A 72089-nucleotide genomic window follows, 5' to 3' on the forward strand; every position below is an offset into this window, starting at 1 on the left:
AAGATTCAATGGATGATTAAGCTATAAAATGACATCCCCATACTATAATAACTACTAACCGGTTATCTGATTTATCCAGGTTATCATTTATCATTTCGGATAGAATTCAAAAGACAACGCCAAACTCTAAAACTAGTTTCAGCCCAACACTTCAAATTAGAAAAAAAGATCAAATTCAGCAAATGTGCATCATACTCGACATATTGCGTTCATATTCACAGAATTGTATCGATCAAAAAGGAAGCAACCCAAATTGCAAACAATATATATTATACTACATGGGAAATCGTCTTAACGGTAACTAACGACAACATAGAAACAGAGATAACGATTTTACCTCTTGTGGGTGCAGTGAACAGGGTGTCGAAGTCTTGAATCTATGCTCGAACACGAACGAACCGAACCTCGCTCGAATATATTCGAAGATTTCTGTCGTGGCCAAAGTCCACCAAGACAGAAATGAATGTTTGATAGTCTTAAAGTTAGAATGATAATCAAGTAAAATCTAAGGATTTCTGGGGAAAGTTGAGGAGACCGAAACTTGTGTTTGTGATTATCCGGTCTGTTCTTGCTTGTTTTTGATAGGTTTTTGCTCCCCAAATCCCCCTGGAGATCATAGAAGGTAGCCGAAGCCTTTTATGGGGAAATTTGAGGAGAGAGAGGAGCGTATGAGAGAGAGGAGCGGGGGGACAGAGATGAGTGGGTGACAGAGCGTGGTGGAAGTGGCAGGGAACGAGGAAGGTGGAGAGGAGCGTGAAGTTGAAGAGGAGAGGTCAGAAAGAGAAATGGGGTAGGCGGCTGGTTTGAAGGAGAAAGAGAGGGATTAGGTTTTTCATTAGGTTTAAGGGGAATAGGGCTGAAATGTGTTGCGTTGGGCCGGGTCGGGTGAAGGTATGGGCTGGACCGGGTATTGTGGTGTGGGCTGGAGTGTTGGTTGTGAGTGTTGGGCTGGTCCGAAAGTTTAGGGGTAATGGGCTCAGTTGTTTGTTGTTTGGGCCATTAATTTGGCATATATTGTGATAAATAATTAGCTCCTAGGTGATATAATTTGTGTAATGTGATTAGTAATTAATATGTAGAAAGTGAAATGATGATGAAATATCATATTGCTGGTAATGGTGAAAATAAAATAGTAAAAATAAAGTATTTAGCTCGTTAATAATTTAGAAGCTCCAGTAAATAAATTGAAACAAAGGAGGGACAAAATTGGGTGTCAACACTTATATTTAGAAGCACATCCTTTAGCTCAAAAAGGGTTAAGAAGATGACCTCTTCTCGCGCTGTCGTTGTCGCTCGGCTTCGGATTTGATCAATTGATCTGATTGATTGATAATCTTTTTGGACCAAATTTATTTCTTAAATTCTATTATTTATTTTCCCTTAATAGTTTTTTGCGCGGATTTTAATTAAATTAAATTTGCTGACATTGAATCTTCGTTTTTACTCCCCTCTCTCATCTGCATTCTGCATAATTTTTCAAACCAAAACATAAGTGTCCAGTGTGATTTGCTGCCGATCTTTGAGTTCACTAAAGTTCTGTAATTTGCATTGCCGCTATTATAGAATAGTTTTTCCATTCTATCCTGGGAGAAATTAATCTATTAACCTTGACAACTGTGAGGGGATTAGATTTCTTAAGGACACACAAAAAACTTATGGGCTCGGAGATTTTTTGTTTCATCTGATTTCTCTCGTCAACCTAAAAAAAATAGAAACTGGTTTGAGTAATTTACTGCTTTGAACACTTAGTAATAACATGTACTGCCACCTCTCCTTCCCTTTTAAATAGATATGATTGACCCATTTCACCCATAAATCATTTGTCTTGCTTGCCACATTCCACACATATTTAGCTACTGCCGCATCATTCCAGGTGAGACAATCAATAATTATTCCAGTCCACTTTCCTTCCTTGGCCTGCACACCAAGTCCCATGCTATCCGTGGGGATTTATTAATGTGCACTTTTCCGCAGTTCACAAAAAGTTTGGATTGTAAATAGACAGAAATGTAAAGATAGGGGAAAATCTAGGGCCGCTGGTGTAACACCCCGTAAACTTGAACTAGGTGTTAATGTGTAAAAATCTAGTATTAAGATGATACTATATCTATATGAATCCATTCTTGATGAATTCGGGTGGAAGATGTTCGTTTCGAAGTCAAACCAACTAGTGAAGTTCTTAAGGCCTCTTAAATTCGCCTAAGTTTTGGTAGGTCTGTCGTCTGGCCGATTTTCATGAAAGTGTGTTGCGAATTTAGTAACAATTCCTTGATGAAAGTTGTATATCTTTGAAATATCTTTCCAATGGTAGGTCGCTCAGCCCAAGCAAAGTTACGTACAAAAAGTTATGCCCGTTTTACTGAAACTTGTCTTAGCTGGAAATTTGGCCTGTGTTACGGTGAAACGTTACGGACTGTAACACGTGTTACGGGCCGTAACATGACACCGTAACGTCTCAAAAATCACCAGAACTCTTTGGAAATTTCCACTAAAGGACGGTCCAAAGAACGGTCCGTAACACGAAGGATGGTTCGTCCTTTGGGCCGTTTTCACCAGAAAAATATAAATAAGACACTTGTTTTGTTTATTCCTCCACTTTCTAAACAACCATAAGGACGAAAATCATTCCTCCAAGTCTTCAAATCAAGGTAAGGACATCCTTAACATTACTAATTCATTCTAACATCAAACCCGTGATTCTTAACATGATTCTTGTGACCAAAACCTAGGGTTTGCAACATAATTCTTCCCAAAGTAATTCAAGCTAGGGTTTGGGTGTTCTTCATTAGAAAAGTGATTTTTTAAACCTTGTTTAACAAATTAAGGTATGTCTCTGTTTTAAAAACTTATTTTGAATGAAAATCACTTTTTGAAACTATTGTTGGAAGTATAAATTTTATCCAAGATTCTTTAATGAATGAAAGGAAAAGAAATCTTTTCACGTTTCTTGAACTCTAATTCATGTCTAAATGGTGGTTAATGTGTGTGAGGGGACAAACCCACATTAAACCTAGATTGTAACAAACTCTATATATGTATAAGATATTATGAATGTTTTCCTGTATGGGAGATGCTTAGTAATGCTAGTTAAGAGTTGGTAATGACATTCTCATTGGTGAATTGGGACATGGAAATCTTTGTAAAGAAGTTGTACGTTTTCAAAACATTGATTGGAACGACTTATTATTTCGATATGGCATAATGAAATTTAATGTTATTGATGGTGTGACTGCTTTGAGACAATTTGTGAATCGACTTCTATGCTATGAACTTTATTGTTGTGTTTGGCCTAGCTACTCGGGAGGAAGGGTAGCCACTATGGATCCTAGTGTGGTAATTGCCTAGCCATTCGGGAAGAAGAGTGGCCACTACCGGGTTCGCTACCCGGAGTGCGGTTAATGCCTAGCTATTCGGGAGGAAGGATAGCCACCGAGAATTTGATATTCCGGTGTGGTGCGCTGTGACAAGGGAACCTCTACGGACACCCCTTCGATGTGCTTGATTCTTGGGCCTGTATTGGCATGTGTGACATTCTTATTTTCTCATAGAATTGTTGTTGTTAATTATGATCAATTGAAAGGCATATTTGAAGTTGTACTTTGACAAGAGGCCTTAAAATCGGTTTTAATAATTCTTATTGAGATACACAAACTGAATAACTGCTCTTACATTGGTTTCATATGATTTTCAAGACCGATTTCTTTATGTATTATTTTACTTTATTTTCGTATTATTCATTGTCCCCGAGGCACTCACCGAGTATGAAGTACTCAGGCATACCATTGTTGTTTTTGATGGTATGTTAGGTAACGGAGAAGAGCAGGTTCTTGATACTCCCGACGCTTAGGAAGGACTTGCTGCTGCGGCTAATTTGGTGAGCCCACACATTCATTCGTGGGACACCCTATTGATTTACTTATTTATTACATTAGTTGTCCGGGCTGCGTCCCGATGAGTCAGACTATTATTCCTTTATCTTAGAAGCTCCCTAGTATACATTTCTGGGTAGTTATTGAGTTATTGATTAACTCTTGGGCACGTTATTATGTTTGACAAGTATAGATAACTAAAGACTTCCGCTTATTTAGTTCACATATGCATGATTTGTTTACCTTTTTTATAAACTGTTGGAGGCGAATGTTGAACCTGGTGGGTTCAAGTGTTATTATTGTATTGTTAGGTTCTTCCGATATTGTTCATGACGTCGGATGCCGGTCACGTCTAGGGTGAGTTTTGGGGCGTGACAGCTGAAGTGACTAGTAGCTCACCTTGGAACCTCCAAATAGATCGCCTCGGATCGCCACGAGGCCTAGAATGGGAACAAGGATTGGTATCTGCACCAAAAAGTGAAGCAAGTGTAGTATGAGTACAAAACCACTAGTACTTCGTAAGTATCATAGGTCGACAACGAAGGATAACACATACAATAAAAATAACTTTTCTAATCATGCCCCTCAACCTAGCTTTTCTAATCATGCCCAAGGATAAATGAAATAATGGATGAATGTATAAATGTAATGCATTGGCCAATAGCTATCCCGGTACACACATGCTATAGGCCATGCCTTATAATCATGACCTATGGGGGACTTGCGAGGTCCATATACTCGTTGCAGCGTGCAACCCGATCCCATATATTTATTTATAATTTTAGTCCCCACCGTCCACTTTTCTTTTATCAAATAGTCTTGTTGACGGAAGGAATATCAATGCAAAATTAGTTCTGTAATTCTTTATATATTTATTTATAATTTTTGTAAGAGATTTTTATTCTTCCTCGTAAGAGATTTAAATATAAATTCTATTATTTTCAAAAGCTTTTTTTTTTCTAAAAGTTTGGCCAAACACTCAATTCTTTAAAACAGTACTCCATCAGTCTCAATTTTGTGATACTTTTTTCTTTTTAGTCCGTCAAAAAAAATCACATTTCTATTTTAATACTTCAAATTTAACTTTTCCAAATACCCATTCTACCTTTAATGAGACGATTTATAGGCACACGGATACTTATGGCTTATTTTAAGTTACATCTCAAGATCTTCCTTTACATTTTAAATTTTGTACTCAATCACTTATCATTACACAAATTAAAGTGACAAAAGTACTTTTAACTTCTCAAAAATTTGACCAAACAAATTATAGGACACATAAAATGAAAAAAGAAGAGAGCACTCACACATATTCGGATATGTACTCATAGATATAAATCAACTAAAATATGTTCTCCTCGGTTCTGTACTTCATCTTTTTCACGTTTTGCAACATTATTAAAGAATGTTGTGCTTACCACGAGAAAATATGTTAAGAGACACTCAATTATGAGTAATTATGTATTAAAATTATTTAATTTTGTTTTGAAATAATAAAATCACTCAATTTAGAGTTTTTCTCTTATAAAACTGCTCAATCAAATTTATCATCAAAAAATCTGTCATGACAAAATAAATAACTTTTCTATGTCACGCAAACATGAACCCTCTAATTACTCACTTGGTAGTTTGTGACAGTGGTCTATTCTGCTCAAGTAGCAATTGTGGGCAGCAGCGGAACTAGCATCCTGGACTCCCAGTAATGAGTTTGGTCGAATTTACATAATTTTAGGTCAAATTTTATATTAGTATTAAGATATTAATTAAATATGTATCAATTATATATTTAGAATTCAATAACTTTAAAAGACTAGATATCGAACACATCCACAGAACACATCCCCGTATGATAATTGCTATAACATACACTTCCATTATAATACAAAAACTTTGAAATTTTTTTGGACGATTGTATTTGGATTTTAGAAGGCCGTTAAACTTAATTACGTGAAACTTCTTCAGGAAAACTGATGTTATGTGAGTTCAATTAATTTACTCAACTTGAGTTCGTTGACTTTGTGTAATTTCTTGAATTTTCTTTACATGACAATGACAACTATTTGAATCTTTCATTAATCAGCTTGCTTGATTAGTGTGTACTTATTTTCTTGTTCGTTTCTTTTTCATTTCTTCTGCTTCGTCCATTTCAATAACTACGTATAACAAAAAAGGCATTTAGCGGCGGTTGTTGAATCAGCCCAAGCCCACACTAACAGCTATTGGGCCGAGAAGAAGTAACAGGGTCACGAGGCTTTCATAAAGGCTGATTTAGAATTCGAGCCCATTTAGCAACTAGTTTTATAAAAAAGGCATGAGGAGTTAGAGAGCGATTATGCGTATTGTTGAGAAAATATTTGTTTCTATTGTATCCTTTTTTTTTTTTAGTCTAAACTTCTCATCCACATTTTTATCACTGTCATTAGTTACTTGTTGCTCCAGTATTTTTCATTGTAATGCAGTAGTTTGAGTGTTACAATTACTATTCGATGATAATTCAGTGCTCCAGTTCTTATTAATAAAGAGAGGAGTTTGGGTTTGTTACAGCAGCATTAACATTTTAGCGGCGATTAAGGCACCGGTTTATAATCGTTGCGATATACTATTTTATAAATCTTATAAAAAATTTAGTTGACAGCGGTTTGAAGGATTTTTCCTGCGGTTTGGTGATCTTTTATCAAATTAAATCTGCTCTATTAATGTTTCTAATTTCATTAATATTTTTGTCGCAACTATTTTATTTTTGCCTCTATTAATACGTTGAGTTATTTTTACAGCGATTTTTTAACCGCCGCAAATATTAATTATTACTACTATAGTTTTCAAATTTCATAATTTTCACCTGGTTTAATATTCCTATTTTATTCATTTGACCCATCATAACATTTAGAGTAATTGATAACATTAAATTCATTTAAAGAGTTCCTACATATAGAAGATTTCGTTCTATTTGGAACCTACTAAAAAGAAAAAAGTGCTACATAAACTTAATTCTCCTTTATGACAACTTTAATTTTCCCTGAACAAATTAGTTTAATGTTAATATTCTCTGGTATTATGGCAACAAAGAAGTTCCATCGAAATATATGTAGTCTTTTGAAATTTATTATAAGTTTGGGCTTAATTCTAAATTGATTTAGGGCCTAACTTCTTGGGGTAGTCCATATAGCTAGTGGGCTTCAGATATTGACGATTTAACAATAGTACATTACTAGTTTAGGTCATGTATGTTGTATGCATCAAGTTTAGTAACGCCAGTAAGTTATTCTGCAATTTAAAAATCCGCATAACTAATATATGTATAAGTTATGAAGGAACCTATGTATTATTTTATGCAAGATAGAATATAAAATAACTAATACATGAATAACTAAAACCTGCATAACTAATATTTTTTGCGCGGATTGTCCTTCATTTGGGGTGGTCTTTAAGTTTTGCCCTTCAAATAGGTGGTTTTAAATTTTGCCCTTCGCTATATGTCCCTTGACTCTGGGTTTGAACCCCCGCTCAGTTAAAATTTTTTTAAAAAATTCACAAGGCATAAGTTGGGTACACAAGGCAGAAATTCTGGCGAACCAAACTTCTACATTTTGATTTTTTTTTCTTTGTAAAATTTTTGACTGAGCGGGGATTTGAACCCGGAACCAAAGAGCTTCTAGCAAAGGGCAAAACTTAAAGACCACCCCAAAATAAGGGTATTCCTGTGAATTGCCCCATAACAAATCACATGCCCTTCTTACTTTTAACAACTTGTAGCTGTTGTCGGTGTATACTTGGTGTATATCAAATATATCTCGGTGTATAACGTATATACAACCAAATGAATCACCCATCTTCATAAGCTTTGTCCAGCACTTGAAGTTATTTTCTATTAATGTGGAATGCAATAATGAATTCAGAGAAAGACCTGTTATGCACAGTGGCAGATGTAGTAGAGTACATTTAAAAAATAAATAATGAAAAATGTAGTGAGCGACCTTTTCCTAAATAAGGTATGACATACTTTATTAATAATGTTTCAAAATGAGAAAAAGAAAAAGTAAAGAATCTTTTTCCAAAATAATGTATGAATCCTTTGTCAATGATGTTGCAAAATGAGGAAAGAAAAAGTACAGAAACCGAGGAAAAATATATTTAGGCATCTTTACTCTTACGTTTAATTGATTTATGTATATCCGGAAGTGTGTCTATGTAGTTGATTTATCCAATTTCAAATAATGGAGTCGCATTTGTTATGGAGCGAGTTGCCCTCAAATGTTAAATTTTTTCCGACATGAATACGAATTTAATTGAGTTCAATGCGGATACTGAATAACAGGTGGGAAATTAAAAAAAAAGGTATAATCTGAGAGAAAATTATATACTTGTCGTGTTGAATATGTCATGACATTTTCTATAGCTATAATAACATATCATTAAGGATAAAATAAAAAGTTTAAAATAATTATTTTAAATATAAATAATTTCATTCTTTTTGGATCCTTTAAAAAGAAATATACTATTACGTAACTTAATTCTCCTTTATGGTAACTTTAGTTTTCCACAACAAACTTGTTTTCAATTTCGATTAGATGCCTTTGGCTCATTTAGATACTATATTTAGCCCAACTATCACGGGACAATTATTATATGTGATAAAAAAGTTTTGAAATTGAGTTGAGCGACTTAAGTTTTTTTTTTTTTTTGGTCCCCCCCCACCCCCCCGACTCAACACCCCACAACTTCGAATAATCGTCCTTGCGAATTTACCTTAGGCATGGGCTCCCTCTCAAGTAGGTAGACATTTACATCAACAATGCGTAAAATCTAGTCTAGTTATAAAGAGAAACAAACAAAGCTGCCTAACTTTCTTTCCCTCATTTTGAAAAACACTATAGGAGTTTGTGATAGAGTAAAACGATCTGGCCCCATACCATAGGTTAATTCAGATGGAAACCTTTAAATTCAAGTTTGGCGCCTAATATGAATTCTGGTGATAAGGGTGTACATAGACCGGGTTGATTCAGATTTTTTAAATACCAAACCAAACCAATTGCGTCGGGTTTTTAAATTTATAGACCAAACCAAACCAATAAAATTCGGGTTTTTCAACCTCGGGTTTTCTCGGATTATTCGGTTTTCTCGAGTTTTTCGGATTTTTTTCTGGAATAGTCTTGATTCAAAACATATAACATTAGTTCAAATATTTCTTTAGTCCTAGTAGGATACAATTATATAATTAAGGTGTTTCATAAGAAAATAACACAAAATGTGAGAAGAGTGATGACATTGTATTAAAATATTCAACAAAAGATAATAAAATCGGTTAAAAAAAATATTGCTAATTAATAGGCCATAAAGAAAATAACCATAATCTAAAAATACTAAGTCATGCTAAAATAAGTACGGCTAATAAGTATTAATTACATGACAAGAAAAAAAACTTAAGTTATGTATTTTCACTCTCTAAACCAATTATACAAAATTAAAGAATAGATGTCTAACATTATTGTCATTTCTAGTGGTAAATTGAATTTCTTTTGTTAGTATTAGTGTTGAGTTGGTTTTGGTTTGGACTTTATATGAGTTACTAATATCCATAGGATATAAAACTTATTGACATTCAGAATTCTAAGTTCAAGCTTGAATAAAATGATAATACATAAAAAACTACGAAAAAAAATTTAAGAAATATTTATAAATTACATTACAAATAAATATTGTTATGTATAAAATATTTTAAAAATTGAATACATGTAATGTCGGGTTGGTTTGGTTCGGTTTGACTTTTTTTAGCTAAAACCAAACCAAACCAATTATGGTCGGTTTTTTTTTTCAACACCAAACCAAGTCAAACCAAACCACTAATCGGGTTTTTTTCTCGGTTTAACTGGATTTATCGGTTTGGTGCGGTTTGTCGGTTTACTTTGTACATCCCTACTGGTGAATAGAATTACTTGGTATGCGTGTTGATTAAAAATAAGTGAAAATATATATGCACCGAAATTTTACATAAAAGAATAAATATATGATATGTGTTTAACATACACTTCTTATCACTTAATCATGCTTAATTAATGCATATTTAAACTATATTCATAAAGTCGATCCAACTTGTTTTGGATTGAGATATAGTTGTTGTTTTTTGTTAAGATCACTAGTAAGTAGAGTTGGTTTGATATAAACACATGATACATGTAACTAGTTATTTATAAGATAACTAGTACCTCGTGAAATTAGTGTAGATACGACGTACGCGCAAACTAGCCCAGATAAAATGATTATAAAACAAATCAAAAAAAGAAAAATCAATTCTAAGCGCACATAAAACTCACTGTGTGTTTTTCCATTTTCTGGACTTCTATGTGGACAACAATGTGAATTGAGTGCTCTTTTCCATGCTTGCTTTTTCCTTAAATGTTTGAACTTGATCTTTTTTTTTTTTTTTTTTTTTAAAGAAGAGAAAAAGGAATTGAGGTTGCTTTTCTTTAATTTATCTCCTTGTTGAAGAACACAACTCAAGAGCATATAAATTTGGCCAAAAGCATTTAAAAGAAGTACTTTTATCAATTCACGTACAAACACATGATTTGATTTGTAAAGAACTTCCTATTCAGAAAAGGAAATAATTTCACTTTTGATTGTTCCCATATAAGTTTGGGGTCAAAAGTTAAGATACTGTCAAATTGAAAAGCAACAAGAAACCCTCCGTTTTATTTTATAGGTGTTCTTAATGTGATTGAACATAATATTTTACATAACAAGGATAACTTTTAAATTCTATCGTCACAAACTAAATATGCATATTATGTCCAAAAATATTCTTTAAATCTTGTGGCCTTAAACACGTCACATAAAATATTGGGATCACTGAGTTCCGTAGGTGCAAAAATATGTGCAATTTTATCATAAAGTATTTTTTCCAACTGTCTTTGTTTTATATTATTGATTAAATTCATTTAAGGATTATTCATGACTTGTGCAATCGCAGTTCGTTGCTCGTCTAACATTAGGCTTTCAATACCTGTGAAGATGCAATTAAGATGCAAATGTTTAATGGAATAACACAAGAAATTTCATTAGATGGATCCTTTAAGGATTGATGTTTAATTTTTGGCTCTGTAAATATATATATCCCGTCCAAAAGATGTAATTATCAGATCTTAGATTTCAAAGAATAGAAGAAGAATTGTATATTATTAACTAAGTATTTAAATGTATTTAATTGGATGGTTCAAAATAGGTTGAGCCAATAATGAGCGGTTTAATTATCCGCCCAACCTAAGCGCGTTGGACCATTCATGTCTTCGGGGGTTAATTTACCACCTATTTGTACCGCTAAAACTTTCTCAGTAATAACATTTTCGGGTCATTGGCACTTATGCCTCTCTTTTGTGCTGGTCTTTAAATTTCGTCCCTCATGACAGTTAATTTTTTTTGCGTGATAGCAATTTATATTTGCACATCATAATATTCCACAAATTATGCCTGAACTTCTAAAGAACTTATGTCCCGCTAGACATAAGTTCAATTGCTAAAGGGGAAAAATTAAAAACCAGCTCATTTGAAGGACAGAAATTAAAAACCAGCGCATTTGAAGGGCTAAACCTGCAATTTCTTCAACATGTTCTCATTGATTCTTTTTTGTCTCGGTAACACTATAATATTACCAATTGACAAACAAAAGAACAAAATAACAACCCAAGAGTACCTAATTCACAAGCACCTTCTAGGAAGGGTGAAGTGATGTTGGGCCTTTCAGCAGAAAAGACTAATTACATGTGTATTCTTTGCATGATTCCTCTACATCTATGTAATTTCTTGTAGCCTTTCTTGTGGAAGTAAGGTAAATTTAACCTATCAAGTAACTCTTTCTTGATTTGAGTAACCATCCTCTCAGTATGTGTGAACACCTAATTTTTTATCAAATTTAAGGTGTTACACTCTATGTATATGTGTGTGTGTGTTTTCTTTTAATTCAAGTCTTAATAAATGAGTTCGTAATTTTTGGACTACCTACTTGAATATTTTAAATTTTTATTAGGTCTAAAAATGGTTATTTGATATTTTTTTATCATTATATTTTATTTATTTTTATTAAATAAAAACAAAAAACCTAACATTTAATACCCAATCTCCCTCTTTGAAAAAATGTACCCCAGCCAATCCCTTATTTCCCTCATTGCAGATTTTACACTCCTCACTTTTCATATTTTCACACTACACACTTTTCAGTTTTCATATTGTACACATACTCCACTTTAAACAATATAAATAGGCACTCATGGATACAAGTTTTGGACACACACAAAATCACATATACACAACACTCTTACAATACAAGTTTCGGAAACACACAATCACATATACACAACACTCTTACAAAACGTTAATGCAAGTTTCCGACACACATACAATCACATATACTTCAATCAGAGTAATTTCTCCGAACATATATCGTTTTATTTGCTTCAAGGTCTTTCTTTCATCTTGCATGTTCTAATCTTCTCATTTATCACACTTTGATCATTTTCCCTTTCAAGGAATTTAGCTTGTTCTGAAGCATTTATTTAAGTAGGACTCCTACTTAATAATTGATTTCTTTTGATGTTTCTAGATTATGTGACAACAAAATTTTGGTAAACAACGTGACTGAGAAGCATCAACTTTTGATAGCTCGGGGAGTATGCTAGGAACTACTTTGATGTTGAATTGCATGTCCCCATTAGCTTTTGAGTAAAAAATAATCCTCTAAGAACTTAATTGCATGATATTTCGGAATAAAGTGTAACACTTGTTTCTCGTGATTTTTTGGACTTGGAATGTTAAACAATTTTAATAGGAAGTTGTATTAGATACTAGTAACAAATGTTTGGTGCCTTTTGCTGCAGATACAAAAGAAGCAATTTTAAGCATTCGAGGAGTATTATCTTTGTGCTTGGGGCAAAAATGTAACTAATGAGGTACTAAAGGAGGCATTTTACTGCTGGTTGAAACGTACTGCAAGTGTAAGAGCCCGTTTGGATTGGCTTATAAGTGGTCAAATCAACTTATAAGTTGTTTTTTTGTTTTTTAGGTGTTTGGCAAAACAGCTTATAAGCTAAAAAAGTGTTTAGAATAAGTCCAAAAAAATAAGTTGGGGTGGCCCAACTTATTTTTTTGGCTTATAATTTGTTTTTTGGTCAAACCAACTTATAAGCCACTTTTTTTAAGTTAAGCCAAACGAGCTCTAAGTCTTTAGAATTTGTGTAGATAATGGTTTTACTTGCATTTATATGGTGTAAAGCAGATGAATAGTTATCATTTGATGTTTATTTTCCTTTCTTGCCTTATACATACACACACACACACACACACATATATATATATATATATATATATGTGTGTGTGTGTATATATACTGGCAATTTGAATTAAGAATTCCAATCAACGTGGGAGATTGACTGGAGGTGTTATTCAAAGACTAGATTTCTGATTTTGGGAGTCTAGTTAGGTTATTAAATTAGACCTTCAAATACAATATGTAAGTTTTAAGTCATCTTGAAACCGTATAAACATACTGTTATGTGAATATTTTGCTAATTCATTGAGGTTTTAGCTTATTTCTTATGAACGGTTCTCAAGTACTTAAAATATGTTATTATGGTTTTCAATTAACTTGTTTACCCCGAATTTGGATAATCAATTGAATTTGTGAGTGAGTATAGGATATGTGTTCGGATCTCAATATATGTTATAGGGAAATGAAGTGTATGAACGTTTCGTAGCAAAACAATTAATGATTAGCGATTGGCTGTGGCGTGAGAGTTTGCTAAATGACATATAATACTTGATCGAAGAAATACAATGAAAATGAAAACGGCTGTTGTGGACCGAATCTAATATTTGAGAGAGATTGTATATATGTTTTGCTATTACAAGTGTTCTTAAAATGAAGAAGCCAACCCCCTCAAAGGAGAGGGATGAACTCTATTTATAGTGTTGCTTCTATGGGCCTCATACAATACAAATCATTAAAAAATAAGAGAAAAGACAACTCTGAGTGGGTTAGGTTGGCCGTACTGTCTGACACACGCATGGTTGGTGGTTGACCATGGCAGGACGCTACCGACGCGTGGCTCATGCGCAACGGCTCTTCCGGACTACCGACCACGATCAAACGGACATACAACCTCGAACAACCGTTCATGGAAGAAACGGACCAAATGTCGCCCTTCCTTTACTCCGGTCCAAGCGTTCCCCCGGTTCAGAAGGGGAGCCTTCATGCATGTTCTTGTCCCTTTCTTCTTCGGTCTCACCGGTTTAACGTATACCCGATTTTTACCGTATACAGATAGTCCCCACACTTCCCGGATCGTAGATTTCTCGGAGTGACGAGGAGTGGATGAATCACGAAACCGTTGACTCCGTTAACTTGTTGTTATCTTCACATTTTGGCGGGAACGGTTGCGTCACATCTCCCTTTTCAGCGGCCACGTGTCCTATCCCGGATGGTCCGCTCTGACAACCGCCACATGCACGTCCTTTCGAGTCGCTTCTCATTAATTATGGGGACACGTGGCGTCCTCTGATTGGCCGGCGTCGGTAACCGCTCCATTCCCATGCCTATATAAGGCTTTTCACTCCTTCATTTCAACATTTTTACGATCTGTTTCCTCTTCTCCTCCACTCTTTGCTGCACTTCTCGCTCTTACAACTCACATTACTTGTTGATTCGTTGCATATACTTACGCAAAAAGGGAACGATTTGCACCAATTTCTCCACCAGTCGTTCTTGTGTGCTGCTGTTTTTGTTTGAATGTTACCACTTCTTATTCTGCCATTTTCTTGTTCCGTCTGTTCCCTCACTCTCTTTTCATTTCCTTTCCGATCCTACTCGGTCTCTTCTTTTCATATTTCAAAATGTCTGAAACCACTTCTCATGACATTCCCTCGGTTTCATCCCCAGGAATCGAGGCTACATCCCTAGCTAAAGCAAAGAGCACCTTCGAGCCTACGGCCTCGGACATCATCCCGGCCAAAACCAACTTCAATAAAGACTTAGAGGTCAAAAAGCCTTCTTCGGTATCCGACAGGGGGTACGACGTGAGACGCTACCCTTCGTCCATTACCGAGGAAAAACTCGACTTGGTTCGAGCTGATTGCGGGTGGGACACCCGTCCGGTACACGTTTATGCCCCTTGGGCCAAATGAATCAGTCACTGACCACCGGGAAGGCTTTCTGTACGTCTATACCTACCCCTTCACTCTCAAGCTCGACCCACCGGTTGATCCGGTCATCCTGGACATGTGTCGAACCTACGACGTGACCTTGGCACAGATTGGTCCGATCGTTTGGAGGGTCGTCTCATGCCTCCGGTTGTTGGCCAACAATGCCGGGAAGGAGCTCACGCTGGCCCATCTGATACGTTTATACTCCCCGAGGCTTTTCCGGGGTGTAGTAATAAAACTCGCCAAGCGTAGCCGGAATCCGTTTTTCTCGAAAATGGACGAAGACCGGGACAGGGGCTGGCTGGAGCGATATGTCCGGGTGAGGACCGAGGACATCATCCCGGCCGATTACATGCCCTTCCCGGAGAAATGGAACAACAATCGTAAGTCTGAACTTTGAGTAATCGCCTTTGTATGTTTTGTCATTCTTCGGTCTTACTTTCTCATTGCTTTCCTTATTTTTATTCAGCCAATGGGTACATTCCCCCGGTCGTCCGCAACCTGAATGAATGGGTCACAACACTCCTCAGCCAGCATGCCCATGACAACCGGACGTGGGCCCATATGTCACGTGGCCGATGGGCCGCCCAGAATCACGGTAGTGCTCTGATTCCACCCGTGTTCACTGTATCTTTTACTATCCGTGGTCGCTACACCCTCCAACCTTTTCTAACATCTTCGATTTTTAGGTCTGCCTAAGGGCTCGGTGGTCCCTAGAACGGAATCGGCGAGTGCGCCCACAGTATCGGCATCCGAGTTCGATACAGCGGGCTTGTCTCGTATCCTTGCCGATGCTGCAAAGAGGAAAAGGCCCTCCGAAAAAGGGCAGAGGCCGAAAAAGAGGGCGAGGAGCGTTGCTCGGTCCTTAAGGGACGAAACAGAGCCCGATATTGTCCTTCGGAGAGTCGGCGCAACCCCTTCCGTGGCTCCGATACTGTCACGACCTGTTACACCTCGGAAAATTTTCCGTTCATGCACAATGAATTGACTGAAGAAGGGCATGATGCATATGATGTTTTGATAAGTAAGAAATAATATTTAATGATTCTAAATGAGATTTCAAAGACATTGGAGGTAGGAGACGAAAGTTGTTAAGGAAAGCAAGGTATATGTTGTGTATCGGGAAATAATTTCGAGTATCGAATTAATGACGGCTTAATGACATTTTGGAGAAGAGTTATAATGTCCCTTATATTGGTAAAGAAGTGTTAAGTAAGTGTCAAGAAGGACCCATAAGCCAAATACGGGCATAAGCCATCCAAAAGGGCGAGTGAAGGAAAACATTTTCGGATGATCTGGTTTGGAGGGGCCAAAACGCTATTATAAAGTTGGAATTTGGGAAAAACACCAGATGATGAAAGTTGTAGAAAATTACAATATCTTTCTAACCATAGGTCGTGGGCCCTCACAGCATATCGGGATAAAAAGTTATGGCCATTATACGACAGCCTGTCTGAGCAGAAGAGTTCTACGGACCATTTGACGGTCCGTAGAAATTTTTGACGAACCGTAAAACATTTTTACCTTTCCGTAAAATGGACCCAGACCAGCGTAAAACGGTCACAGAAACTCATATTTTGCTGGGCAATTTTACGGTCCATTTTGACGGTCCGTCAAAGAGTTTGACGGTCCGTAAAAATGGGCGTAGAGTTGCCCGAAGGATCAGATTTCAAGCCATTAAAAAGAGGACCCAAGTTCATAAATTCATTTCATTTTCCACACCACTTCTCTCTAAGAACCCTCTAGAACCCACTCCAATATTCATCCACAAGAAAAATCAAAGGTAAATCAAGATCAACAACACAAAATTCATGGAACAAGGTGTATAAAACTTGATTGAAAGTTCATCTCTTTCAAGAAATCCCAAGGAAGGTGAAGAAGGGTTTTGGTGAAAAAGGAGGAATTCTACTCCAAGCTTGTTCCACTATCATTTGAGGTAAATTTCATGACTTTCCCATATTATTTAAGGTATTGGAAAGCTAGTATACTTGAATTGTAGAAAAGCATGGGAAGTGGGTCTTGAATGGATGAGATTATATGAAAATCATGAAAATGGATATGTTGAGATTACAAACACGTTATAAATGATATTTAGACCACGAAATAAGAATTAGATATGCGAAAACGCGATGATGAACCATAAACCATAAATGTGAGTTAATTGGAAGAAAATGGTGGATTTTGCTAAATGTACATAAATGACGATTGTGGATTGTGATATTGTGAGTAGTATTGTGAGTGTTGGGAGTTGAAATATGACATGGGAAAAGTAGTAGAAACGAAGGAAATGCTGCCCAATTTTTCCTAAAAATAGTAGTCCGCTCTTATAATTGCTTAGCTAACGACGGCATGAATTCTCTTGAAGGTATACATGAGTGCATCATAGGGGAAGAAAGCAAGCGATAAGAATAGTAAATGTAAAAGGTATGTGAGGCTAGTCCTTTCTTTCTATGGCATGAATCCGATGGTATGATTCTCCTTTCTCTACATGAATTCTCTATATATATACCACAGAAAGTCAAGAGTTTATGATCATGAATAGCTATATGAGATAAGAGATATGTTATGAGTACAATGATGATAAGCTTGAGTCTAAAGACTCTAGAGTTCATGTTATGACATTCCTATAACGCTAATGATGTCGTATGTTGTATACACTCACCTCATACATTGTTTCCTCCGAGGTGAAGCAGAATACCATTAAGTTAAGTATGTCATGTATTGTATACACTCACCTTATGTATTGTCCCTTCAAGGTGAGGCAGAACACTATTAAGTTACAGATGTCTGTTATGGCATACACTCACCTTATACACTACTTCCTTCATGGTGAGGCAGGATACGTATAGATGTCCATAATATAGTCGGAGGTTATCGACCTTACGTCACTCCGATAGAAACATAAATTTCCTTGGGCTCTCATGCATGCTACGTATATTATGTGTGCATATGATATGTATATGTACATGGGGGACATGGGGAAAGGTGAGGCGCTATAGACGCATAGCCACCTGATCAGCTGGTATCTTATGATATCATCCCGGACGCGGGATGCCCGGACGCGGGATATATGGGTGATGGATCGGGCCGTACGTTCCTCGGCACTAATATACTATATTATTTATGGATCGGGCCGTACGTTCCACGACAATATATTTATATATGATGATATATGGATCGGGCCGTTCGTTCCGCGGCAATATATTTATATATATGATGATGTATGGACCGGGCTGCACGTTCCGCAGCAATATATGATATGATGATGGATATGAAGTAAGTCAGCATGTGCTATTCCTTTTATAAGTGACAGTCATATACAGTTGCTCCTTATTGATGCTTCTTTTATCTCATTGACGTATTTTCATTGTTATGCCGTACATACTCAGTACAATATTCGTACTGACGTCCGTTTTCTTTGGACGCTGTGTTCATGCCCACAGATAGACAGGGAGACGACGCAGACCTATAGGAGCTATCAGCAGATTTTCAGGAGCACTCCATTATTCCGGAGGTGCTAATCGGGTTATACTTTTGTGTATATATATATGTATATGTATTTTGGGCATGGCGAGGTCTTATCCCGTCCATATGTCTAGCACTCCAGTAGAGGCTCGTAGATGCGCAGTGTGGGTTAGATGGTCTCACGAAATGCTATTTAGTATAAATGTTATTTTGATGGCCAAGAGGTATATGTATATATATATATATATATATATATAAGTATATATGTTTTATATGGAATATGACTTTCTTACGATTTGAGTATAAAAGTGATAAAAGAGTATTAAATGAGTATGATGAGACATAGAACGATTGGTGCTCGGTGGTTAGCCCCGAGTACCTGTCGCGGCCCCTAGTTGGGTCGTGACACGACCCAACCCCGTAGGCCGTGACTGGCGCCCTAGTTGGGCACCCTGACGTACTTATTCAATCGAATCACACACAAATAGCATATACGGCAATAAATACTATATGCCGTCTCAAACTATATCAAACTGTTCAAACACATCTCAACGCAACCGTATGCGTATATATATATATATATATATATATATATGTGTCAAAAAGCCGGCAAGGCTATCAAATGTGTCAAAAGCCAACAAGGCTATCAAATGGCACAACGGCCCACAACATATACAGAATGCACGCCGACAAGGCTGCCATAAACATATACAAAATGCACGCCGACGAGGCTGCCATAACGAGTGGGATCATACAAACACACCTGTACAGAAGTAGGCACACACACCCACAAATACGTCTACAGACCTCTAAACAGACCAACCGAATCATATGGCGGGACAGGGCCCCGCCGTACCCCTGAACGAATATATGCATACATAGCGAACAAAATATATATACCAAAAGTGTATGCTCTGAAATGAGAAGAGCGCTCCAAACAGCAGGAGAGGGTGTCCTAAACTGGTGGATCACCGAACTGTGCGTCTGTACCTGCGGGCATGAAACGCAGCCCCCGAAGAAAGGGGGTCAGTACGAAATATGTACTGAGTATGCAAAGCAGAATATACGGAAGCAAACCTGAGACATAAACGAAATAGTAGTGCAGAGAATAGGTACAAATCCATCGTATCAAAATGTTTACTTTAAAAATATATAAGTCATGCAGAAGGTACAGAAGAATATGGTCGCTTGCCCGTCGATGGCGCCATAACACAGCATCACACCAGAAAGATTTTAATTCTCCGAATCCCCGTCACATATCATAACACAGCATAACGCCATACACACCATAACATCATATATAAGTGGAACCCGACCCTCTTTGGCGAGTAGCTCGGTGAACCATAAGCACAGCATAACTCCGGAGTATATCAAAGTGCGCACAACAACAGAACCGGCCCGGGACTCGGCGAAGGGATAACAGAATGCACGAGTAGAGTCGTGAGTAGTCATATGCACAAAATCATTATCACAAACTCAAACATAAGTAAAAATGATCATATTCGAAATCGGAATAATAGTCATACCAAATTCTTTCAAAAGTTCTCCGAATCGCATAAAGGAAAGTCGCGGGACCCACGAACGGGTATTGACCCGAGTCGGGCCCGCCTATGGAAATCATACTCATTATACATCATGCAAACTCCTATAAAAATATTGGAACAATCCGAGCCTTTATGCGAAAGATATGGCATCCAAAAGTTATGGAATTCTCTAAACAAACTTTTTGTGCAACATTTGGAAAACGATTATTTCGAAGACATAATGGTTCATATTCTTATCAAATCATACATAAGAGTGCCAAGAATTATATAAGGATCATATCATGCTCGGATTTCGAATTTGGAATGTCCTTAAGGCTCTAGTTTAGCCTATGTAAAACTAAGGCATGCCAAAAGAAGGAAGGTTGCTTTACATACCTCGTACGCACTCCAAGCTAGCCAACCTAAAGTTAATCCCAATCTACGCCTCGGGCTCCCCAAGGTCTACAAATATGCCAACGAATATCCAATATTAACCATAGGCACTTAAGCAATTATTTATTCCAAACTATCACTAAATTCTACAGAAAATTCGGCAGCATTTCCCCTGTAAATAGGCCATCCCGAGAATTTAACTCGCTCAAAATCAACAACAACAACCACAATAACCAACCTAACAACATCTATAATCAATTCGAAAGGCAAAATAACATTAATAGCCCTCTTTTACACCATTCGACAACTTTCCAAGTATTCATATCAACGGCTTACCTTCAAGCCAACATCAACGCTTATACATTCAATTATCAACCCGAATTCTTACCAACAACATTCAAGAACTTTCTAAACATTTTACATAATTTTTCCAACAATCCAATAATTTAATCCAATGTTGGCCGAAAACAGCCCCAAACCGAAAGCAGCCCCTATGCCACACTTCTCAATTTCAATTTATGATTTACATCAACAATCCACAATATAACGATATAATTCTCATAAAATATACAAGTTACATCAACTCACAATATTCTCCAAATCAGTCCGCAACATTTACCATATCACTCTTGAGTCCTTGGACGCTAAATTTCAACTAGAATTCATAACGACAACAACTAAAATACTAAGCGATATCAATTCGTCCTTTGTCACACATTGGGACTATATACACGGCTACACTACACATACATATATATTGAATATTCTTAGCCATTCTACACACCCCAACAATTAAACATGATACAAGAATTAATTCATCAATCCAATACCACACAACACACACACACTTCACACGACCAACATACCAAAGACACGACCCAACTTCAACATTCCAGATTTCATGATTTTTATCCATTTTAGCATACTACAATATGCATACAACATTTATAACTCATAAAACAAGAGAAATTCTCACCTTTCCTCTTCAACTCCACAATGGGTTAGGGTTTGCAATCTCTTAAATGAATGACTTGATCGATCCACGTTACTTAGGGACCTCTAATTAGTTGATTTGTACCCAAGAAATATTTTTAGAGTGGCTTGAAATGGGACTTGGTTTTCCCAAGTCTTGGCTGTGAGTTTGGTGGAAATGGTGCTCTCCAATGACTTCTTATTTTTTTCTAAGTGTTGAAGTGTGGAATGAAAGAAAAATGACTTAGTCTTCTTCTTTTTAAGTCACCACAATATTTTACCATGTGTCTTTGGCCCACACATGTGTTGGACCAATTAAAATTGGCCACAACAATGTGTAGGACCATTTCAAGACCACACGGCTAAGGCCCTTTTTTTTTGTGCAAGATTTTTAATTCCAAATTTATGAATTGTGGTCCCAATTTTTCCTTATTGTTCAATGCCCACAATTTCATATATAACTTATGTCTCAAAATAAAATCAAAGGTCAAAAGTCCCGACTTCAAATCCCGGAATAGTCTTGGCCTTAAATTATCATAGTTAATCCGGGTTGTCCCAAAGTATAAAATATACGGGACGTAACATCCTCCCCCCCTTAAGAACATTCGTCCTCGAATGTTAGATTTATGCTACGGATCTTACTCACATTCGGGGGAGTTTCTTTTATAGCCATCATATACAAATCATTCATAAATCAACATAATTCAACAATGAATTTGGATTACCTGAAGGTACTGGAAATAGGTGAGGATACTTCTTCTTCATCTGCTCCTCGGCCTCCCAAGTCATTTCTTCTCGGTTATTATTCTGCCACAGCACCTTAACAGAAGCCACATCCTTATTCCGCAACTTTCTTACCTGACGATCCAATATGGCTATAGGTTGCTCTTCATAAGATAGCTCCTCCGTGACCTGTATATCATCTGTAGGAAAAACTCTGGAAGGGTCACCAATACACTTACGAAGCATAGAAACATGGAATACCGGGTGAACCGCTCCCAAGTCAGCTGGCAGATCTAATTCGTAGGCCACTTTGCCTATTTTTCGAATAATCTGATAAGGCCCAATATATCTCGGACTGAGGTTTCCTTTCTTGCCAAATCGCATAACACCTTTCATTGGTGACACTTTCAGGAACACCTAATCTCCAACTTGGAATTCTAACGGTCGACGTCGCTTATCAGCATAAGATTTTTGTCGACTCTGGGCCGCTAATAGTTGCTCTCGAATCAGTTTCACTTTATCGACTGCCTGCTGGACCACATCTGGACCAATTAACTGAATCTCACTCACATCAAACCAACCGATCGGAGATCTGCATTTCCTGCCATACAAAGCCTCATAGGGTGCCATCTGAATACTGGAGTGATAGCTGTTGTTATAAGCAAATTCAACAAGCAGCAAATGATCATCCCAGCTACCCCTGAAATCAATAACACAGGCACGCAACATATCTTCCAGCGTCTGAATAGTGCTCTCGGCCTGTCCGTCGGACTGAGGATGAAATGCGGTACTCAGACTCACCTGGGTCCCCAATCCCTCCAGAAATGATCTCCAGAATTTAGCTGTAAACTGGGGACCTCTGTCGGAGATAACAGACACTGGAACCCCGTGCAGTCTCACAATATCCTTAATATATAGCCTGACATAATCTTCAGCTGTGTATGTAGTCCGAACTGGAAGAAAGTGGGCTGATTTTGTCAGCCGATCAACGATAACCCAAATGGAGTCGTACCTCCGTGGAGTGCGAGGTAAGCCTACAATGAAATCCATATTAATTATCTCCCACTTCCACGTTGGTATCTCCATCTCCTGCAATAACCCACCGGGTTTCTGATGCTCAATCTTTACTTGCTGACAATTTGGGCATTGGGCAACGAACTCTGCTATATCCTTTTTCATACCGTCCCACCAATACAGACATCTCAGATCGTGATACATCTTCGTCGACCCTGGATGAACAGAATACCCGGCATAATGTGCCTCGCCCATGACCTGTCGCCTCAGTCCCGCAACATCGGGCACACATAATCTGCCCCTGAATAATAATACTCCATCGGAAGAAATCTCAAACGGGGTCTCCTCTTTGTCGCGGACTGTGTCTCTGTACTGCATCAGAACAGGATCCTCATACTGACGCCGCTTAATCTCACTAAGAATAGAGGACTCGACCACTCCTCGAACAGAAATCCCAGCATCTCCAAAATCGACTAAGCGGACTCCAAGACTAGCCAACTGATGGATATCGCGAGCCATTTCTTTCTTTCCTGAAGGCATGCCCGCTAAACTGCCCATGGACTTACGGCTGAGTGCATCTGCCACGACATTAGCTTTCCCTGGATGGTATAAAATATCAACATCATAATCTTTCAGCAACTCTAACCACCACCTCTGCCGCAAATTCAATTCTTTCTGTCTGAAAATATACTGGAGGCTCTTATGGTCTGTATAAATATCAACGTGGACCCCATATAAGTAATGCCACCAAATCTTCAAAGCATGAATCACCGCGGCTAACTCCAGATTGTGAGTGGGATAATTCTTCTCGTGCGGTCTGAGCTGTCGGGAAGCATAGGCTATGACTCGACCGTGCTGCATCAACACACAACCCAAACCCATACCAGAGGCATCACAATAAATGACATACCCGTCTGACCCTTCTGGGAGAGCTAATACTGGAGCTGTAATCAATTTTTCCTTCAACATCTGAAAACCGCGCTCACAGGCATCAGTCCACTAAAATTTCGCTGCCTTCTGAGTTAACTTTGTTAATGGCGCCGCAATAGAAGAAAAATTCTCTACGAACCTTCTGTAATAACCGGCCAACCCCAGAAAGCTGCGTACCTCTGTAGGTGTAGTAGGCCTGGGCCAATTCTGTACAGCTTCAATTTTCTGCGTATCAACCTGAATACCATCTGCTCCGACTATATGCCCCAAGAATGCCACAGAAGTTAACCATAATTCACATTTAGCAAATTTAGCATATAATTGCTGTTGCCGAAGAGTGCCAAGCACTGTTCTCAGATGATCAGAATGCTCCTCCGTTGATCGTGAATAAACCAAAATATCGTAAATAAACACAATCACGAACATATCAAGGAAAGGCCGAATACCCGATTCATCAGATCCATGAATATCGCTAGAGCATTAGTCAGCCCAAAAGACATAACTCTGAATTCATAATGCCCGTACCGGGTCCTGAAAGCAGTCTTCGGAATATCTACCTCTCGTACCCGTACCTGGTGATACCCCGAACGCAGATCTATCTTCGAGAAATATTTGGCACCCTGCAACTGATCAAACAAATCATCAATCCGGGGAAGGGGATATTTATTCTTTATGGTCACCTTATTTAACTGCCTGTAATCAATGCACATCCGCAGTGACCCATCTTTCTTTCTGACGAATAATACCGGCGCTCCCCAGGGCGATGTACTGGGTCTGATAAAGCCTTTGTCTAATAAATCTTTTAACTTCTCCTTCAATTCTTTTAATTCTGCCGGTGCCATTCTGTACGGAGGAATAGATATTGGCTGCGTATCTGGCAACAAATCAATAGCATAGTCTATCTCTCGCTCAGGCGGAAGACCCGGAAGCTCATCTGGGAATACATCTGAAAACTCATTGACAACCGGAACTGACTGCAAAGTAGGTGCCTCGGCTGTAGTATCGTGCACCCGGACCAAGTGATAAATATAACCCTTCTGAATCATCTTCTTAGCCTTGAGGTATGAAATAAACTTACCCCTCGGCGATGTTGTACACCCGGACCACTCTATAGCTGGTTCCCCTGGGAACTGGAAACGAACTACCTTCTTTTGGCAGTCAACATTAGCATAACAAGAAGCTAACTAGTCCATGCCCATAATAACATCAAATTCTAGCATGTCTAACTCTACCAAATCAGCTTTAGTGCAACGATCATATATAATAACAGAATAATCTCGATAAACCTGTCTGGCTATAACAGAATCCCCTACAGGTGTAGCTACCTCAAAAGGCTCTATCGGCTCAGATTCTATCCCAATTTCATTAGCAACAAGTGGAGAGATATATGATAAGGTAGAACCAGGATCAATCAGTGCATATACAGATCGGGAGAAAACCAGTAAGGTACCTGTAACAACATTTGGCGAAGCCTCCTGATCCTGGCGGCTAGCCAATGCATATATGCGGTTCGATGGACCGCTAGAACCTGAACCACTGCCACGGCCTCGACCGCGGCCCGCCTGTGCCGGTATACCTCGCTCCGCAGGGCGCATAGCTGAGGGAGTAGAAGACGAACCCGCGGCTGATCCCGTCGGCTGAACTGTACTGCCAGAACCACTCGCCATCGGACAATCACGCATAATATGGCCCAGACGGCCGCAAGAAAAACAGGCTCCTGTAGCTCGATATCACTCCCCTGGGTGCGATTTCCCGCAATAAGTACAACGGGGCCTGGGTGGTCTGGACTGGCTGGAACCTCTGGCTGTCTGTGAACCTGATGCTCTGGAACTCTGACCGGCCCCAGATGGTCCTGCACTGTCAAATCGTCTGCTGGCTGACTGTGTACCCCGGCCTGACGGAGGAAAATATCTGCCTGACGACTGCTGCTGAGGCTGTCCGCCTCGACAATCTCCAGAATACCCCGCGGACCTGGCCCTCTTGGGCGGCCTCCTGTCACGATCTTTGCCCGACCGGTCCTCTCTGTGCCGGTCCTCCATACCCTGAGCATAGGCTTGTAACCGGGCGATGTCCATATCAGTCTGCGATGCCACCGCCATGCAGCCGTCAACTAAATAACGGTCCAGCCCTATCACATACCGGTGCATCCGGTCAGCCATCTCAGCCACTATAGCAGGTGCATATCGAGCCAGAGAATCGAATTCCAAATTATACTCACGAATACTCCGACCACCCTGCCGCAACTGTAAAAATCTATCAACCCGCGCCCGTCGTAACTCCGGGGGCAAAAAGTGGCGGAGAAAAGCGGCCACAAACTCATCCCCAGTAGCTGGGGAAGCACTCTCACCCCTGGACAGCTCCCAAGACTCATACCAATTGGCAGCAACATCTCGTAGTCTGTGCGAGGCCAACTCAACGGACTCGGTCTCTGAAGCCCTGACCAAATCTAATGAACGCCGCATCCCCCGAATAAAATCATGGGGGTCCTCCTCGGGCTTAGACCCGAAAAACTCTGGGGGACCGCAAGTCAGAAAGTCACGAACTCTCAGGCTATCTCGCCTGTCATCATCATCATCATCCCTCAGCCCGCGTCTGCGAGCCTGTCCCGCTACCAAAGTAGTCAATAACTGTACGACCTCCCTCAACGTCCTATCCTCTGCCCCTGGCTGAGGAGCTGGAGGCGCGGCCGTTGGGGCCCCTGGAGCTAATGGTGAAGCCGCCCCCTGATCCATAGTGGCAGCAGCTGGTGCTCCAGACTCCTCCTCCGATGAAGACGTAGCAGAGTCTGTTGGCCGGGGCGCAATATCACGCATCATCTGAGCAAGGGTCTGAGTACCCTTTCGAGCCCGGCTAGTCTCTCCTACCACCGCCTTTTTCTTCTGGGCAGCAGTTGCCATTTTCGGAGGCATCACTGAAAGAAAAACACAACAACTGATCAGAACAGAGTCATCCTAATAGCACAGCTCTATCGCACGATCTAAGATTCAAAGAAAGGAAACACCCTAAATGTCCTGTAGCTTCATGTTTATAGATGTGGTGCACAAAACACGGATAAACAAGACTCTACTAGACACGGTCTGTAGACATTCCGAGGACAAACCGCTCTGATACTACTTCTGTCACGACCCAACCCCGTAGGCCGTGACTGACGCCCTAGTTGGGCACCCTGACGTACTTATGCAATCGAATCACACACAAATAGCATATACGGCAATAAATACTATATGCCGTCTAAAACTATATCAAACTGTTCAAACACATCTCAACGCAACCGTATGCGTATATATATATATATATATATATATATATATATATATATATATATATATATATATATATATATATATATATCTGTGTGTGTGTGTCAAAAAGCCGGCAAGGCTATCAAATGTGTCAAAAGCCAACAAGGCTATCAAATGGCACAACGGCCCACAACATATACAGAATGCACGCCGACAAGGATGCCATAAACATATACAAAATGCACGCCGACGAGGCTGCCATAACGAGTGGGATCATACAAACATACCTGTACAGAAGTAGGCACACACACCCACAAATACGTCTACAGACCTCTAAACAGACCAACCGAATCATATGGCGGGACAGGGCCCCGCCGTACCCCTGAACGAATATATGCATACATAGCGAACAAAATATATATACCAAAAGTGTATGCTCTGAAATGAGAAGAGCGATCCAAACAGCAGGAGAGGGTGTCCTAAACTGGTGGATCACCGAACTGTGCGTCTGTACCTGCGGGCATGAAACGCAGCCCCCGAAGAAAGGGGGTCAGTACGAAATATGTACTGAGTATGCAAAGCAGAATATACGGAAGCAAACCTGAGACATAAACGAAATAGTAGTGCAGAGAATAGGTACAAATCCATCGTATCAAAATGTTTACTTTAAAAATATATAAGTCATGCAGAAGGTACAAAAGAATATGGTCGCTTGCCCGTCGATGGCGCCATAACACAGCATCACACCAGAAAGATTTCAATTCTCCGAATCCCCGTCACATATCATAACACAGCATAACATCATATATAAGTGGAACCCGACCCTCTTTGGCGAGTAGCTCGGTGAACCATAAGCACAGCATAACTCCGGAGTATATCAAAGTGCGCACAACAACAGAACCAGCCCGGGACTCGGCGAAGGGATAACAGAATGCACGAGTAGAGTCGTGAGTAGTCATATGCACAAAATCATTATCACAAACTCAAACATAAGTAAAAATGATCATATTCGAAATCGGAATAATAGTCATACCAAATTCTTTCAAAAGTTCTCCGAATCGCATAAAGGAAAGTCGCGGGACCCACGAACGGGTATTGACCCGAGTCGGGCCCGCCTATGGAAATCATACTCATTATACATCATGCAAACTCCTATAAAAATATTGGAACAATCCGAGCCTTTATGCGAAAGATATGGCATCCAAAAGTTATGGAATTCTCTAAACAAACTTTTTGTGCAACATTTGGAAAACGATTATTTCGAAGACATAATGGTTCATATTCTTATCAAATCATACATAAGAGTGCCAAGAATTATATAAGGATCATATCATGCTCGGATTTCGAATTTGGAATGTCCTTAAGGCTCTAGTTTAGCCTATGTAAAACTAAGGCATGCCAAAAGAAGGAAGGTTGCTTTACATACCTCGTACGCACTCCAAGCTAGCCAACCTAAAGTTAATCCCAATCTACGCCTCGGGCTCCCCAAGGTCTACAAATATGCCAACGAATATCCAATATTAACCATAGGCACTTAAGCAATTATTTATTTCAAACTATCACTAAATTCTACAGAAAATTCGGCAGCATTTCCCTGTAAATAGGCCATCCCGAGAATTTAACTCGCTCAAAATCAACAACAACAACCACAATAACCAACCTAACAACATCGATAATCAATCCGAAAGGCAAAATAACATTAATAGCCCTCTTTTACACCATTCGACAACTTTCCAAGTATTCATATCAACGGCTTACCTTCAAGCCAACATCAACGCTTATACATTCAATTATCAACCCGAATTCTTACCAACAACATTCAAGAACTTTCTAAACATTTTACATAATTTTTCCAACAATCCAATAATTTAATCCAATGTTGGCCGAAAACAGCCCCAAACCGAAAGCAGCCCCTATGCCACACTTCTCAATTTCAATTCATGATTTGCATCAACAATCCACAATATAACGATATAATTCTCATAAAATATACAAGTTACATCAACGCAAAATATTCTCCAAATCAGTCCGCAACATTTACCATATCACTCTTGAGTCCTTGGACGCTAAATTTCAACTAGAATTCATAACGACAACAACTAAAATACTCCTTTGTCACACATTGGGACTATATACACGGCTACACTACACATACATATATATTGAAGATTCTTAGCCATTCTACACACCCCAACAATTAAACATGATACAATAATTAATTCATCAATCCAACACCACACAACACACACACACACTTCACACGGCCAACATACCAAACACACGACCCAACTTCAACATTCCATATTTTTAATGATTTTTATCCATTTTAGCATACTAAAATATGCATACAACATTTATAACTCATAAAACAAGAGAAATTCTCACCTTTCCTCTTCAACTCCACAATGGGTTAGGGTTTGCAATCTCTTAAATGAATGACTTGATCGCTCCAACGATGCTTCCACGTTACTTAGGGACCTCTAATTAGTTGATTTGTACCCAAGAAATATTTTTAGAGTGGCTTGAAATGGGACTTGGTTTTCCCAAGTCTTGGCCGTGAGTTTGGTGGAAATGGTGCTCTCCAATGACTTCTTATTTTTTTCTAAGTGTTGAAGTGTGGAATGAAAGAAAGATGACTTAGTCTTCTTCTTTTTAAGTCACCACAATATTTGTCCATGTGTCTTTGGCCCACACATGTGTTGGACCAATTAAAATTGGCCACAACAATGTGTGGGATCATTTCAAGACCACACGGCTAAGGCCCCTTTTTTTTGTGCAAGATTTTTAATTCCAAATTTATGAATTGTGGTCCCAATTTTTCCTAATTGTTCAATGCCCACAATTTCATATATAACTTATGTCTCAAAATAAAATCAAAGGTCAAAATTCCCGACTTCAAATCCCGGAATAGTCTTGGCCTTAAATTATCATAGTTAATCCGGGTAGTCCCTAAGTATAAAATATACGGGACGTAACAGATACCGGAGGAGGCTGTCTCCGTTCCACCCCGACCTTCTGCTGGTGAAGGTCTCTTGGTTCCCTCTCCACACTCAGGTGCGGAAGAAATTCTTTCCCCGGCTCCTCTTCGGTCGGTTGACTTCGTCGACATTTCAGGTGAAACTTCTTCAGAAGATACTCCCCTTCAAAGGACAAGGAGGCCTGGGGAGGCGGCCGCTGCTGAAGCCGAACAAAGGATTGGGCCGGAATCAGAGACCGAAGCCCCCATAGACGCTCATCCGACTCCCGAGCATGAGCCTGCTGCAACTGCAGAGCTCCCGGCCTTTGCCGAAGATACTGGGGCCGCTCCAAGTTCCTCTACTTCGGCTCCAAGGGCGAATGAATTTGAGGACATGTTCGCGGGCACTCCTCCTGCAACCGGTGAAGCTGCAGGATTTGGGCATCTCCCGATCCCTCGAGCCATGAGGTCAGCTAGCTGGACCTCCGAATATGGAGCCAGGGACAGCTTGGTGAGTATTTTCCCTACCCTAAGCATGGAGCCGAGAAGGACAAGATCAGTTGTGGTCACCGTCCCCGAGGACTGCAGCTTTCTTTCGCGCCCAGTGGGTGTAGCGAGCTATCTGCGGTCCCTTGTCTCGAATTCGGACAAGCGGAAGATAACCAGGGTCTCTTGGCAATGCCTCATTAACGAGGGTATGCACGCGGGCAACCGGGTAAGGTTTTTTAGCTGTCTTTGTATAACTTCACTAAAACTTTCAGCCTTGCTTTGTTCAAGTTTTTTTTTTAACTTTGTTTCATTTGCAGAGTGTAGTGCTCGTCAACGAAGCCTTCATCTGTGCCCAGTAGGATATGGACGATCTTAGGGGCCAACTGGATGCCAGGGCCGGGAAACGGAGAAATATCTGCACCTTCTTCGGGAGAAGGAGGAGGAGTTGAACAGGGCGGCCGCTCTTTCCATCCTCCGACCTGAGCTTGACGCGGCTAAGGACGAAAACCGTCAGTTGAAGAGTGAGCTGGCCGCTATGGTCGATTACAACCGGAGTCTCGAAGCTGACAAGATCGGCCTTAGCCCGGATAACACTCAATTTTCCTCGAGGATAGATGAGCTCGAGATCACCATTTCTCAACTCCAGGGGGAGCTGGATTTGGTGAAGGCCGATGCAATGAGTTCGGCCGAGAGGAACTGGCTGCTCGAATCTGAGGCTGCCCTGTACAAAGAGCGCATGAGGACGTTCGAGGAAAAAGCGGAGAGAAGGGCCCAGATGTACGATGCCCTAAAAACCAAGCTTGCAGAAGCGGTTAACAATAATGATTCCCTCAAGGCCGCGCTCAAAGCGGCCACTCGAATGCAAGATGTCCTCGAAGAAAGCCGGGGTGTTCTGGCTGCAAAGTTGGCCAAGGCCGAGGCCGATTTGGATGAATCTTTGAAGAGTGTGGAGGCCACCGAGGCTCATACTATCATAGTTGTTGAGTATGAGAAGTGGAATTCTCGAAGGATCACCCTCGAGCAAGCTGAGCGCGGCTTTGCGGATCTTCCGGCCTTGATACTCTAAGCCAAAGGGATCGAGGAGGAAGCCAATCGCGCTCTCGGGTCTGAATCAGACGACTCTGAGCGGACCGAGTCCGAACACTCCGCCTCCAGTCATGCCGGATAGCATAGGACTTTGGTTTTTTGATGTAAAAACACTCCTTGTATAAATGAAAGGTGACTCTTTCTTGTTTTTTAGCTTGAATGTTCGCTATTATTTTTTCCTGAGTCGTTGGTCCGTGTCAAGGGCAAGTTGACTCGTAGTCATTAGTTCATTGTGCCCGTAGGACTTACCTAATGCTTTGTGGATTCAGATGTCTCCAAATCGTGATAGGCATTTCCTTAGGGCCAGTAGTTTTTCGGCATCCGAGAATTAGCCTTGGCTGAATTTTGACGTAGCAGTCCCCGGTTGAGGAGGTTAGAAAACTTTGGCTCGGATCGTTGTGACCCCGTTGCCTTAGTCGAATTTCGACCATAGTGCCCGGTATAGGGTGTGTCAATGAAGTAGTGCCGAAATATGACAGTTATTACCGAAGTAAAGTCTTTTAATAGGAAGATAACCGAGACATTGCTTGTCCAAACTTTCAATAATTTTGCATTGCAAAGTGTTTGTATACATGAGTATTTTGTTTCTTTCTGCCTTTGCCGTAGCCAATACTAAATGGGACACGATCCGTTATGATCGTTTGGTCCTTACATCGAAGGCTATGGCCGATGGCCGGGCCTTTGTTTTGCCGTGGCAAATGCTAAATGGGACACGATTCGTTATGATCGTTTGGTCCTTCCATCGAAGGCTATGGCCGATGGCCGGGCCTTTGTTTTGCCGTAGCAAGTGTTGAGTTTCCCCGTCTCTCTTTGACCGGGGTAATCTTCGATGTGGGCATAGTATTCCCCTAGCACTTATCCGAGCTGCAAGGTCGGGTGAGTGCTATTAAGTCCCCACTCGGCGGGTGTGACCTCGGGTTGTCGGGTATTGGTCCCTTATCTTTGTGAAGTAACACGTTGTACTTGTTGCCTCATTAAAAACCTTATCGGAAAACCCTTTTTGGGACAAAACCGTACTAAGGAAAAGAGTGCAACACGTGTTTTCAGACCTGAGTTCTAACTTCATGATGTTCTCAATTTCCTGCAAAAGAGAAAGGTTAATAGGAGAGCATGAGGAGTCCAAACCTTAGCAGTAGTATCTTTTCAGATGAGCCACATTCCGGTTATTGCGTAAGTGTTGCCCTTCCATGGATTCCAACTGGTACGATCCTTTGCTCGTTATCCCGGTTATCTTGTACGGCCCTTCCCAATTCGGACCCAGTTTTCCTTCATTGGGATTCTTGGTGTGCAAGGTAACTTTTTGAAGCACCAAGTCCCCGACTTGGAAATGTCAAAAATTGGCTCTTTGATTGTAGTACCTTTCCATTCTGTGTTTCTAGGCCGCAATACGGACCAACGCGTTTTCGCGAAGTTCATCTGTGAGGTCGAGTTTCATGGCCATGGCCAACTCATTTGATTCCTCGGTGGTATATTTGAACTGGAGAGTCGGTTCGCCAACTTCCACGGGAATAAGAGCTTCGACCCCGTAGACCAACGAGAAAGGGGTTTCCCCCGTGCTCAATTTCGATGTGGTTCTGTAAGCCCACAGCACCTCCGGTAATATTTCCCTCCAGTGATGTTTTGACGCTTCAAGTCTTTTCCTCAGATTTTGAATTATGGTTTTGTTCGTGGATTCCGCCTGTCCGTTTGCACACGGGTGATATGGGGTCGACACAATTTTCTTGATTTTCAATCCCTCGAGAAAATTGTTGACCTTGCTACCCACGAACTGAGGTCCGTTATCACAAGTTATCTCGGCAGGGATGCCGAAACGACAGATGATGTGATCCCATATGAAGTCAATGACTTCCTTTTCTCTGATTTTCTCAAAGGTCTGCGCTTCCACCCACTTAGAGAAATAATCAGTCATAAACAGAATGAAACGAGCTTTACCTGGCGCCCAGGGTAATGGACCCACAATGTCCATTCCCCACTTCATGAAAGGCCAAGGTGAGACCACCGAATGCAGCAGCTCTCCGGGCTGGTGAATCGTCGGAGCATGTTTCTGACACCCGTCACATTTTCGGACAAAATTTTTCGAGTCTTCGTCCATCCGGTTTCAATAATAACCGGCCCTGATGATCTTTCGGACTAGAGCCTCGGCACCGGAGTGGTTGCCACAAGTTCCTTCGTGCACCTCTCTCATCACATACTCTGTTTCACCGGGGCCTAAACACTTAGCCAGGGGGCCGAGGAAAGATTGTCGATATAATTGGCCGTCTACCAAGCAGAACCGCGCAGCTTTGGTCCTTAATGACCGTGATTCTTTCGGGTCGCTCGGGAGCTTTCCATCACGCAAGTAGTCGACGTACTTATTGCGCCAATCCCAAGTTAAACCCATCGTGTTTGTATCGGCATGTCCATTTTCTATTGCTGAGTTTAACAAGTGCATCGTGGTCCCGGGGTTGATTTCTTCGCCCTCGACCGAGGACCCCAGGTTTGCCAATGCATCGGCTTCGCTGTTTTGCTCCTTCGGTATATGCTGCATGGTCCATTCTTTAAACCGGTGTAATATCACTAGGATTTTTTCAAGGTACCTCTGCATCCGTTCGTCCTTGACCTTGAAGACGCCGTTCACCTAGTTCACAACTAAGAGCGAATCGCACTTTGCTTCGATTATTTCGGCCCCCATACTTCGGGCCAACTCCAAACCTGCAATCATAGCCTCATACTCAGCTTCATTGTTAGTCAATTTAATGGTTCTAATAGACTGTCGAACGGCCTCCCCGGCTGGGGTCCGGAGGACGATTCCCAGCCCGGAACCTTTGAGATCGAGGCTCCGTCCGTATATAACGACCAAATACCCAGGTCTTTCCCCGAGGTCAACAGAAGCTCTTTCTCAACATTGGGGATCATAGCCGGGGCAAAATCTGCCACAAAATCGGCTAAGATCTGGGACTTAATGGTCGTTCGAGGTTTGTACTCGATATCATACCCGCTAATTTCGACTGCCCATTTGGTCAGTCTACCCGATAACTCCGGTTTATGCATGATGTTTTTTAGGGGGTAAGTAGTTACTACACATATCGGATGACACTGAAAGTAGGGCTTGAGCTTTCTAGAAGCACTCACTAGTGCCAATGCCAACTTTTCCAAATGGGGATACCGGGTTTCCGCATCCCCCAAAGTTCTATTCACATAATAGATAGGGAATTGCGTACCTGATTCTTCTCAGACCAAAATGCCACTTACCTCTACCTCGGAGACAGCAAGGTAAAGAAAAAGCGGCTCGTCCGCTTTCGGTGTGTGTAGCAGCGGGGGGCTAGACAAGTACTTCTTTAATTCTTGCAAAGCTTTTTGGCACTCCGGTGTCTAAACGAAGTCGTTCTTCTTCCTTAGCAGGGAGAAGAAACGATGACTCTTGTCCGAGGACCTCGATATGAAGCGACTCAGCGCCGCTATCCTTCCGGTGAGCCTCTGTACCCCTTTTATGTTATTCACCACCTCGATATCCTTGATGGCCTTGATCTTGTCCGGGTTGATTTCAATTCCCCGGTTTGACACCATGAAACCCAAAAATTTACCGGACCTTACTCCAAAGGCACACTTTTCCGGGTTGAGCTTCATGTTGTACTTGCGGAGCACATCGAAGGTTTCCTGCAAATGCTTTAAATGGTCCTCTTAACAACCATGTCGTCAACATAAACTTCTATTGTTTTTCCTATTTGTTCTTCGAACATCCCATTAACTAGGCGTTGGTAAGTTACACCGGAATTTTTCAGTCCGAAAGGCTGACATTATAACAGTAAGTCCCATGTCGGGAGATGAAAGATGTTTTCTCTTGATCCTCCGGGTGCATCCGAATTTGGTTATACCTGGAGTAGGCATCGAGAAAACTCAACATCTCATGCCCGGCCGTCGCATCATCATTCTATCGATGTGGGGTAATGGAAATGAATCCTTCGGGCATGCCTTATTTAAATCTATGTAATCAACACACATTTGAAATTTATTACCTTTTTTGGGCACCACTACCACGTTAGCTAGCCAGTCCGGATACTTGACCTCCCGGAAAGAACCTATTTTTAAAATCTTTGTTACCTCATCCTTCCCGAAGGCGTGTTTAGCCTCCGCCATGGGCCTTCTCTTCTGCTTCGCCGGGGGAAATCTCCCGTCTAAACTGAGCTTGTGAGCAGCTACTTCTGGTGATATACCTGTCCTATCTATATGGGACCATGCGAAGCAATCTGCGTTAGCTCGAAGAAATTTAATTAACTTATCCCTGAGCTCCGGGGTCAATCCCGTGCCCAGGTGTACCTTTCTGTCCGGTAAGTACTCGAACAAGATGACCTGCTCCAGTTCTTCCACTGTCGACCCGGTTGCATCCGAGTCATCTGGCATAACGAATGATTTGGGTACGTTAAAATCATCCTCTTCATATTCCCGGTCCATACCCGAGTGCTTTGATTGCTATTTGGCGTCTTGTCCTCCGGTTGAGTCCTCTTTACTGCGATCCGATTTCTCAAGCTGAGGGGAATTGCCTCCTCTACTGTGAACATCTCCCTAGCAGCGGGCTGTTCACCTCGGATTACCTTTATTCCCTACGGGGTCGGAAATTTCAGCAGCTGGTGTAACGTTGAGGCACGACCCTCATGCTATGTATCCAGGGTCTACCAAGCAACGCGTTGTACTTCATGTCCCCTTCTAGTACATAGAACACCATTTGCTGGATGGTGCCATCGATGTTTATCGACAATGAGATTTCCCCCTTTGTGGTTTCGCTTGCCATGTTGAACCCGATGAGTACACGGGCTACCGGTATGATCTGGTCGAGCAGCCCTAGCTGTTCGATCACTCTCCACCGGATGATGTTGGCTGAGCTACCTGGGTCAATCAAAATACGTTTAACCTTAGTTTTAAAGATAAGTGTAGAGATTACCAATGCATCATTGTGCGGTTGAATGATGCCCTCCGCGTCCTCGTTGCTGAAAGAGATAGAGCCCTTGGGTACATAATCCCGGCTGCGCTTCTCACGAACAACAGAGACCTTGACCCGTTTCATTACGGGCCCTCGAGGTTCATCGGTGGCACCAACTATCATGTTGATCGTATGTTGGGGTTCCTCCGGCTCGGTCCTTCGATGGGTCTCCCTTTCCTTGTAGTGACTTTTGGCTCGTTCACTCAGCAGCTCTCGGAGATGGCCATTCTTCAGCAACCGGGCTACCTCCTCTCTCAACTGGCGATAATCCTCGGTTCTGTGACCATGGGTTCCGTGGTATTCACATACCATGCTCGGGTCCCGTTGGCCCAGGTCCGACCTTAGAGGTCTTGGCCATTTTACATCCGGAACCCGACCAATGGCTGAGATTAGGCCCGAGGTATTGACGTTGAAGTTGTACTCCGATATCTTTGGTAAGTCCTTGTTGCCGGCAGAGCTTCCGGCATCGCTCCTGAATGAGAGACCCCGACTGTTCGACGGGCGCTCGACCCGTTTGTTTCCCCGACCGGAGAAATGGCTTGGGCTCTCTCTCGATTTTTCCGACCTAAAACTTGGCTTCTCCGGATAGGAGTATGGCCGATACCTTTCCTTTGACGATTCGGTCTTCATTTCGTAACCTTTCTTTGGTTTCTCAAAATTCCTGCTCGTATTAATCGGCCCCGGGGGAAGCTCGAATTGATCATCCTCCACCCGAATCTTTGACTCGTATCTGTTATGGACATCAGCCCATGTCACGGCCTCGTACTCCAGCAGGCTCTCCTTCAATTTGAACGAAGCCGTCGAGCTTCGGACATTGAGCCCCTTTGTGAAAGCCTGTGCGGCTGTTATACCCCGTACATTTATACGACGAATTATCCGCAAGAAAATCGACTCAAGTTAAAGGCGGAATTATTTTCGGATACGAAATAGAAATCGTTAATTTTCAATTTTAATTAAAACATAAATTGTGTATAAATTTTATTGGTATAAAGATATTATTGGAGATTAGGGGTAAATTAACTATGATTAGATTATTAAGTGGGATTAAAATTTAAATCACTTCATTAATTAATTAAGCTTAAGGGGCCATGTGGGCCCCACCCGAATAAAAAAAAAAAAGGGGGGGGGGGGGTGGGAATCAAATCTGAAAATTAACAAAACAAGGTGGAATGTTGAACATCAAGTGGGGGTGTACGTGTAACATGGTGGGAAACCATATACATAGAATAAGGCAAAGTGCAAATGACATTTTCCAATGCATTTGTTGGATATCAACTTTCAAGAACAAGAAAGCATATGCATGACTTCTCACGGCCAGATTGAGGTTTTAAAAAAAAAAAAAATCAGTTTGTAGCTTAATAAAATTCTAAGGAGAAGACAAGGAGATAGAGGTGGAAAAGCAAGAACAAGTATAAATATTTAAGACACAAATTGGGGTCAAGTATCCAAGGTAAGAATTGGTTATTTCTTTTACATTTAGAATGAGTCGGATGCATTGTGAATATGTATAAAATGGTGCATGTTGGTATTGAATGTTGTTGAAATTTAAAGTTAGCCGTGTGAAGGGCTTATGTGAAGTAATGTTTGAATTTCTTGTACATGTATTAAGGATGGTTTGAATGATGTAGTGTGTTTGAAAGGAATGAAAATTATGGAATTTTGTATGTGGTTGTGTTGAAGCCGTGTAGGAGTTGATTTAAGGAGTTAATGGACTGTTTTATGTGATACTTTAGTTGTTGATTGTTATGGACATAGTGGTGTATTGTTTGCATTTTAAATATGTGAGTTAAGATGTAAAAGAAATGATATATGTGGAAGTGGGAAAAACAGTCCAACCGTGGACTGTTTTATGTAAATGGATGGGCTAATTTAGTTTGAATGTTGATTGTTGTTGTCATGGCTCTAAAATAAGAATGAAGACATCGATGGTTAAAAAGTGGAGTTGAAGTCGTTATGGGTTGTTGTAGGAGTTAGTATGCTATTAATATAGTCTCTTGCGGTTATATAGACAATGTTGCTAAACGTGTTATTGTTGTTTGGTTGGAGTTGGACAATTGCAAGTTATTGCGATTTTTGTAAACTTGATAGATAAGTGTTGATCACAAGAAATTGTAAATGGTAATGTTATGTTGCTGTTTTGGGCCGTGAGCAGGAGTTATTTTTGATCAAGCATGATAGTTAATTTTAAGTAGAATTATAGTTGTTGTTGTCCCGAACTATATGGCGAAAAGATTGGAAAGTTAAAGTTGGAATTGTGTTGATACGATCATATTGTCGCTTTTTTTTTATTGGATTGAAGGAATTGAAAGTATAAGTGTGCCCATGTATTGTTGCTGGTATTTCTGTGTCTACAGGAACACAATTGGAAATTTGGATAGGTGAACCTATAAGGGGAAATGCTGCCGAATTTTTGCCAAAATGCTAGATAATAGAATACTTAAGTGAGAACATATATATAGACTGGAATGTAGGTCCTATAGAAGAATGAACTATAGAGTGGCGAACTAGGAAATATAGTTACTAACGATAACGTCACTTTTATATAAATAGGCGAAAAGAGAAATGAGGCAAAAGGGATTCATGGATAGTCGTCGACAGGTATGTAAAGCTATCCTTTTCTTTCTCTTGGCATGTCCTAGATGTACTAGGTTTGAAATTGAACCTCGGGGGATATTCTGTTTATAGCAAACTAAATCTGAAAATGTCCATTTTTCATTCAATAGAATTGAATCCTATAAGTACGTTTTGTTGAAAGAATTTGGTAAGTTTACACAAATTGCTTGGAAAGTTAGGAGGTTGTTTGAAGATCTCCAGGGATGACTCTATAGACTTAATGTACGTAAATTGAGCCTATCGCTTTAGTTGACCCGAGGTGGGCCCACTATGCTCGATTTCACTCTTATTGCATTTTAACCTATTTTGAGAAGTTTTAAAGGAAACGTCTTAACTACTCTTCTGACTACTAAATGACACTTGTTTAAGTTATTCTATTAAGTCTTATAAATTATTTTGGAATATGGAAATGATCCCAAGAAGACTATTATCACATAATCTATTTTTGTTATCCGAAATATACGCACCGTGACTATCGTGCGGTTTCATTAATACGGTTGTTGTTCGGAATACTCCATCGAGTCCTTGTAAAATGTATTATGTCTCATATTGCATTAGTTTCTCACTACTCCACTCGTGGATGTCTCAATGTTTCCTTCACTGAGCCCGGGCCAGGATATGTTGTCAAGCGTATTCCTCTGCATTGTTCGCCGTGCCTCGATGGTGAGGGGGCAGGTATACGTGTACATGGGTTGTGGAGTATGCTGTGCCATGTACACTATTTTGATATGATATGATATGATCTGATATGACCATTTGACATGACATGCTATGTTATGGGGTTATCCCCTATTCTGATCCTTATGTGTTGTGGCACCAGCGTCGGGAGGGTGACCACGTTCTGTCTACCGAGTCCCTTGGCGGGGGCCAGACATGATATGGCATATGTTTCTGTACACATTCCTTATGTTTTGAAATATGCATTTGGTATTCTGGATTTTTGCATTCCTTTCTGTTCGTTCTGTTTCCGGTTATGATTTTGGTTTCTCTACTTCAGGCTTTACATATTTCGTACTGACCCCCTTTCTTCGGGGGCTGCGTTTTCATGCCGCGCAGGTACATACGACAGGTTCGCTGATCCGCCCGCTTAGGATCTTATTCCGCTGTTCTGAGGCGCTCTCTTATCCGGAGCCTATATTTTTGGTACAGTCTCCTGCTATTGTATAAATGTATGTCACTCAGGGGTACGACGGGGCCTTGTCCCGTCATATGATTCTGTCGGTCTGTGGACATGTTTGTGGGTTGGGGGTCTTCCTGTATGAATGCGTGTATATGTTGTGTTTGGGCGATCCGATTCGCCGCGGCGGCCGGTCCGCATATGTTTAAATGTTGCTTTGTTGGCCCTGTGTGGCCTTTGTTGGTATTTTCTGTGCGCAGGGTATATTGGATAGTCCGTAAAACAAAGAAAACTCTGCCGAAATTTTTTCTGGAAATTATCTAAATTTAATATATAGTCTTGTCGGCTTCTACTATATACTAGAATGCGGTTAATAAAATCTGAGATAGCATCTGATAGATGTGTCTGGGTGCCCAGATCGGGCACTAGTCACGGCCTACGGGGTTAGGTCGTGACAGCGGCCCATCCTTCGGGGACCGGAGGGAGCTCCATTCGTTCCCTTTGGAACCGGTTGACAAATTCACGGAGCAACTCGTCGTCCCTTTGGGCTATACGGAAGATGTCCGCCTTGCGGGCCTACACCTTTTTGGCACCGGCATGAGCTTTTACGAAGGCATCGACGAGCATTTCGAAAGAAGTGATCGAATGCTCGGGCAGATGATCGTACCACGTCAATGCTCCCCTTGACAAAGTCTCCCCAAATTTTTTCAACAACACCGACTCAATTTCATCTTCCTCCATATCATTGCTTTTTATAGCACAAGTGTATGAGGTCACGTGCTCGTGCGAGTCCGTTGTGCCATCATATTTCTGTATATCCGGCATTTTGAACCTCTTTGGGATCAATTTCGGAGCTGCGCTCGGAGGAAAAGGCCTTTGGATGTACCTTTTCGTATTCGACCCCTTCAGTAAAGGCGGAGCCCCTGGGATCTGGTCAACCCGAGAATTGTATGTTTCGACCCTCTTTTCGGTTGAGTCTACCCATTTTGCCAAATTTTCGAGCATCTTCAGAACCTCGGTAGAAGAACCGGCTCCGGAGCCGTTGCTCTCAACCATTTGTGCCTCATCCCTTCCGGTTTCGGCAACACCCTTTGTCTTCTCCACCTCTGTTTCATCTTTTCCGCTTTGCAACCGGGCAATCGCGATTCCTTGCTCGGCGATTGCCGCTCTTTGTTCCTGCAACATTTCAAAAATCAAACGTAAGTTAACATTGTCGTTTGGTGCATCCAGTTCTCTCCGGCCCTATGTCCGGGACAAAGTAACAGAATTGTGAGTATTTAGAGGATCAGTGGCCGATAGGGCGGCATTCTCTTGGTCCACGGTGTTTTGCCGGTTGAGGCTCTCCCTCGAGTCGACGAGGTTCGGGTCAGCGGGATTTGGCAATCCTCGTGGCCCGCTGCCTTAGTTTTCCGCCACAATCTCGGTGTTGTTGACGTGACCGGATTGTTCGATGCCAGCCATTTGGTCCGTTCTAGCAGAGACGGACAGAAGATGTTTTTGATTTTGATGAATATGACTATGATAGAAATCAAGACCAAAAGCCACTATTATCCTAGCCCCACGGTGGGCGCCAAACTGTTTACCCCGGATTTGGATAATCAATTGAATTTGTGAGTGGGTATATGATATGTGTTCGGATCTCAATATACGTTATAGGGAAATGAAGTGTATGAACGTTTCGTAGGAAAACAATTAATGATTAGCGATTGGCTGTGGGCGTGAGAGTTTGCTAAATGACATATAATTCTTGATCAAAGAAATACAATGGAAATGAAAACGGCTGTTGTGGACCGAATCTAATATTTGAGAGAGATTGTATATATGTTTTGCTATTACAAGTGTTCTTAAAATGAAGAAGCCAACCCCCTCAAAGGAGAGGGATGAGCTCTATTTATAGTGTTGCCTCTATGGGCCTCATACAATACAAATCATTAAAAAATAAGAGAAAGGACAACTCTGAGTGGGTTAGGTTGGCCGTACTGTCTGACACACGCATGGTTGGTGGTTGACCATGGCAGGACGCTACCGACGCGTGACTCATGTGCAACGGCTCTTCCGGACTACCGGCCACGATCAAACGGACATACAACCTCGAACAACCGGTCATGAAAGAAACGGACCAAATGACGCCCTTCCTTTACTCCGGTCCAAGCGTTCCCCCGGTTCAGAAGGGGAGCCTTCATGCACATTCCTGTCCCTTTCTTCTTCGGTCTCACCGGTTTAACGTATACCCGGTTTTTACCGTATACATAACTGTCAAATTTTGAGTGCCCTGATATAATTAAGTTGGTGAGAGCTAAGTCTCTCTCATTCTGATCTTCTTTTTGCTTGATTTATATGCATTACTGATTGCCATCTTACTAGAGTTCTGAAGTGACGCTAACATGAATGTATATATTATTTGATGTTGAACTTGTTAATTAGCCCAAGTGTATATATTAGAGTAGCGAGCTATAGCAGAGAAGATTTTACACACTACAGATAGAGGAACAACAAGCAAAAATCGCCAGCTAAGAATCCTTGATGTAGCTCACACTTATATAGTTAGTACTTAACTTCTAATGCTGGAACTTTAAGAATTGACTGTATCAAAGGGAAATCTCAATATGCATTCAGGTGGTGGGTATTTTTCTGGAGTATCTATAGATTGAAGTCAAACCATACTTTCTTTCTTTCTTTTTTTTTTTGGTTAAACAAGAAATATTTTTATTGCGCTTCCATCAAGTACCCGGTACAAATAGCAGTACACATAAGAAAAGAAATAATTCAAAGTCTTCTCTGTCTGTCACTCAGTTCTATATATTCCCCTTTTCCATCTATGCTAAGTTCTTTGTGGTACAAGTTTTCTATCCACATCTTTTCCTGACCATTTATTCTCCTGTGCAAACTTTCTTGAGTTTTTAGCTTACACTCCTGCTTAACAGCTTCCCTGGCATCATTATTCTTCCTTCCCACAGTGCTTCATTCCTCACCCTCCAGATAAAATAGATCAGGGCAGTTAGAGTTAGAACTGCCATCACAAACTCTCTGCATCTCCTTCCTTTTATGAGCCCAGCCATTCTTTTCCACAGCCCCTTCATGTCTCTGGTCTGAATTCTCAAGTCTAACCATTGTAGTATCTCGTTCAAACATCCAGCAGTGTATTGACATTCAAAGAATAGGTGTTGAATGGTCTCTTCATGGGTACCACAGATCATGCATTTATTATCCGGAGCACTACCATGCCTAAACAGTGTATCTTTGGTTAGTAGCCTGTGGTGGTTTGCTAACCAAGCAATGCAACTATGCTTGGGTATGTTCATTCTATTACATATCCATCTCCACCATAGCTGCTTCTCTAAACTTGCCTCTCAATCAGTGGTAACCACTGTGTATTGTATATTTTCCTGCCGGTTTAAGCCAATCCCCTTGTACATACCCTGCTGCCACTTTATGCCTTGTTGAACCATACTTTCTTCATTTGGTGCATATAGTTTTTAAATATCTGCAGAGCCAATTTGGTAACATTGCTTAGTTTTAGTCTAATTTTATTAGTGATGCTAAATATGTTTGCTTAGTGTGTTCGCAGTTAAAGAGAAATTTTCATAGTTTAATATTAATTCTTGTATAGGACTATCTTCATAGCTTGAACAAAATCAGACAACATTCAAGCCGTGCTCTGTTAGTAAATATTAGAAATTTGTTCCTATGGTTTTTACATTAGAAATGTACTGAAAATTCTTACATATTCTTGCATGCTTCTGCAGATTAAAGGAGATACACAAACAACAATGTTCTCTCTCCATTATATGTACTCTACTAGGTAAGTTGAAGCTCTAACTCTCAATTATGGTCAAAGGTTTCATAACTTCTTGCAACAATACATTTTTATCATGCTTTGGTTAATTAGTGTATTATCAGTCTACGAAATTGATAAACGTGTAGATTCTTTCAGAGGTTGCCTTGTAGTTTCTACCTAATATCTTGTTATTTAATAGGCATTTCCACATTATTTTTCCACTAATTTACCACCCAAATTAGTTGCGGGGCTTTCCTAAAAACCATTGCAAGTTGAGTGCATTTGAATTGTGGCGAACGTAATTGTAGGGGTTTACTAAACAGCCGGTACAGCCAATAGTGGGGGTTTTAAACCTTCGCAATTTGCACTTTTAACCCCCGCAAAATGGTAGTTTTTTTGTAGTGCCAAGATTAATTTTAGCCAAGTATAAATCGATAAAAGCAACTGTGCTAGAACCACGGGACTCAAGGGGTGCCTCATACCTTTCCCGGTCAACAGAATTACTTACCCGATTTTTATTTTCGCAGACCAAAAATAAAGAGTCATTTTCTTTTGATTAGGGATTCAAAAGGTGTCTTGGAACACCAAAACTCAATTCCAAGTGGCGACTCTGAATAAATAAATAATCATTTTTCAATACCGTCACTTTAAATGGAAAAACTCTTTAAAAACATCTTAACCGGAGAATTGAAAAAGAGGTGTGACAGTATGTACCGTTAATCTTGAAACAGTTTGTCAATTTCGAGCCCTCCAAGTATGGTAGATCGTAGCCCCCCCCCCCCCCCCCCCCCAAACCTCATTCATTCGTTGCGGGCCCAAATAATTGACATTTACCTGGCTCTTTCCCTTTTATAAAACCTCCTTCATTTCAAGCTCTTCTCACAATTCAACGTGGCTTTTGACCCATGAAATATAGTTAGATATGTGCAAACTCATTTAAACCTTTTATCTAATATATTTTGCTTTCAGATATGTAAAAGTAACATTTTATTGTATTTAAGGAGGAGAAAAGTTATTGAACTCTGTGTCATTTTGTTTGAAGCATAGTTGTCGAATGGTAACTTTGACAATGTACTAATTAGAGGTCTTGGAAAGATATCTTTTTAAAGACTAGATTAGACTAAATAGGTATTTTGGTCTTTATACTGTTAATTCTGTTAAGTAACTAACAGTCCAGTAGTTAGTTAGCTTCAGGAAATTAGTTAGATAGTTAACTCTTACTACTGCTATACAATTATTCTTCAAGATTTCTGTATTTCACAAGCCTTATTAGATGCATTCTTGTTTTAAGAAATCACAAACCATACTTTATATGGTTCAACTTTTGCAGATTGGAGACCCAAAGTTCATGTAATAGGAACTTTGCTTCCTTGATCGACTTGCATCGGGTTATGAACCTCCAGAATCACTAGTAAATTGGCTTGGTAGTCTTGTGAGTTACAAGATCCTCGATTTTAACATATATGTTTTCTACACATTCCTCTTCTACTTCATTTCTCTCTTGAATTGATATTGTGCAGCATCACTATTTCTTTTACTATACAATTAACTTACAAACTCTAAAGAATGATATGATGTTAGAACTTACATAATTATGATCCAAATAACTATTCATAAAGCATAGATTCATAAGATTCTTCCCTTCCCTGATAATGCTCCTCTAATGATAGTCTTATAACTTTGAGAAGTTTTCTTTTCGAAATAAAAACCATTACAACAATGGTCTTACCTGCAGAGAGCTAATAAATTTGAATCCTTATCATACATATCAGTTAATCTGCACCAAGAAGCTAAGTTACAAAGCATCTAAACTTCAACATATGAACAGAAAATTAGTCACATCTTCAATACCATTTCCAGAACAATCCATGAACAAAACTTCATCTCATCACTAGGAGTAGAATAGTCCATGTCTGAGTAAATCCACTCAAATAGATAAGACAAGATCAAATCCTCTGCCTATATGCTTTAAAGTTCTGATGTCATTCCTATTTTTAGCATGTGCTTGGGAGGAATATCAAAAATCTTATTGCTTTGCCTTATGTTCCTCTTTAAAGAGTTGTAAGCATAATTTATTACAACTTTCTTGACTATACCAGATCCCTCTCTTACTATCATGTCGTGCACCCCTACCAAATGAACCATCGCGTTTTGCTGGACTGTCCAGCACTTTAAGTTCTCTTTCTGCTACTGATTCTTCTTCCTCTTGTTCACTATGAATTCCTTGAGCCTCTCCACTAGTAATGCCTCAAATGGCTCTTGTTGCTGATATTGTTATATCCATATGTCACTACCCAATAAAAACATACAAATCAGCTGGTTGCGCTCGATTGAGGATGAATCTTTTTTTTTGTTGGAACTTCGCTAATAGGAAGTGACTTGAAGGACATAAACAGAAGGACAAAATGCACAGCGGGCACATTTGTTAGGTAGTGCTTGAAGATCGGTGGACTGCTATGGACCATATTCTGAATAGAAGATAACAAGTCCTGGTAGGTGATGAGAATTTGTCCTAGCCAACGTTTCTTCCACATTGTTGAGAGAAATACTCCGGTCTAGCTCAAAGTAATATGTCTTTCTATACACGTAATTCCAGACATATATAATCGACATAAGGAACATGGCAAAAACAAGTTGCATATATCCCCCTTGATTGAACTTGTATAGCACGGAGTTGAAGTAGATAAACTCAATCACGCCAATGACCAGACAATAGGTTGTCACACTAAGAATGTAAATTTCCCAGATCAGAACCACGACTAATACAAGGAATAATGACATTAACGTCATCACAAGCACAACTGCTCTTCATGAATTTAAGGACAAAAATATTTATTTAATTTAAACATCAATTTTTTCTTGAGGAAAAATAGTCATAATGCAAGAAAGGTTGTACCATAAGCGTCACCGATCTTTTTGGTAGTCCTGAATCCAAAAGTGATAGCAACGCTGGCCAACATAAGAAGGTAATTGATTTCTCCGATGTACACTTGTCCTCGGTGGTTATTCAATGTATAAGCAATCTTAGCATGAAGAAAGCATCCCCACGGGAGAGAATTGTTGAATTATCGAGAATTTCCCAGAGATCATTGCTTGACTAGTAATTTTGGAGGTTAAAATTGTTGCCACAAATGTTGGTCAATATATGGTATCTGCTTGGTCATACAAGAGCATCACAAGCAGACACGCTCTATATTGTCCAACGTTTGTGGTGGAGTTTAGCCTCCATCATTGTTAGTCAAGCATTTCTCTATAATTCAGCAATCCCTTCAATAGGGATGCTTTTCCCGTGTTAAAATTGTTCATACATCGAACAAGCACAGAGGATAAGTGTACAATCCTGAAATCAATCCCCTTCTTATGTTGGCTTGTGTTGTTGTCACTCTTGGATTCAGGACTACCAGAAAGATCAACGATGTTTATGGTACAACCATTTCTTGCATTCTAACTATTTTTCTTGAAGAAAAAATTTGATATTTAAATTAAATCAATTTTTTGGCCCTTTAATTACAGAAATAACAGTTTGCTTCTGATGACTTTAATGTCACTGTTCCTTGTATTAGCCGTAATTCTGATCCGGGAAAGTCACGTTCTTATTGTGATGGCTTATTATCTAGTCATTGGTGTGACCGAGTTTAATCTACTTTAGCTTCGTGCTGTAAAAGTTCAATCAAGGGGCTTATATGAAACTTGATTTGGCGTGTTCCTTATGTCTGTTATGTAAGTTTGAAATTATGTGTACATAGAACCATTACTTGGAGCTAGACCAGGGTAATTCTCTCAACAATGTGGAAGAAATAGTGGCTAGGAGGAATTCCTATCGCCTACCAGGATTTGCTATCTTATATTCATATTAGGTCGATGGTATTCCACCAATCTTCAAGCACTATCTAACAAATATGCCTGCCTTGCACTCTATCCTTTTGTTTGTGCCCTTCAAGTCACTTTCTATTAGCGAAGTTCCAACACAAAAAAGATTCATCTTCAATCAAGCACAACCCCCTGATTTGTGTGTTTTTTCAATGTGTGGTGACATATGATATGCGTAACAAACAAGAGCCATTTGGAGGATCACTAGTGGAGATGCTCAAGGAGTTCATACGGGAACAAAAAGAGTAAGAATCATTAGCAGAAAGAGAACTTGAAATGCCGGACAGAGCCTATCAACATGTGGTAGTTCATTTGGTAGGGAAACATGAAGTGATTGGAAGCGAGGGGTCTGGTATAGCCAAGAAAGTGAAAATAAATTATACTTACACTTCTTGAAGATGAACATAAGGCAAAGCAACAAGGTTTTATGTATCCCCCACTAGCACATGCTAAAAGTAGGAATGACATATGAACTTTAGAGCATAAAGGAAGAGGATTGGATTGATTGAGACATGGACTGTTCCACTCTTAGTGTTGGTTTTTTATTTCGGAAAAAAAAATCTCAAAGTTATTGAGCTATCATTGGAGGAGCATTATCAGGAAAGGGAAGAATCTTGTGAATTTATCCTTTATGAATAGTTATTGAAAACACAATTCTGAAGCTGTAACTTCATATCTTTCTTTAGATTTTGTAAGTTAATTATATAGTAAAATAAATAGTCATGATGTACAATGTCAACGTGTAAATAGGAGATCTCTCCCATAAACAAAAAGTATATATCATGTAACATATTGTATGAAGATGGAGAAAGATCAATCTTTCACTGTATCAAGAGTTCAGGTTTAGCTCCCCTCAATTGTATGTAATTTTCGGTAATGTAATATCTACCTATGTATGCATTGTCTGCCCGGCCTTGTTCTTCCATTGGCTCCAGAACATGAAGCACAACAATGTTATTCCGAATGGGCAGTTCAAGAAGCATTGGCAGAACTATGTAAGGACATGGTCCAACCAACCTGCTGGAAAAAAGGAGGCGTAATGCTAGGCAGCAGAAGGTTGTGAAGATCTTCCCTAGGCCAACCGCTGGATCCCTTCGACCTATTGTTCGTGGACAAACACTTAAATACAACATGAAAGTCAGTACTGGCAGGGGATTTTCTCTTGAAGAACTGAAGGCAGCTGGTATTCCCAAAAAACTAGCACCAACCGTAGGCATTGTTGTTGATCATCGCCGCAGGATCAGATCCCTGGAAGGTTTCCAAACTAATGTCCAGAGGCTCGAGAGTTACAAGGCTAAGCTAGTTATCCTCCCAAGGCGTTCCAAGAAGGTCAAAGCTGGTGATGGTAGTGCAGAGGAAGTTGCTACTGCCACCCATGTCCAAGGTTCGTACATGCCCATTACTAGGGAGCGACCAGCTGTTGAACTTGTGAAGGTCACAGATGAGATGAAATCATTCAATGCCTATGACAAGCTGCGAAATTGAGCTTACAAATGCCCGACATGTCGGAGTCAGGCAGAAGAGGGCAGCTGAAGCTGAAAAGGAACAGAAGTGAGCAATGTAGAGTGTTCTGTAGTCTGTTAAGCGTTATCAACTTTCTGGTAGACCTTGTGATGAAGATTTACTCATAAAATCATTTTGAGGAACTTTATGTTTTTTTTCAAGGATTTTGTTTTGTTTGTGATTAAAAAAAATGCATCGTCTGTCCAGTATATACAATTGACGTGGGAGTGACAATACCAGTATTCCATTATTATCTGTATACTCTTTTCAAAACCGACAAAGACGAAGCGAATACGAAGAAAACCGAACCAAATGAAAATTGTTACAGTTCGGTTTCAGTTGTCAATATTGACAAACCGAAAAACAGAACTAAACTTTTAAAAAATCGAATCAAACCAATTGATGCCACCCGTATTCTTTAGAATATGATGATCATATATGAAACTTGTGACCATGTTATAAAGAACAGTTTTAAAAGTTGTCAATTTTGCAAATACCCCTTGGACGTAGGACTATTTGGATCGTGCTAAACTTGATCTCCAACGCACAAAAGCATATATACCAGTTATTATTGTTTTTTTTTTTTATTGACAATGTTGATAATGAATTAGGGGATTGGTTCATATATACCAGGTTGACCAGTAATGGAAATGGAAATTGACTAACATCAAGCATTATCCAAACAAGTGAATAATTCATGGGATGTAGTTACAAATACTGTACAATCTCTATTGCATAACTATTTGTATTAGAATTTAAATTTTAGACAATAAGGCTAATTATAAGGTTATTAGAAGCGATTGTTCATAATAAGTGAATTTTGTAATCTGAAATTAGAAAGTAATCATCTACGGCACACTTATCTCATAAAAAATATGACTCTTTTCGTAAGTAGAGATATAAGTTAAATCAGTTGGATTACAACATTATTACTTTGGCAGTAGAGTTGGACAATTCATTCTTTCCTCATCTAAATTTTATCTCTTTGTAACAACATTGATTTATTTTGATGGTTAGTACTTTTTTTCCTTTTTCTTTTAAGTTCTACTCTATTTGGAAATGTAGCGCCTTTAGCCGTCAGAGATTTATTTTCTCGTTCAAGGAGGATAAACATATATGCGCCAAACAGTATGTGTTTGTAAGTAGCTCACTATGGTTCAACCATTTTATATGTCCACAATTTTCAATTCTTCATCGTCCAACACCTTCCACACGGTTAAATTCATAAGCAATTGTTTTTAAGCCATAAAATTACAAAATTGCTAATGCTATAAAATTTCTTCACAAGTGTAACTTCGACACTACAATAGAGTTTCACACGTAAAATTTGAAACTCCATCACGTTAACTACTTTTTTAAAAAATAGCATCAGAAAGTGACCAACAAACACTATTTTTACTCCCCCAACTCCTAAAAGGGGAAAAACAAGAAAGGAGGAGAAAGCCAATAATATACATTAATTCACGTTTTGGTGGTCTTTCAAAATTATAAATCAATTCAAATTAATTAATCTCCACATCCACCACAACCGCCACAACCACCGCCACCGTCACCATCATCATCGCCACGGCCACCGCCATCGCAGCAACAATTTTGGTAAGTACCAACATCTGTAGTAGTGCTGGTTCCAGTTGCTGCTCCACAACCGCCACCACCCTTGTCCCTATCACCGCTACTAACCACTGTCGCTTCCGCAGCACCACCAATGATGGAAGCTCCTCTGGCGCCTGCCAAAACAACCATATTCCCGTCTCGTAATCAGCAGGCCCCATTAGCTGTTTCCACGTCACGTCTTTTATCCTTATCCAGCTGGCATCCGCGACATATCGCGCAAAAAATGACCAAAATGGGCATCACAAAAACGGAGAATATGATCGCAACTATAATGACCGCCTCCATAGTAAATACTAGTTTGAAAGGCTCGTTGGAATTGATCCACTATGGAATTAACATTGTACGCAACATAAGCACCTGAAGTACTAAATGGAATAGGTATGCTTTACAACTACTACTTTTAGAAGTTATTTATAGTAAGCCACCGACCGATTATGATTGATCATTCTTTTTTTATTCTGAGGTGCAACATGAAGAAGTTCATTAGTTCATAGTCCATAGGATTAGTATTTTTTTAGAGAAAAGACATGTTTTAATTCCTGAACTTAGCACGAAATCTCACTTTAGCAACTAAACTTAACTTCTATTTATTTACCCCCCTTAACAACTTACGTTTAAATTATTTTTCACCCTAAAAAAATAATATCACTCTCACAATGGAAGGTGTATTACACTTGCGCCACGTCAATGCCACATCTTTGCCACGTCGTTGCGACATCATTGCCATGTCAAAATTACTAACACTTCATTTTTTTGTTTTTCTTTTATTATTTTTTCTCTTTCTCTTTCTTCTTCTTTCTCCTCATCCTCACCCTACTTTTAACAACCACTACGCTGCTGCTACCGCTGCCGCCGCCACCTCCGCCGCCACCACCGCAAGAAAAATCATTATTATTATCAATCCAAAAAAACATCACCACCACCATATTTAACCCACATCCACAACCACCACCATCATCTCTCCCAACAAATTTCATCCAACTCCTTCTCAAATTAGTCCTACTTATACTTCAATTCGTCCAAATCGGTTGTTTTGGTTGTTATTGTTGGCCATTATTAGCATTATTATTAGCAAACCCATTTCTTCCATAACCATTATTCCATAACTTTATTTTTGAAAGAAAATAAAAATCAAAATCAAGAACCACTATCTTTAACCCACATCCACAACCACCACCATCATCTCCCCTAACAAATTTCATCCAACTCCTTCTCAAATTAGTCCCACTTACACTTAAATTCGTCCAAATTGGTTGTTTTGGTTGTTATTGTTGGCCATTATTAGTATTATTATTAGCAAACCCATTTCTTCCATAACTTTATTTTTGAAAGAAAATCAAAATCAAAATCAAGAAACCAAAAAATGGTGAAAATGAAAAGAAAAGAATGATGAGAATATAGAGAGAAAGAGGGATTTGTGTAACACCCCGCATTTTGGGATTGAGTTTAAGCTCATATCATTAGAGTTCTAGTGGAAACATGGAAGGTTTGAACGTTTTGCGAAAATGGTTGATAGGCCTAGTTCGGGCAGCAATAACTCCTTGATCGGTTTGGAATTTTAGAAGGTACTATCAATGAAGTTGTAGTACGTAGAAATACCTTTCTAACGATATAAGGACCAAGCTAATCAGAGATCGGAGCAAGGAGATATGATCGTCTCAATATGGCTAATAGTAAGGCACTTGAAATCCTATAGAATCGGCTAAGTTTTTGATACGTCTGCCTTCCAGTCAAATTTCATGAAAATCCGTTGAGAATTTGAGAAAACTTCCTTGATGAAAGTTGTATCCCTTTGAAATAGATTTCCAACGGTATCTTACGGGGGTCAAAAGGACATTTGTGCAAAGAGTTATGCCAATTTTAGTGAAGCATGTTCGCTGGAAATTTCTGCCAGCGTAACGGTGACGTTACGGACCGTAACACATGTTACGGGCCGTAACAGTGGACCGTAACGTCCCGAAAATTTCCAGAACCTCACTGGAAATTTTCACCAAGGTACGGTACCAAGTTACGGTCCGTACCTCGTGTTACGGGACCGTAACAGTGACCGTATCTTGGTCCGTATGTACGTTTCGGGTCACCTGACTTCGGGAGGCCATAACCCTATCATAACTTGGGAATTTGGGAAAACTCAAAGAACAAAAGTTGTAGATAATTGAAATACCTTTCCAACCATAGGTTGCGGGTTCACAGGCGACATCGGGATAGGGAGATATGGACGTTTTAAGACAGATAGGTCCCAACCCGTTTTCAAGTTGGGTCAACCCATTTTCCCCTTGGTATATAAGGAAAATATTAACCCTAGCAGCCCATGTTTTTCTCCAAATTCAGATTTTAGAGAGAGGAAGTGAGAGAGAAGGGAAACTAGAGAGAGAAAGTAGAGAATCAACCAAGTTTAAGGCCCCGAATCCCAAAGCTCGTGAAGGATAAATTGTAGTACAAGTTGTTGTCGTCATTTTGAGCTAATGATCGGACTTGGGGGTGTTGATTTCGTGATTACTACTCTTGAAAGGTAATGTTTCTACTCCCTAATCATTTATGGTTGTGAATTGATGAATTCTTGGGAGAATAATAATTGGGTTTGATGAAGAGAATTATATGAACTATGTTAGAGTTGTTGGATTGTTGACTTGGGATTGTTGTATTCATATGGTTGATGAAGAATGATGTTAATTACATCTAATTGATATTTTAGAATTAGCTAGAAGTAATAGAATGGGGATTGGGTGAAGAAAACACCATTAATGAGGGTTATAGAGCTTCATGCCCACTAAGTGTTTGATAAAATGCTTAGATGAACAAAACATGGATATTGTTGCTAATATAGAATCCCTATGACTTGTATTGCTATAGATTGAAGTTGAAGGGATTGAAAGACATTGTGATACGCTCAAAAGCGGGAGGTTAAGGTATGTAGAACTTCCATCTACATGTGGGAATCTCTACGTTCTTCCCCATGATCCGTTTCGTAAAATCTATGAAGTTTAAATCCTAGGGCATTAAATCCAACATATTGGTAGCCCGTAATCATGTATGTATGTATACGAATTTCGTATCTATGTTCGTTGTTGTATTCCTAATCTTCCGTTATTGATATTAGGAATCCTAGCTTAATCCATGAATCATGAATTCTTCCTCATGTGTTCTCATTATGTTCATATGAAACTGCATGAGTTTATTTTGCAAGTTATAAGCATGTTTTCAAGTCAATTATATATATGATTTCGAAATATTCTTATTACTCATGAATCAAGAACATGTTTGCAAGACTATGACAAGTTATTTCATGAAACCGTGTTTACAAGATTATTTCATGAAACCGTGTTTACAAGATTATTTCATGAAACCGTGTTTACAAGATTATTTCATGAAACCATGTTTACAAGATTATTTCATGAAACCATGTTTACAAGTTATTTCGTGAAATCATGATTACAAGACAAGTACAAGTTAATTCACGAAACCATGTTACAAGTTATTTCGTGGAATCATGATTACAAGTTAATTCACGAAAATCATGGGCTTCTTAGCCAATTATATTATGTTCATGTTTTTGGGAGTTGCACGAATTACCGAGAAGGCTCAGATAGCCTGAAACTATGTAGCCACCATAGGACAAGGATCGCTCCGCCCAGTTAGGACGATACCTTAATTTTACACTGAATGGATCCATCAGGTACCTTACTACCTCAGGCAAGGTATGAGGGCTCTGCTGGTCCGGCGAGGTACCAGACTCCACGTACCCACGTGGTAAATTACTACCTTATACCCTGGCAAGGTATAGGGGCTCTGCTGGTCCGGCGAGGTACCAGACTCCACGTACCCACGTGGTGATATGATATGATATGATATGTCGGTTTATGAAATGCTCTCCCTACTTATTATGTTTTACTCATGTTATGTATACGTATATGTACTCATGCTCATGCTCATGTTCATGTCCAAGTTTTCAGTTTCAGTTCTTATCATGTTATTCCGTGTCCCCTGTTGTTTCTTCCGGTTGCTTTACATACCAGTACATTCAATGTGCTGACGTCCCCTTTTATTGCCCGGGGGCCTGTATTTCACGATGCAGGTACGGAGTTACAGGACGACGCTTCTGATCATTAGGATTTACTCGTACCAGCTTATCGGTGAGCCCCATCTCATTCGGGGTTTAAACATTGTATTTCTCTGTTTAGTTTTGCATGTAAAGGTATACTGGGGGCCTTGTCCCAGTAATTATGTTTTCCAGTCAGACTCATGATAGAGGTTTCATAGACTAGACCAGTCAGTTATGTTATGTCAGACATTTGGAGTCGTATAGCCATTTTGGCTCACTCATGTTTTAAACAAGTACTTTATTAAGTATTATGAATTATTACGTTTTACAAAGGCTCATCATGCATTCACGTTATATTCCGCTTATGTTATGCATCATGATGATTTAGCAAGTCATGTGGTTCGCTCGGTCACATGTAGTCAGGCACCGAGTGTCGTGTTACGTCCAGGCCATAGTTCGGGGCGTGACAATTTGTGACGAAGAAGAAGAAGCAGCAGCTGGGGGGGGGCTGTGGCGGGGGGGGGGGGTGGCGGGGATGTGGAGTGAGAAGAAGATGGTGGGTGGGGTTGTGGAGTGGGAGGGGGATTGTGAAAAAGATGATTTTTATTTTGGATTTGTGACGAAGAAGAAAAAGCAACAGCTGGGGGGGGGGGGGGGGGGGGGGGGCTGTAGAGTGAAGAAGAAGAAGCAACTGGGGGGGGGGGCTGTGGCGGGGCTGTGGAGTGGGAAGAAGATGGTGGGAGGGGGATTGTGAAGAAGATGATTTTTATTTTTATTTTATTTTTAATTGTATAATGTTTATTTTATTTTTTAATTATATAACCTTTATTTTATTTTTTAATTTATATATATATATATATATATATATATATATATATATATATATATATGAGCGGGTCCACTTTTTTTGTTTTTCACTCTCTGAATTTTTTTATTTTTTTTGCCACGTTAGCATTTGGGGTGGAAAATAATTGAAACGTAAGTTGTTAAGGGGGGTAAATAAATAGAAGTTAAGTTTAGTTGCTACGGTGAGTTTTCGTGCCAAGTTCAGGGGTTAAAACATGTCTTTTCTCTATTTTTTATGCACACAAGTTGTAATTTTTTGGCTCTTGATAATCTTTCAATCAAATCACCAGCGCTTACTTGGAACTTTTCATTTCATTTTTAGCTCCTTTCAACTCCAATTCTTTCGCCTTAGTACTTCATCCCACTTTTATTGATGTCCTTTTATTTTTATTGGCTTGACCAATTAAGGAGTATCATGACTTGTTCTACTGAGTCTGAGCTCATATTTGGCCTGGTAGATGCTTGACATAAGATCATTTTATTAATCTATAATTTAAGTACCTTTCTTTCCAATTCGATTGGCGAGTCCGCCAAACAAGATGATGCAACCTTACTTCTGTGTCATACAATAGATCCTGACAAAGAAGTCCTAATCATCTCGACTAAGGGTGTGTTCGAAAATCTAGTAACGGCACAATATACTAAGTGCAAAAACGTGATTGTTTCTCATATCCTAATTTAGGGCGGTAAAATTAGTATATGAAAATATGATCTGTTCAACCCGCATATTTATTGACACAACCTATTTTGAGTTGTTCAATTAAGCCCATCTAAAAATTGGCTGACATATAACGGGTCATTTACAAGATTGTCCTTCGGTCATTTGCACGATTGTCCTTCAAAGGCATTGGTTGTTACGCCTCGAACCTGGGCCTAGACATAACATTGCACCTGGTGCCTGACTGCATGTGACTGAGCGAATCAACTGGCTAGCTGAATCAACATGTGCTACCTAAACATAATTGATAACATAAAACTAAAACATGCTGATTAACTGGAAGTCTGACTGAAATATCATAATGTGGAAATAAGTAGACAATCTGAAAATATCTGAAAGTAGCCAACATGGCTAAACCAAAACAACTGAACAACTGAGTATAGCTACCAACAAGGCTAACATAACAAACATCTTACTGTCTGGACTGTGTCTATGAAGCCTCTAAGAATACTGAATAATAGAGCTGTCTAAAAATTGATATAACTGGATAGCTGACAACGCCTCGAAGGAATTTGGGGCTCACCAATAGCTGATACGTGCACTCCTAAATAGCCGAGTCGTCAACCTGTATATCGCTGCCTGCATCGCGAGATACAGGTCCCCAAGCAATAAAAAGGGACATCAGTACATTTGAATTGTGCTGGTATGTAAAGCAACTGAAGCAATAAAGTACTGGAACTGAAACTGATAACTAATAATTGTAAACTGTGATAGCAAAGGAAGTAGAGATATGAATACTCCCTACTCTGTATCTAAATCATCTGTTTTATCTGTGTTTGTATATGTGGGGCCTCGGCCTAGTAGTGCGTCAGTCAATGGACTCGGCCTAATAATAATGCACGTTATAGCCTCGGCCTAGTAGTGCGTCAGTCAATGGCCTCGGCCAAGTATACGTATACATAAGACTGTGCTCTTGGGCAAAATCACATATGTTCAATTATGGTTAATTAATACAGACTGAGACCATAACAACAATGAACAATACTGAGTTGAAATAGACATGTTGGACTGAACTGAAAACATTGATTGTTTCTGAGCATATTGAATTTCTAGACTGAGACTCATGTGGTAACAATACATAAGTCTATAAAGATCACGTGTTGAGTTAATGATATTCAAATTGACAACCATGAACGAATTCTGTAACTGCAACCCTAGAAGATAACAGTTCTAAAACATATCATGAAACTAGGGCTAAACTTTATTCTGAGTCAAATTTCTGACAAGTATGAAGAATGAGGCGTAGGGAGAATCATGAACATTCCCTAACGTAGATAGTTAGACTCACATACCTTAATTCCATCCTTTGAGCGTAATACAACGTTCGTCAACCCTTTCAACTTTAATCTATATCAATACAAGTCAAAGGGATTCTATATTAGTAATAATATCCATGCTTTGGTCATCTAAGCATTTTATCAAACACTTGGTGTGCATAAAGCTCCACAATCTCAATTAATGGTGTTTTTTCACCTAATTCCCATTCTATTACTTCTAGGTGATTCTACAATCTCAATTTGATGAAAGTAACATCATTCTTCATCACCCATCTGACTACAACAATCCTAAGTTAATAATCCAAAACCCTATCATAGTTCATATGATACTCTCTATCAAACCCATTTACGATTCCCCCAAGAACTCATCAGTTCACAACTATAAGTGATTAGAGAGTAGAAGTATTACCTTTTTGAAGTTCAATCCTCTTGAATTCGGATTCTAGGGTTCTTTTGTCCAAGACGAAGATTCAATTGATAATCTATGGAATAGATTGAGATTCTAGTGTTAATCTTTGTTAGATTGATGTAATAATAAATGGGGTTTGAGTAGAAACTCACCTTGGATGATTTGTGGAAGCCCTGGAGTGTTTTCTCTCTCTAAAAAGACGGTTTATAATGAAGTGGGAAAAGTTTTTCGGAGTTGGGTACATATAAAATTCGAAAAAGACGTTTCAGGCATAATTTGGCCTGGTGCGTCTCCCCGAGCGTCGCCTAGGGCGGCACTAGGCCTATATTACAGGACCTGCTGAAAATTACATTTTTATGCGATTTTGGCTTGGCGCGGCGCCCTAGGCCATTCTAACAGCATTCGGTAAAATGGGCCTAACTCCTAGCGCAAGACTTCATTTTGGCTCCACAATATACCGTTGGAAAGATATTTCAAAGGGATACAACTTTCGTGTTTTAAGTTTTCTCAAATTCCCAATGGATTTTCACGAAATTGGGCTGGAAGGCAGACATATCGAAAACTTAGCCGATTTTATCGAATCTGAGCAACCCTTTATTAGGCATTTTGAGACGATCATATCTCCTTGATTCAGACTCCGATTGGACTGATCCTTATATGCCTGGAAAGGTATATCTATGTACTACAACTTTCATTAAGGAACCTTTTCCAAATTCCCAACGAATCAAGGTGTTATGGTTGCCCAAAGTAGGCCCCTCAGTCACTTTCGCAAAACGTTCAAACCTTCAAATTTCCTCTGATACTCTAACGATACGAGTCTAGCCTTTATTTTAAGATACGGGGTGTTACACTGGTCTTTAATTTTTGCCCCTCAAATTGGTGGTCTTTAATTTTTGCCCTTTGCCTAATACCACGAGATCCTAGGTTCAGACCCCGACTCAATCAAAAAAAAAAAATCGCACGACAGAGCTTCGTAGCAAATTAAGCCTATTCGGGCAAAAGTTAGGCCTTAGGGCAGAGTTTTGCAAATTTCAACTGAATAAAAAAAAATTGCCTTAAGGCAGAGTTTTGCCTCAAACTCTGCCTGACGGCAGCAAAACTCTACCTGATCAGGTAGAGTTTAAGGCAAAACTCTGTCTCGGGATTCCAAACTCTACCTTGCGAATTTGTTTTAAATTTTTTTACTAAGCGAGGGTTCGAACCCGAAACCAAGGGGTTTTTTAGCGAAGGGCAAAAATTAAAGACCATCAATTTGAGCGACAAAAATTAAAGACCAGTGCCTTTGAAGGGCATTTCGCACAAAAAACTGACATATAACCTAAGTTGGCCCATGAGAAACCTTGTCAAAATATTTCTCAAGAAGACAATGTTTTTGTTTGATATGTTATATATAGTCATAATAAAGAAAATAAATTTATTGGGTACTTAAAAATCATAAAAGAACAAACAATGAAACTAAAATTTCGTAAAAATTTTGTGTGTGTGTGTGGGGGGGGGGGGGGGTATGACTCACTTTTTAGCTCATTTCAACTCAAGTTATGTTTGAGTGGGTCATCGACTCGATCCATTTTTAACCCGTCCAAATGCTTCCCAATTCGAGCATTTGACACTAAAAAAATCAACTTAAGTTTTTTTTATCAAATCGATGTAGGCAAATGATTAGAAGATTATTTTGGAATTGATAGAGAACATATACAAATAAACACTCCATCCGTCCCATATTAATTATCCACTTTCTCTTTTATACACCCCTTAAGAAATCATTAATAATAGATGTATTTTTATTACCTTACCCTTATATCTCTTCAATAAATGCACTCTAATCAATATTGATTATTTTTAAGAACATTAATATTAAAGGTAAGATGGGAAAGATTTAATTAATTTTATCATGATTTTATAAATGGACAAGTAATTTGGGACATTAGTAATGTGGACAAGTAATATAGGAAGCAGGGAGTAAAAAAAACAATACAACTATCAGTCCTCGAATATGCACATAGTGACTTATAACGGCTAAGAAAAGAGATGACTACATGGCAAACTAAATATGTAATTCATATTCCACATTTAATTTGTCGAGGGTAACAATTTTTATGTTGTTAGAATATAATTTTTCTGACAAGATAATGGAGATTTATTTTTCAGTTTATTGGATCTCATAATAGTAAATTGATAAAGTTCTTAATATAGTAGTAGTACAAAAGGAAAGGAGATAAAATTGTGTAATGGAAGAGCTAACTAAGGTACACACACCTTTTCAAACATTACGTACTTCCATTTTTTTTCCACTAAGTAGGAGTTTGGCCATGCTATATGAAATCATGATTTCATATTTTGATTTTAAATCAGCGTTTGTTTATGTAATTTGTACAAAATTTCAACTTCAACTCATATCATGATTTCAAATCTCAAGTTCTCCAAAAAGGCATGATTTGGGATTCCAGATCATGATTTCAAATTTTTTTAAAATGTAAACTTGACCCATAAGCTTATATTTTGTAAAAAAAATAAAATCCATAAGTTGCTAATATATTTTTAAATGTAAACCTTGACTCAAACTAAAAATGTTGGTTCGTCTTCTCGGTCATTTGATCGGAAATGCAGGCTCGGTGTGAAGAGATTGTTCATACCATGTGAGAGGATTATATAAAGAGTAGTTGCACTACAACTCATGATCGTTTTCTTTTTTGTGGAATTAAAGTTCGATCAATAGAGATGTTACATATTTTTTAGAAAGGCTTTTCGATAGCGTATTAATTTTATTATTAATTATGATTTGCTCATTTGGTAATATTGTATAAGAGTAGGGGAAATTTTGATAGTTTTCACAACTTGTGGAGTTTTCAGGTTTATGATAAAAAAATACAACTTAAGAAATGCAAATTGCATGTTCAAACAAAACTTCAACTTCAAATCAACCTAATTTTAAATCACTGATTTCATATCATAATTTCAAATCATTGTCCAAACGGGCCTAAATACATATGATGGTTGCTCAATAAAACAAATTCGTAAAATCTGCCTGTGATTAATGTATAAAAACAAAATAAAAAAATATCTTAAGTTTAGAAGTGAGCTAGTGTTTACAAGGTGATGGAGAGTGCTACCTAATACTAGTAAGAGCCACACTTGGCTTTGCATGTCTAATAAGCATGGATACCGACATTGAATAAGCCAACCAATATTTTGCCGGTGATCTATCCATTTTTCAACAGGTTGAATATAACTTGAGTTCATATATTTGTCACTCATCCAACCCATTTAAATATGGGAAGATTAGGGCATTAGGCTGATAAACAAAAAATGGGTCAGAATTACCAGCACTCGGAGTTGAAAGTAAATATGACCAATTTAGTTGTCCACGGAAGGACTAGACAATACGTGAGTAAATTATCTTAGTCCTTGAATACCTTTATGTTGAATCTGTTTAATTTGTTTTAGACCCAGAAATTCAAAAAAATTGTTCTTCAGAACATGACCATACATAAACATAAAAGTTACACTTATTTATTTATTTATTTATTTATTTGTGACCATGTTGTGGAGATCAGCCTCAGAAGTGGTTATTTGTGCAAATAACTTGGACTTAGGAGCTAGGACTATTTGGATCATGCTAAACTTGATGTGCAACGCACTGAGAGACACGAAAGCATGCCTAACACCAAATATAGTGAATTGGCATTAACCATTTCATACTGTACGTACCTCCCTTCTTTTCATGAGTGTGTACAATTCATGAGGTGTTGTTAGAAATAGTGTATGATCTTTGTTTCACAACTATCTGTATTAGAATTTAAACTTTAGAGAATTATATTAACTATAAAATTAATAAGAAAGTAATTAATCTTCTACGGCAAGTTAAACTATGGAGTATCATCTAAAAATTTATGACTCTATTAGTACGTAGATATAAGTTAAATCATTTAGATTACAACATTATTACATGGACAGTAGAGATGGATGATTCGTTCTTTCCTCATCTAAATTTTGTTCTTTGTTAACAATGTTGATTTATTTTGATGGCTAATACGTAAGTTTTTCCTTTTTTCCTTTAAGTTCTACTTCTATTTGGAAATAAAGCTTTAGCCTTGAGAAATTTCTTTTATAGTTCAAGGAGGATAAACATATATGGACCAACAGTAGATGTTTGTAAAGTAACTGATTAAGGTTCAGGCATTTTGCATATCCACAATTTTCAGTTCTTCATCTTCCAACACCTCCAATACGGGATACAATTCACAAATAACTATTTTGAATCATATAATTAAAAAAGAACCAATATCATAAAATTTCAAATTCTACAAATGACATTTCAGAATAAATAGCATCAAAAAGTGATCAACAAACGCTATTGTTTCTCCCCCAACTCCTAAAAGGAAATTTAAAAAAAAAAAAAAAACAAGAAGGAGGAAAACACCAATAATGGATGTTAATTCTCAACTGAGTTTAGTTAGACCTAATACGAATGCCAACACTGAGTAGGAAAAGGAAACTAAAACAAGCACAACTAAATGGTGTCAAAACCACAAACTAATTCAAATTAACCTCCACAACCGCCACCCCCGTCACCACCATCATCGCCACTGCCACTGCCACTGCAACAACAACCTTGGTACGTACCCGCATCTGTAGTAGTACTTGTTCCAGTTGCTGCGCCACAACCACTACTATTGCTATTATTAACCTTGTCCCTATCACCACTACTAACCACTGTCGCTGCCGCAGCACCACCAACGACAGCAGCTCCTCCCGCGCCGGCCAAAACAACCATATTCCCGTCTCTTAATCCGCGGGCCTCACTACCTATTTCCTCATCCTGAGGGAATCCGCCGCATATGGCGCACAATATCATGAAAATGGGCATCGCAAAAACGTTTAATATGATCGCAATAATGGCTAAGTCCATAGTAAATATGCTTTACAACTACTATATTAGAAGCTACTACACATTTATAGTGACTGATTACGATTTAAATTTTTCCTCTCACGTGCAACATATCATATATAGCTCACAGGATTAATTTTTTATGTATTCAAGTTGTAATTTTTTGGCTCTTTAGAACCTTAAATTAAATCACTACCGCTTACTTGGAACTTTTCATTTCATTTTTATTCCTTTCAACTCCAGTTCTTTCGCATGTAGTACTTCATTCCCACTTTTATTGGTGTTCTTTTATCATGACTTGTTCTATTGAATGTGAGCTCATATTTGGCCTGGTAGATGCTTGACTTAAGATCATTTTATTAATCCATAATTATAAAAGTATCTGTTGAGTAACGTCGGGCACAATAGTCGTGTACAACTTGAATTTTATTATTTCAAAGTAAGGATTAGCTTCGGTCTTACAATTTCTTACACTAATTTTTTTTCTTGCACTCACTCTAGCAACTCTCTTTGTTTCTCTCTACTATTTCTTACTAGCTCTCACACTTCTCACTTCTCACTTGTAACTTTCTTGCTTGCTTTTTGCTTGCTTACAACTCAAATGACCAACTCTATTTATAGGTGGAGATGGAATGATCTAGTGAGAGAGATATTTATAAATTTCTCTAGAATATTCCTAAATATCTTTTTCTAAAATCACTCTAGAATTCTCATTCTAGAGTGCTCTTCCCTATTCTCTACAACTCCTTAATTATTCTAGATTCTTCATGAAATATCTTAGATATTAATTAAGTTGGTGATAAATTCTTAACACTCCCCCTCAGCACCAACTTAATTTGTTCTTTGTGACCGTTGTGAGCGATTCCTGAAACTCTGCAAACATTATGATGTCCATGCCCTTTGGGAATATCTTCTTCGGCGGATTACTCCGGTCCCTACTCTTTGAAGCTTTTTCAAAGGTAGTAGTAGTCTTTTTTATATTGACCACCTCAGCTAACGATGCATCTATATACTTGGGGTTTGGATATTTTATCCATGTAGACCTCCTTAGCTGCGGTTGTGATGCTTCTTGGACTTCCTCTTGCAACACGTCTGGAGTTTCACAGGCTCCAGTTTGCCATGAACTCTTCTTTTCCTTTTGTGGAGATATCTCTTCTGTATGTGATTCATGTTTTTTACCTACCTCTTGTTGTGATTCTGCTTTACTTTCCTGTCCTTCTTCTTCAAGCTTGTGTTGTAGCTTTTGCTCCAATTCTCTTGAATCTGGTAATGTGACTTCTTCGGACCACCATGATGATGCTTCATCAAATACCACATTTCTTGACACATATGTTCGATTTGTGGTAGGGTTACAACACCTCCATCCTTTTCTTTGTTCATCGTAACCAACAAAGATGCAACGGATAACTTTTTTATCAAACTTGCTGCGGAGATGATCTGGCACAAACACATAGCACACACAACTGAATACTCGAAAGTGACCTATGGTAGGTATCATCCTATTGAGCTTCTCGAATGGTGAGATAAACTGCAATCTTGATTGTGGCAGCCTGTTAGTGATGTGGACACCAGTCTTCATGCATTCTGCCCAAAATCTTGCTGGTACATGCATACTATGCAACATACTTCTACATATCTCTGCCAGGTGTCTATTTTTTCTTTCAGCTACTCCATTTTGTTGTGGCGTATTTGGGCAAGTCAATTGTCGCCTTATCATCTTCTCTTTAAGGTAGTCATTGAAATCACGTGATGTGTATTCTCCCCATTGTCCGTACGAAGACATTTGATTCTCCTTCCAATATCATTCTCCACAGTATGTTGGAACTTCTTAAACTTCTCAAATACTTCAGACTTCTCCTTTAATAAGTAAATCCACACGTACCTTGAGAAGTCATCAATGAATGTTACCATGTATCGGTAACCACTGATAGAAGACTTCTTTACTGGTCCAAACACGTCTGAGTGTACCAGCTCCAATGGCTCCTTGGCTTGATACTTTGATTCTCCATAGGGAAGTTGATGTGCTTTTCCGTATTGGCATCCAGCACATACCATGTCTCCTCTAATCTTAAGTTGAGGAAAGCCCTTTAATTTAGACTGTTGCATCATGACTTTTAATTTGCTGTAGCTCACGTGCCCAAGACATGCATGCCATAGATCAGCTGTTTCGTTACTCCGAGTCTTCTCCAGATAAGCTGTTATATCCCATATTTTTCATATTCGGAAAATTTGAAATAATTGTAACTAGTAAGAGATAAGGAAATATTTTTATCTTATTTAATACATAAGTTGTTCATAAAAATATTGATGCGGGAATATTGAGGAAGGCTAAGGGCAAAATTGGAAATTTGGAAAATAGTTTTCATGAGTTACAAAAATTTGTCATGAAATAATGGGCTTGGAATAAAAAGAAAAAAAAAATTGGGCTTGAAAATGGCCAAGGGTGGCCGGCCATAAGGAAAAATGGGCCAAGGCCCATGTAAAAATTTAAATCCATGTGATAAATAGAGAGGGCCATATCATTTATCATCATTATTCAAGAACTTTCAAGAAAAGAAATTGAGAGCAAGAGGGAGAAGCGCCCCACGGCCAAGAGAAAAAAAAAAGAAGAAAAAAATTTAGCCTTCAATCTTTGATTCAACAAAATTGATTCTTCTAGTATTCCTACTAATTTGAAGACCCTCTTCAACGTGGTATAATTATTGAGGCAAGAAAATCATTCTTTCTTGCAAGTTCATAATTCTAGTCAAGTGGAAAAATTGAAGAAAAGGTAAGAATTTCTCTTCTTTTATATGTTATGGAAGGTTTATGTATGTTGTAGTAAGTAGAATTGAGTGAAATTCATGAAAATATGGGCGTAGTGTTGTGGCCGTGTGGTGCTTATGTGGTATAGGAGAGAATGAATCAATTTTACTTAGTATTTTGATTGTTGTTGTCATGGATGCTATGTTGATAATGAAAGTTTGATGATTCAAGTTGAAGTTGGAAGTGTTGGAAAGTTATTTTAGAAACTAATGTAATGTTAGAAGCCATTTCTTATATTTATGGAAAACAATGTGTTAGTGTGTGAATTGTTGATGTAGTTCATGAAATTGAAGGAAGAAAATGTGTTGTTATTGTTCTTATTCCATTTGGAAGGTTTCCGGTGGCATAGCATATGAGTTGGATTATTTGAATATTGTACGGATTGTTTGAAGTATTCTTGAATATTGTTTGAATGGTTGCGGACTAGTACTTGAATATGTAAGCAATTATGAATTGAACGTAAATGGAAAGTCGTCAAAGTTTGTAGAAAGAAGTTGTGAACGTTGGAGTGTGTTTTGAATTGATTGTTGATATTGTTGAAATAATTGTTGGCGTTGTTGTTGCTAAGTTGGCCGAGTTAAATTCTCGGATTTGTTGTTGGATGTTTGGCCGAGTTGAATTCTCGGGGATGTTGCATTTACAGGGGAAATGCTGCCGAAATTTCTGTAACTAAAGTGTTGGTTTAGAATTGGACTCTTAAGCGTTATGGCTAATGTTTGGTATGTATGAATATTGTTGTAGATTTTCCGAAGCCAAAGGCTTAAGTTCGGAGTAGCGTAGAAAGCGGGCAAGGTATGTAAGGCTTAACCTTTTCTTCTTTGGCATGATCCTTATGAAATAAGTATATGACGTACATGTATAACTTCAGAAAGATCCTTATGCTTAGAGCCACTAGGATGGCTAACGTTCTTGGTTTCCCATAAGCTGTTCCGTATGATTTTGATATGTATCCATGATGTCCGATGATGTGTATCTACGATGTCCGAAGTTTGGCTAATATGTTTCCGAATAGCATTTGAGAAACAAATGATATGACTATAGTTTTGACCTTCTAAATGGTAATACATTCGATTGTTCCATCGAGCCTTTGATATGTTTTGATATGTACATAAGATTCCAAAAGTTCCATTTGATTTGATCCATAACGATATCCAAAATATTTTGACGTGATTATGGTTTTGATTTTCCAAAAATGGCTTCTGAAACGCTTATAGAACGTTCTGTACTTCAAAAGCTCATAACTTTCATATACTAAGCCGGATTGACCTGAAACTTGTTTCTGAGCCTTCAGATGTCGATATGTATACGTGTCTATCGGGTCTTGATTTACGTGCATATGGTTTCGCACTACTCTGTTCGTGCAAGCCTTAGTATGTCCTTCACTGAGCCCGGGCCAGGATATGTTATCGTGTGTATTCCTCTGCATTGTTCACCAAGTCCCTCGTTAAAGGGTCGGGTACGGTATGACTTCATTCACCGAGTCCCTCACTAGAGGGCCGGGTACGGTATGTATATGTATATGTATATGTATATGCATGCATGATGATATGAAAGCAGGATGACATGATTTTATCACCGAGTCCCTTAATGGGCCGGGTACGGTATGTATAAGATATATGATGTTCGTGCGCATAACTTCATTCACCGAGTCCCATAACAGGCAGGGTACGGTATATGTATACATGTTTTCATGATGACATAATGACATGATTTCATTCACCGAGTCCCAGGATGGGCCGAGTACGGTGTGTGATATGAAAATGTTTGATTCTGTTCCATACTACACAGGTACAGTGGTTTTTTTTATTATGATACTAGACTTCCGGGATCTCTATTTCAGTTGTGATCTTTCCAGTTGTATTTCATGTCTTACATACTCAGTACATATTCCGTACTGACCCCCTCTTCTTCGGGGGCTGCGTTTCATGCCCGCAGGTACAGACGTTCGCGTGAGTGGCCCGACAGCTTAGGCTACCTATTCTACTACTTTGGAGTGCTCCCTTGTTCTGGAGCCCATATTTTGGTACAAACTCTTCCGTTATATATGTATATGTATATTCAGGGGTACGGCGGGGCCCTGTCCCGTCATATGTTTATGTTGTGTTTGTTAGAGGCCTGTAGACATGTATGTGGGTCATGGGTCGTTATTGTCCGTTTATGTTTGTGACTTGCGTCTAAGCGGTCTTATTTGCTATGACAGCCTTAACGGCTTGTATGTATATATGCTTATGTATATACTTCGGATAATATGTTCCACGACAGCCTTAGCAGCTTCTGTATGATATGTATGTATAGGCGACCGCTTCAGATTAATATCTATATAAATTAATATATGTTGGATATGAATAAGATATAGATATGTCGATTTGGCAAGTAGGTGTGTATGGGTGCCCAGCTCGGGAACCAGTCACGGCCCACGGGGTTGGGTCGTGACATAAGCTGTCTCGGCTAACATGACATAGATTGACTCCTATCTTTTTCCCTCCATGATTGGCGAGTTTGTAATTTTCAAATTTTGATATACTTTTACGTCATCTGGCCCAAACACGACATAGTTGCTTGAGGCTGTAAGTTACGACACACATAACAAGTTATTCTTCATACCTGGAACATGGTAGACATTTTGAAGTTGCACTTATTTCGAGCCACTTATTTCGAGCTGTGACGAGGCACGAACATCATCTTGCCAATATGAGTTATTGGCATTCTTGAATTATTTGGTGTCACCACTACCCGTCCGCCCTTATATTCACTCATGTTGGTCAGCTTCTTTTAATCACCGGTCATGTGATTGAAGCATCCCGAATCAAGAATCCAATCATGTTCGTAATCGACCAGTTTCTCACTTACAGTTGCAAGTGCAAACTCCTTTTCTTCGTCAGACTGATAGGTGACAAGATTTTCCTGTCGATTGCTTTCTTCAACTGCATAAGAAGTCTAGAAATCCCAAGCTTCTTCTTCATCTTGCTTGTTTTGGGTAGAAATAGATACGTTACCTTCGGCTTTCTTGTACCAAGAATTGTAGTGTCCTTTCTTTCCACAATTGTAGCACTTATCTATTTGTCGGTTGTTTAAACCTTTGTTTGCCTGCTTGTTGGCTCGCTGGATTCTTTGATGCTGATTCTTCTGGTCTCCCCCTAGCCGAGAGTTTCTCTCCTCATCCCTTTTTCGATAGCCTTTCCTTTTGCTGAAGAGCGCCTTATCTTCATCTTTTATAGAAAGACTTGATAATGACTTATCCAAGTCTTCTTCATTTGCTAACACATTTTCCAACTCAGATAAAGTTGGTTCTGTGGCCCACCCCCGTGTAGCCGTAATTATGCCTTTATACTCCGGCATTAGACCATGAATAATGATTCTCCTCATCCTTGTCTCCGGCCTTACACCATGAATAATGATTCTCCTCATCCTTGTCTCTGTGATTGCATTCTCTGGATCTAATTTTGATATTTAATCATATAAAGATTTTACTTGAGAAGTATTGATTGATCGTCATGTTACGCTGTGAGATCGACAAAAGCTCATTTTCAAGCCTTTGTAATCTCGCATCATTCTTCTTCGTAAAAATCATTGTCAGCGTGTCCCAAGCTTCTTTGGGTGTCTTGGCGTTCTTAATCCGTTGCCGGAACTCATCTTCGACTGTTACAGTGAGAGCATACATGGCCTTTCCAGCTTTAACCTTCCATTTTTTTTTGCTGCTTCGGCATCAGTTGGTGTTGTAGTCTCTGAGGCACCAATAATATCCCATAATTCCTGGCCAAGAAAATAATATTGCATTCTCGTGCTCCACGATCCGCAGTTTCTTGCGTTGAGTTTCTCAACGCTATTGAGAGTGCTTGCAAAATCTGCCATTTACCACCGCCTCTTGACTTGTAGCCTCTGACAGTAGCTTGTAGGATCTCCCTTGAGCTGCTACCTCTCTTGATTAACCAGGGTTTAATACCACGTGTTGAGTATCGTCGGGCACAATAGTCGGGCACAACTTAAATTTTATTATTTCAAAGTAAGGACCAGCTTCGGTCTTACAATTTCTTACACTAATTTTTTTTCTTGCACTCACTCTAGCAACTCTCTTTATTTCTCTCTACTATTTCTTACTAGCTCTCACACTTCTCACTTCTCACTTCTCACTTATCACTTGTAACTTTCTTGCTTGCTTTTTGCTTGCTTACAACTCAAATGACCACCTCTATTTATAGGTGGAGATGGAATGATCTAGTAAGAGAGATATTTACAACTTTCTCTAGAATATTCCAAAATATCTTTTTCTAGAATCACTCTAGGATTCTCATTCTAGAGTGCTCTTCCCTAATCTCTACAACTCCTTAATTATTCTAGATTCTTCATGAAATATCTTAGATATTAATTAAGTTGGTGATGAATTCTTAACGTTATCTTTCTTTCCAATTTGATTGGCGAGTCAGCCAAACAAGATGGAAGACTAAAATGGCTTAATTTTTGTATTGTTTTCCTGTAGGCAGTTACAAAATTTTCTTTCAAAGAACTCACATTGCCCAATACCCCAAGTCAATAGAGATGTTTGACGCTGAAAAGAAAATCAACTTAAGTTTTTTTTTAATCAAATCATGCAGGCAAATGATGAGAAGATTATTTTGGAATCGATAGAGAACATATACAAATAAATACCGGAGTATATGTTCCTGAAAATTCTCTTTAAAAATAGGAGAAAAGAAAAGAACAACTTGTTAATATTTGTTACAAGAATAATTCAACAATCAATCCCCGAATGTGCACATAGTGATTTATAATGGCTAAGAAAAGCCTAATACTTGGTGATGATTATTTCGATCGCAACAGTTTGTAACTTTTTATAAAATTAGCAGTTGTTGGGAGCTGAAATCTTGTTTAAGTAGAAAATAATAACACCTGAGCTGAAAAGTTTTATCCTATATACAAAAAAAAGAACTAGTAATAAGAGAAGGAAGACCGGAAGAGAACTAGTAATTAGGTAGTGCTTGAAAATAGGTGGAATACCATGGAACATATCTGAATGAAAGATAGCAAGACCTGGTAAGTGATGACAATTTATCCTAGCCATTGTTTCTTCCACATTATTGAGTGAAATACCTTTGTCTAGCTCAATGTTGTATATCTTTCTGTACACATAATTCCATATTGACATAATTGACATAAGGAACATGGCAAAACTGCATATATCCCCCTTGATTAAACTTGTATAGCATATAGCTGAAGTAGATAGACTCAACCCCACCAATAACTAGACAATAGGCCATCACGATTAGGATGTGAGTTTGCCAAATCTGAACCATGACTAATACAATGAATAGTGATGTCAAGCTCATCACAAGCACAACAACTATTCCTGTAATTGAAGAGAAAAACAATTAATCTAACTTACACATTAGATTTTTCTTTAAAAAAATATTCACAATGCAAAAAAGAGGTTATACCATAAGCGTCACCAATCCTTTCGGTAGTCCTAAATCCAAGAGTAATGGCGATGCAGGCTAACATAAGAAGATAATTGACTTCCAGGATGTAGACTTGTCCTTGGTGCTTGTTCGATGTATGAACAATTTGAACACGAGGGAAGCATCTCCACGGGAGGTACTGTTGATTTATCGAAAATGTCCCTGAAATCATAGCTTGGCTCGCTATTACTGAGGCGAAACCGCCACCACAAAAGTTGGCCAATATACAACATCTAGGAAAAGAAAGCATTACATGTTAATAAGCAAGCCTATATTTTAACCATATATATATCTAAAACTATTCCTAATATTTGCCGATTTAATAACAGACCTGAAACATACTGTTAATG

The 72089-nt window shown here is 39.2% G+C and overlaps 1 pseudogene; it reads left to right on the forward strand.

Moving 5' to 3' along the window:
- Positions 1-12119: 12119 nt before the first annotated feature.
- On the forward strand, positions 12120-49854 carry LOC132616893 (large ribosomal subunit protein eL13y-like; annotated as a pseudogene).
- The last annotated feature ends 22235 nt before the right edge of the window (positions 49855-72089 follow it).

Source organism: Lycium barbarum, chromosome 11 (assembly GCF_019175385.1).
Source record: "Lycium barbarum isolate Lr01 chromosome 11, ASM1917538v2, whole genome shotgun sequence".
Classification (NCBI taxonomy): Eukaryota; Viridiplantae; Streptophyta; class Magnoliopsida; order Solanales; family Solanaceae; genus Lycium; species Lycium barbarum.